We start from the raw sequence: 68,538 nt of genomic DNA on the forward strand, positions 1-68,538 counted from the left end.
CATTATCTACAGCAGCTTTAAGTATCAAGCAGATATGGCTGGGCTATACCAGGCCATTTTAACATTCCTTTTGGCACATCGCTATAATTGGCAAACTTTTTGGCCAATAGGAATAAAATGATTGGGCACAGCACTAATGCTACATATACATGTCAGATAATAGTCACCCAAGGCGAATGTCATACTTATCCCACATGAAAGTCTGACATGTGACCAGCAGTCTCATGACACCGGGAATGGTTGCTGTGCATTTCCATGGAGGAGAGCACAGAGGAGAGCTACTTGCTCTCCTTTCCCCCTCTCCATTAAACAGAATGTCACTATGTGTACAGTGCTCCCTCATTCACCTGTCACTTGAACCGATCATGAAACATAATCTCCAACAACAAACATCCATTGGACATCTGTACCAGGCTTAACCAGTATTGATAACAACATTTGCTTTGATTTAATCACATTTACATGCCTATTAAATAAATGTTTCCTTTTAAAATCAGACAAGGCATTGTATTTGTCTGGAATGTTAATCACTCAATTAAAGCTCTGCTTGATAACCCTGGAATGTGTTAATGTACGTATTGTTTTCAGTTCTTTTAAAAACAGAAAGAAAGGCATTTGGAAATATTCCTCCAAGTGAAACTGACAATTTGTTTTGTCTTTAACTTCCTTATTGGTAATGCAGTTTTCTGGTAATGTTCCCTATTGTTACTGTACTTGATATTAATTCCCCATTGTTCATTGCAAACACTGAATACCAATGTTTCCTGCCAGCCTTGGTGATGTATTAGGTTTAATAATTAGACCAGCTATCGGAGAAGAAAAATGGACTCCATTATTTTGTTTCTAAAATTACCTCTGGTATAGGTTTCTTCATGGAGTCAGATTCACTCAAGGATGGAAATTGTTAGGCGAGATCAGCTACTGACGTCTTATCTCGCTTCTCGGTAATACAAAGACATTTATTTTAATGGATTTTCACATTTGTTCAGCCTTGTCATGCATTTTTACCTCTCTCGTTATTGCCAAAGTAGTCTTAATCTTTCTACATATGCTTAATAATTGGCACTTGAAACTTTTGGTATTGATTGTTTCACATGACATTAGGAATAAACGAGACTGTTTGGGTACGGCATAGAAGCCTGTTCTGTTTTATAGAAAGGGGAGGAGGAACGATGGGCGGGAAGCACCTCACTTCAGGAACTACAATAGTCTTTGTTAGCAGTCAGTCATTTAGTTATCCGGCAACCTGTTGAGACACAAAATTTTATTTCTAGATTCACCCTAGACAATTGTCTCCAGTGATGAAGACTATGGAGCCAAAGTTCTGTTGTGGGCATTTTGAGTTTCATCTACACCAGAATACACTGGTTAAATTCACCCTTAAGCAATTATTTTGTATGCCTATGTTTACAGAAAGCTGTCAATTATGAACTATTGTCCAGCTGACCACTGAGGGAATGGAAAAAGTCATTTAAGGGTGTCTGTAAACTTATAAGAATGTTTACCTAGTTCAGACAGGTATTGTTTCATTGGGCTGAAATCCCAAATTTTTAGGTTCTTTCTGATCCTGGTCAACATCCTTGCTTGAGGAAAAAAATAATCAGGGAGACTTGATTTCTCTTTTTTCTAGACAAAGAAGGTGGCACTCAGGTGCTTCTATTCTCCCTTCTCCACTGGTGCAAACCTTCATATTTACCTGCATGTTTACTAACATTTCTTTAGCAGGATCTTTAGTGGCCATGATGATGTATGCACATCACAACCACAAACATGACATGGTGCCTTGAATGTCTGGCTTCTTCATAACCCATTTGCAAAAGGACCATTGTATTACAAAGCACAGTCACCCATAGCTATCATTTGTTGGTGTTCCCCAAGGGTAAGTCCTTAGACCAGTTCTTTTTTGTCTGTACACCTCCTCACATTTCATTTGGTGTACACCTCCTCGAGTTTCATGTTCTCCATTGGCTTACAGTACCACCTGTATGCTGGTGACACTCAAATCTTTCTGTCCACCTCTGACTTGTCTCCCTCTGTCCTGGATAAGGTCTCATGCTGCCTGTCCGCCATATCATTATGGAAGTCTGAACGATTCCTGAAACTCAACCTGGATAAAACAGAACCTTATCAACCCCCCCTCAGATTCCAAATCTCCCCCTGACATTTTCCTAACTGTTAACAACACCGTTATTCGTCCCTCCCCTCAGGCACATTGTTCTGACGTCACTTTTGATTTTGCCCTCTCATTTACCCCCCAAATTCAGAACATTCCCACGTCTTGTCACTTTCACCTACGCAACATCTCCAAAATCCGCTCCTACCTGTCCCCAGAGACCACCTAACTCCTTGTACATGCTCTTATCATCTCTCGCCTGGACTACTGTAACCTCCTCCTCTCTAGTAATCCACTAACCAGACTCTCTCCTCTACAAACTACTATGAATGCTGCAGCCCGATTCATCCATCCTTATCACCAATCCACTTCTGCTGCATCTCTTTGCAGTTCTCCCCATTGGCTTCCATTTCACCTGAGAATCAAATTCAAGCTCCTGTGCTTTGCCTTCAAATCCCTCCACAGTTTTTGTCCCACTTACAATTCTGACCTGGTAAAAGAATACTCCCCCAGCCGCTTTCTCCGCTCCACCAATGACCTACTAATGACTTCCTCACTAAAAACCTTCATCGCACACACAGCTCCACGACTTTTCTGGGGCTGCCCCAACTCTCTGGAATGGTCTTCCTCGTCCTATTCGGCTTACTCCTACTTTCTGCTCATTTAAAAGAGCACTGAAAACCCATTTTTTCACACTTGCCTACCCATCTTCTTCTGTCTTTTGAAACTGTCATTACTTCCCACCACTTATTTCCCCTCCTATTATTGTGTGTTAATTCTCCCACCTACTAGATTGTAAACTCTTCGGGGCAGGGTCCTCTCCTCCTGTGTCAACATCTGTATTCGTCTGTCATTTGCAACCCCTATTTAATGTACAGCACTGCCTAATATGTTGGCGCTATATAAATCCTGTTTATTATTATTATTGTTATTATCTCATCACCATTGGTAGTCTTGAGGCACAAGAGGACAGTTGACTCAATTTAGTTTAGTCTGAGTTCTCAGTAATCTATAAAGGCCAGAGCCCAGATATCATTGCTTATTATTGGAAGTGTACTAACTTAACCCTATATTATGTAACAAAATAATTTCTGCTTTCCGTGCTGCCTGTGCCATTTAAACAAAACTACAAGGTTTAGGTTTGATATGGTGGTTATAATAAACTTTTTAGTTCCTACATTGGATGTGAGTGAGAATACATCCTTTATCACAAGCAGTGATTTCCAGATCATCAAACTATGGACAAAAGGGAGGGAGGTAGACTGGTGCACTACGGCCTGGATTTAAGTATTGAGAAGAAAGGCTATGGTCACATTATGCACTTCAGGGTTAAATGTTCAGATTTAGGCTTTAGTACTACAGAGTAAAAGGTTTTCAATCTTTCATATGTAAATACAACCAATGCTTGCTATATCTAAAGATCCTATTCACACATTTATATGCAAAACACATGCATTTTCCTGCCTAAAAGACCCATTATTTTTCAGGTTTGGCAAGTGTTACAGGTAAGCATGAAAGGGAAATTATATGAGCCTATTCACATCAGCCTGTTATCAGGCACACAAAGCACAAAAGCGGTGTCAACTCAGCTTTATAGAAAACTATACTTATTTATTTTAAATGTTATACTTACTTGTAGCATAGCTACCATTCCAGAAGTCTTCTAATCAGGTTAAAAGTGCAGTTATACCTTAAAGCTTAATTATACTGGAAAATTAAAAAGTTTAAAACAGACAGGTTGTTTAAAAGAACCTAGCTTGCCTATTTGCAATTTTTATTTTAAATACACCCACATCTGTTTTCTCTGGCAACAGGGCTACCATCTTCACAAAGATCTTCTCTGTGTTCAGGATTTTTAGCCATCTTGATTGGCCGGGCTGGGTAACCTGGGGTATCACCTGTTCCTTCTGCAATAAACAACCTGACTGCTCAGCCAGGTATAATAAATGCAATACAACAAGTGCCATGTGCATAAACTTTTGATGTTTATTTTTCTACAATGATTAAAACTTGCCTCTAACTGATTCATTGGTGAAAAGAAATCACAGCAGGTTCATTTTGTATGGAATGATGAGAATCACACTGGCCATTAGTATTCTAACACTGTTGTTCTCTCTTTGTATACGTTAATACATTGTACTGGTCTCAAACAATTCTCAACTTTCGCCTACCTGCAGTGTTCACAACTGAAAAATAAGGGCATTGTATCACTTATATTACTACAGACAATAAGTGATTCCAGAAAAAGGGATTGGCTGTTTCAAACACTCCTCATGCTGAAAATATGTTTATTTTATTTGGTGGAGTCAGGGAAGAATGAACAGGAGACAGTGTGCGATTTAGCCACAATCTATTACTCAATGTACTATGAAGCAATTGCCCAGTATATGCCTACTAATATAATATTAGGTACTTTTGCTGATGCTGAGGGTAATTTATGTAAGATAGAAGGTCAATTCACTTAAGAGCATTGCGGTTGTGTTTCACCATGTATTATGGCAAATGCACAGCAACCATTGTGGTACAATTTTTTTTAAATAGCACTCCAAATCACTCACACATCCCACCACAGCACCACAGTGCAATTTGTATTGTGTCCCATTCAAACGAAAAATGTACTTCTTCATCCAATGAATGCAAAATGTGTTTTTATGTACATTTAGCCAATCACAACTCAACTTTTTATTATCGGTGTTACAGAAACTGATTACACTTTGCCTATTTTCATTGTTGTTTTTACTTCTTGTCTGTGGTAGTGTAAAAGTTTAAATAATTTTTTTAAGAATGGAGATAAAAAAACTATAATAGTGGAGGAATGTCTTTTGTATTGAAAGACCAGCTTTAGATAAACAACGTAACCACAGAAACCAGGGGAACAACACAGAAAATTGTGTGAATGCCTTTCAGATGCTGAGGGGTTAATCAGGAACTATTTGCGGGTGGGATGACTTAGCATAACAACTTTGATGTCTAGGTTCACAGAATGGAGCACACCCCTCCCAGCTCATAACTAGTGTGTGTATGACACTCCCTTCCATGGGGGAACAATGCCCTTATTGCTGTGTCCAGTGCCATCTGTATCCAGCACAGAGAATTCAGGGATGCTAAAGATGTCTTTGTATAGAGTGAAGATTCTACATGCAACTAATAAAATGTACCTTTTCCCAGTACATCAACTGATTGGCTCCTTGTACTGCTTTCTCCCAAACTTCAGCCCAGCTGTATAGGGTTATACTGGGTCCACATTCAGGTACTAAGAACTCTCGCACCTGCAGTGCAAAACTGCAATTCTCCACCTATCTTGGCCACTCAAAGATGGGAGAGGTGGAGATTGGGGTGGAGTGCCGCATCTAACCATGGGCCTGAAATTACCCCTCCATTGCTTGCATTAAAATACATTTAGTGATTAAATAATAATTACAGAGTTGCATTTATTTGTATATTTATACCTGCCTGCAATTCAAATCCTGTATGTGGCAGATTAGCCCCTCATGCAAGCACATTTGCTATAGTAAAGAATGGCTGTGCACATTTAATGCACAAGTAATGCGTTTCACCTCCCTCAGCAAAACATATACAGTAGGGCACAACGGGCCTAGACATGCAAAAAGGGTCTATATACCAATATAAGGTCAATTACAAGTGTTTATGCAGTTTTTTTTAGATTTGTTTGCCTATTATGTTACATTTTCCCTGTTTGTTCAGCTGTTCAATTACAATTTAGTTTGCAGATCTACATTTTTTCACATACAATACACACACAGTGATTCTGCATTATTATTCTATATATAGTGAAGGTGGTTTTGCTTACACTTAAAGTGCAGGTTGCTTAGAAGCTCTTACTATATTGTGGGTGTAAATTTCCTGGGTGTAAATTGGACACAGTTAATGTGCAAATTACAGGAAGCACTAATAATACATTGAATCATAAAATTACTAAAAGCCACAGGAAAATGCCATGACTGTCTCAAAGAAAAATGTTACTGTACACTAGCACACAAAATGAGAAGATAATGTAGTGAAAGGCATGGTGTCAATGAATTTGAAACTTTGCCACATTTTTAGATACATACTGCAATTTTGAATCAATCTGAAATACTACCGATCAGTGGAGAATGGTACATACAATCACAAGTAATCGCAAGAAATGTGTGAGTTCAATTGACCACTGACAGATGTCAAAAGAAAAGGAAACAATACATTTTAAATTTCATTACAGTTGATTTAAAGACTATACAAAACAGAAATAAAATCTACAACAAATTATTAAAACTTACTTTTTCATTTGCTTTGTTCCAAGCAATATTTTCTCATTTTGGTTGATAGAAACCACCATTATATGTATTTATTTACCCGTAACCACAAGAAAACTAGAACTGAAATTATGATTTTTCTAATTAAAAAAAATGACTACGACTAGCTAAAGGTATGTTTCTTTGAATGCTGATCTGCATATGAAATGATGACATTCTCAGGGATTTTAACACAAGTTCATTACACACACAATGACCCCTAATTAAAGGCATTAGAAGTCTTTTTACAGCTTTTTATCACATTTACATTTGTGCAAGTTTCCAGTTATTGCTTAGAGCAAAAAGAGCAATATAAGTCCTGCAAAAAATGCAAATATAGTGGTAATATTGGCTCATTTGCAACACACTTTTAAAACATTACAATCACTGCAGCACATGCGGCTTTTGAAATGAACATATTTATCAACTTGGCTGTTATTTAAAGTAGTACTTTGTCATTCCTAGCTTTTGATGATAATGCTTTATGATCATTTATAATGGACATGTTTATGCTATGAGTTGTCTCCCTCTCCAGTGAATTTATTAGTGATTAATAATGTGTTCGTGGTACATGCAGTACCTGGAGTTTCACTGGACGCATTCCTGCCATGCCTCATTTCAGATCAATGGTCGTTTCATGAAAGAAATGAAACTAAGCAAATGTAGAAATATTATCTCTATTTAAAGCACCTGTTCAGTATCTGGGATTCTTCAAGGTGCATTCCCTATGTCTACTAGGCTTCTTGGAGTATTGAAACAATGGCTAAAACAAAATACAGTGGTACAGAGGTATAAAGAGCCGAAAATAATTCTGTCTTTTCTGTGGATAGTAGTTGTTTATTTGAGTTGATTTTCCTGTGTATTTTGCTTAAAACCAGGCAGACCTTTTCTAACTCTCAAAAGACCTTAGTAGTCAGGATAAACATTTCTAGGTATAATCAGGTAATTAGGGTTCAGGTAAGTTTTTCCTGTGAAGAGTTACTAAAGCTTTTTAGTGTACTTAAAAAAAGTCATAGGCACCAATCTGGATTTCAGGGTATTTCTTAGAACAATTTAGGGCCATTTGAGACTGTCAGGGAGCTGCAGCATCCCAACCTCTCCCATTCAAGTGAAAGAGAAAGTCTGTGTACCATTTGTACACAGCTGCGACTGAGGCATGTCATAGTACCATGTGGCTGTTTGAAGCTTTGCCCTGTAGCCATGACCTTGTGCAAATCACGTTATCCCACTACCAGGATCACAGCAGTAGTTTGCCAAGGAGCTACCAACTGCATTGTTTTACACCTTGGGTCTATCTATACACTAAAATACTAAACATACAAAATCTATAAATTTCTTTACTGACTAATTAGGCCAATTAACAATTCTAGGCAAGGTAGCATCTTTGGCCCTTGTCAATTCAGATGACTGATTGCAAAGGGTGCGAAGAATTGGACTATGTGAACTGACATCACCCAGCCCCACCAGACAGTAACAGCTTATGAGTCCATCACCCCTTGTGAGGTGACAGGCAGGTACACAAATTTGACGAGTGGTATACTCCTGGAGCAAGAGGGTTGCGCCTGGGCCCCATGCATATCCATCTCTAAGCTCTGGCTTAGGTTACTTTGTGGGTAATCTGGCTTGGTACCTACTTCTAGAATCCTCCTTAAAGTGTTGCCATTTTTAGCAGAGCCATTTTTCCTATACTGGCCACATTGGACCCTTGTAGGTCAATGTCACGGTGCAGCTAGAGTATAGAGTATAAAGGTTGTAGTTAATAAAAGAGAAAATTCACTATCCAAAGGGCCTTTGTACAAATGTGATTTCTCCACCGTTCATCAGGATAAAAGAATGATTGTATTTTCTGTTATGGCACTCATGGGCTATTACCTAGCCAGATTATTGAGGGGAGCAAAAAGCCTTAACATATACAAAGTATTGTAACTTTTGTCTGATGTTGTTGCCTCTTTGTCTTCTTCTCAACATTTTTTTTACCAAAGTAATGAGCAAACTGTAGGAAAAGGGGTTGCAGGGGATGATTAGGGAAATTAGAAGGCTCTTTATGATTTAAGGAATATTTAACAATTTCTTGTTTTTCTTGTATGGCAGGATGTAAACATTTAAAGTAATCCTGCATATAAAACAAACCCCATGGCCCCTGCAATAACATATTTTAGCTTTATGTTTATTGAAATAATTATATGACACAGGATGTAAAACGTAGAAAAAAAGTATCATCAATAGCATGTTTGAAGGGCAGCAAGCTTTCTAAATAAGGCTACAAGCAGTGTTGAGGATCAACACTCTAATTTTCATGTAGCTGCACCTGCATATTCACAAATGTTAGTATGTATTTATGCATAAACTAGCTCTTTGATTGTTTGATAAATGTAAAACTTTGAAGTATGCATATCAGAAAATGTCCAGCAGTTCTTACATAATATTGAATAGTAATAAAAATGAACAATAATAAATTTAACAATATTATCGACATAAACAATTTTTAATAATACAAAACTTCAATTTCTATCCTAAAACAAATGACAATTATATTTTTTTACATAAGGTAAAACTCAGATAACTGAGTACACAGTAAGCCAAGTGCAGGTGACACATGTAGCTAATAAACAATAGTAACGTATTATATGACAAAGGACTAAAAGAACGGTAGGGAAGAAAGGTTGTTATCCAGCAACTCCCACTTTTTGCATTTTTTAATATCCCAGTTGCCGTTGAAGAGAACTAGAGAAACTGGTGGGACAAAAAGCAATGAGAAATAGACAAAAACATTTCTGAAAATAAGTGTTACCTATTCATTAGGCATTCAATATATGTGTGTAAAAGAATGCCGCTATTGACTATAGTCATTAGCGGTAAAAGAATTTCTCCATGGTAACATGGCATATACAACATTATTTGGAAAAATACATTTAATTTAAACAGTTTGATTCAACTTTTATAATGTCAGCCCTAAAAGTAAAAAAGACTATATAAGGATGATTATTTGCAATGCAAAAGAATTATGACTGCATGATGATGTAATGTCTTCATCAATCAAATAGCATTGAAGTGGGCCACATTAATTATCCCCCTGGCACTTGAACAATAGAGAGATCAAGACATGGGCTACATCAGGAAGCCCAGATCAATCTGGTTTATTCAGCTTTTGTCTATCACTGCCGAGCTTTGGGGGATGGTTTAGTTATTGAAACTGTTTCATCAGGGAATAGAGACCAAAGTCATGTCTGATGGAAACTATGGAGCTAAGTGGCCATAAAATGAGAGTGGCTCATTAATAACCATGAAAAGACAGAAGGTACTACATATTTTGTATGCAAACACAGTGTTTGCTAAGTACTAGTCACTGGTTTTTGTTTACTTAGAGAGCCCTTTAATTGGCATTTTGCATTTTTGCTTCAAAGCTGAAATTAGTGTGGGTTAAATTCCCCTGCAACTATACAATCTTTAATTCCACTCTCAGTTTGTCTGAATTAGTCTTTTCCCTTCTGCATATTATCTATTGTCCAATATCCCGCTCCTTTTTCAGCTGCCATGCTGTTTTATCCACTGAATTAGTGAGCTCGAGACTCAATGATTAGTATGTTAGTAGTGGATTTATGCGGTGCATTATGGTGGCACCAGCTGTGCAGATACAATTTTGCATATAGATCCAACAGCCAGCCCCATCATTATCCAAGCTCAGATCCAGCCACCTCTGTTTGGCTAGCAAGGTAAGAAAAAGCTCGTCACATCACATCTCACTTAGGTTTCCTTTTTAAGAAAGGATCTCATCTACTGCACGAAACTGTAAGTCAGCCATCTTGAGGAAGTAAGGGGTTGGTCTCAATATGGGGAATCATATTGATTTATAACTTGATAAGTGACTTATAACTTATTTAGAAGTGATTTATAACTTTTTTAGAAGTTGCTCAAGTTGCTGGACTTGTTTTCCTCAAAGGTCTGTCTTTAGGGAATATATAGTTATATATGTGTATTGAGGGTTTTCATTTAACAGGATTTTATCTCTTATAGACGTAGTAAGATTGAACAACATTGTACAATGAAGACCGTATGATCTGCTTACTTGGATGAGGAAAAAATGTAAGGGTCTTTAGGTTGAGAATAAGCTTACTGCTTAGCCATGCCTACATTATAACCACACACATATTTAAACAAATCTACTTTATATCAATGCCAATCTTTACTGTGCCACATTGTTCATTTTGAATCCCACTTTAGCCTCTAGGTTTCATTGAGACACCTCTGCCACTAGGCAGTCAATGTCCAAAGTCCACAATATAAAAGGACAAAGCAATCTTTAAAATGAATTGAAGGACAAGAGATAGCTGTTACCATAATCCCCTAGGAGTATCACCAATGACACAAGTGTTGCACTGGATCAATCGATTGGGTACAAAATTCCATGATATATGGTTGGATTTGAATTTTTATGCAAAAAACCTGTGCCATTCCTGGTTTGCTCAAACTGGGTCAGATCTGTCCTAGTTCTAAATTTTACATTGGTGATTCACATGTTGTATAATTTTTTAAATAACATGGTTCAGCAGTTTATAATCTACACACTCTAATAAACAATTATTGTATATGTTTATATGTACAATACCTGGAAAAAATTTTTTACTCTTCAGTTACCTCCAGATAATTGCAATCTGTGTCAAATTTATGACAAAGTAAAAAACAAATAGAACTTGTTGATTTGCTGGTTCAAAAGGACCAACATTAATGAATGAATAACTAAATGAATAAGCTTCTTGGAACCTTCGGGATGCATTGGCCTGTTTTAATAGATGGAAGAAATCTACAAATAAGTTGACCTAGATAAATATTTTAGGAATGGAAAAGCTTCTTTACATTATAGAAGTGCCTGTGAAATAATTCACATGACAATATAATAAGCCACCTAATGAAAACCCGATGGTCTGCAAGAGGCACTACTAATGGTACCAGCACTCAAAGAGATCAAGCATTTATCACTTCTCTTTTATCTTGGAAAATTACTTGGTGAAATCTGTGCCCAAAAATTGCCCTAACAACCAGCAGCCAATAGGAATACTCCTTGCTTGCTACAATAATGGGAATCAATATAATGATCAAACTTTGTGCAGGAATGCACTATTTTTTATTGGATTTTCTTTAGATTAAATGTTTTTTTTTATAGAATCTAATGTCTAAACTATTAAAAACTTTACAAAGTGTATGGCCACTTTTATCAAAATAAATGTTTTTATAGTTTTTCTCTATATAATAACAAATCATTGCTTTTAATGTGTAGGTTCACATTTACATACAACCTTAATATATTTGTTCAATAACGGTACAGTGTGTTATTTTGCATATATTGCAACAGCCCTTCTTAACCAGGGTTCTGTGAAATTTTTGGGTTCCTTCACAGATAGGTAGTTTCCTGAGCAGTAGTATACTCATTTCCTACCTTAGGTTGCTTCATAGTTGTGGCCTATAATCAGTTTGCAAGTGGTATTAGTGAGCACCAATGTAAAAGGTTATTCCATCCAGTGACCAATATTGTGCTACATCCCTTCTACTGACCACTAATGTAAGTTTGCACCTTTTCCACTGACCATTACAGTAAAGAGTAACAATTTCCATTTACTACCAATATCAGGGGGCATTCCCCCCACTGACACATGATGAACACCGGAATATTCTCTGTTGCCTTTATAATATTACCACAAGCTGTAGATATACATTTTACCAGGGGTTCTGTGGGACCTATGTATGACTTCTAGGGTTCATGGTAAACATTTTAGAAAGACTGTAAAAGAATTTGGGGAAACTTTTATTAGCTACATTGACCTGCAAATGTTAACCTCACAATTTATGTTGTGTAAGTGAAAAAAAGGGTCAAAATAAATCATTACTATGTATTGTGGTATTTCATAACATCTGGAGAAGGCTGTCAACACTCTCGTGTTCAGTAAACTTAATCTCATTGACCGTAGAAGTAACGTGTACATTATAAGTGTCTGATGTTTGCCCAACATTTGCTGGTTGTTTCTTAACAAACACACACTTATGGTTTGTGTAACACTTTAATTTAGGACTGCAGCAATGGTGTGCAAAAAATCAACTCCAAATCCTATACAGACCATATTGGCTAGCTGTCTTATAATTAAAGCACGCAATTTAACAACAAGTAATATCAATTAGAAAACTGCAAACCTGTTATCCATGTATTCATATGGTTATGTATGTGTTTTATATTTTTGGAACATTCACCAGATTTTTCTACTCCTTCTTGGTAGACCTTCTGCCACTTTTCACACGAAAATATGTGCTTTCTCATGCATGTATGTGGACAAAGCTGCGCTGTGCCTAGGGACATACCTGTGCTGGAACCAGAGAACGCAATAGAAAGTATTTTTGCTTCAAGGTGTCCTGGATAGCATGTCTTCTCTGGGCTGATTGGTTTCTTCCGCAGGCCTTACGTCACTACTATAAAGTATGGGGTCAGCAGGAAAATCCACAATGCCCAGTGGAGGACATGGTATTTACAAGTTCTTTTCCTACACCATTAGCTTGCAATAACTAATCTGAAGGCATGTCAGCGTAGAGGAGCATAGTATTGAGACTCCCTCCTAATATTATAGCTCTGAATCATACAGCACATGCCTGTCTCATAGTGTTGACAGACAAGTTGGTGAGAGGCTTTATCAAGCCAGCCTGCTCTTGTGTCCGCTGGCATGTGTCACAAAAATATGATATGTCAACATTCTTCTGCCTGTAAGCTCTGTGCAAAGAATGCTTTCTGCAAAAAAATTCCGACATTTTTTTTTTCAAAAGATAGTATAATACTTCGAGCGTGAGATTTTATAATCTCAGCCAATTAAGGGCTATTCATACAAATGCACTTTGTTTCTACACAAAGCAAAACAAAATTCAACACATTACAGACAATGCCAGTGTTCACACTCACCTTGCATACCAGAAAACTAATTTATTTTAAAGTTCTGATGATGTTGGACATTTACCAATCTTTCCATAGATATAATGTATATCTAAACCTTTGAACAAAAGTTAAACATAATGCTTCCTACCAGTAATTTGTTGCTGCTTTAGTTTTCTTTGCTCACACTAGGCAAACTACTACTATTGTACTACTACTGAAAAATAAGCGTTGATCTTTCCAACTGAACTCAGATCTCAAACAATCTTATTAGATGTCCTCTGTGAACTATGAAACACTATTTTCCTGTGCAATGAAAATAACGAGAAGTGGAGGTGTTTGTAATCCAAATGACAAAAGTAGCTGAGGGTGATATTGCAGTTTCTATTATTACTAACATTATTAAAAAAAAAAAAAAAACAGTAATTATATAGCGCCAACATATTATGCAGCGCTGTACATTAAATAAGGGTTACAAATGACACATACAGACAGTGACAAAAGAGGAGGAGAGGACTCTGCCCTGAAGAGCTTACAATCTAGGGGGTAGGGGAAGTTGCACACAATAAGAGGGTTTACAAATATTATGGTAAATTAACTCTGTCACCCCAGGATAGGAAGTAGGTTGCTGATGGGAATACTGCTGGGTGAAAATAAAGAGGCTTCGAAAGTTTTTTAATTCAATGATAAGTAATTATAGCTGATGATATTAGTAGATGAAGCATACAATTTACATTGTGTTTGTGTATCTGCAGTTGCTTGTGTGCTGTGCAACTTCCTTTCATAATGTTTATATGTAGTCAGTGACTGATATGATGTGTATACTCTATAATGAACTTTTTCAACCAGCACAGATAACTTTTTTATGTCACCCTTTAACCAAAACACTAGTCACACTTCATACAGTCGGCCAACTGCTCGTTACCTGGCTTTTAGAATGTAAACAAATAAATGGATGCCATAAACTTTTAAGACCAAGTAAAGCCCTTGATCACATAGCATAAGACTCTGCCCCTATGTTACCACTCCAGAGAATTATAGTTATGTGAGATTTATTGTGCTTGGTTGAGCTATCCTGTCTGAGTTTATTTGCATTTCCATAGTAACCTAACCCACTCCCTACCATTCACATAAACGGCCTCTTTTGCCTCATTTGTCTACATAGGCACAGTACACACACACAAGGTTGTTGTATACCAGCATGTTCTGTGCTGCATTGTCCTAGTTCCTACATGTATAGTTTTATTTTATTATTATAACGATTATTATTATTATTTTTATCACCATGTACTTATATAGAGTGCCAACAAATTACACAGCACTTTACAGAGTCCATTATCATACCACCAGCAAGCCCCACGTTCCCACAGATCTAAGGCCCCCACCATACTCATACTCTAAAATTATTAGCATAGTCTATGCCGATTTTGGGAACAAGCCAATGAACACATCTATATACTTTAGTCATCATTTGTATGATCATATTGATCACTTTTGTGAATAGGATACATTTTTAAACATTGTTTTACAAATGATGTGACTGCCATTAATAGTGCTGAACTGCTACATACAGGATTATATAGGCCTGATAAATAGGTGAAGCATACATTTTTCTATTGTGTTTGTTTATCTGCGGCTGCAGATAAGCAATCTTTTTGTATAACTGTGCTCATACATTTTTCTGCCCTTTAGGGTCAAATCCACAAAAGTTATTGACATGTGAGAGACTTTTTGTACAATTCCTTTTAGGTTATTATTTAATCACTGAATGAAACCTGTAAACAGTGGATGTTAGTTTTATTAATAAATACATTGTAACAATAGTGTTACCATTGATTTTAGTTAGTAAACTGTCTTTCTTAGTAAACATACATTAGCTTAGACACTGCACATGTGGGCACCCTCAGGCATCTTTCCTACGCTGTACTTTCCTAAGCATGAAGGCCCCTCATCTGCTATGTATATGAATGGAATTAGTCATCCACTTGTTATATTAACATTGGAGAGATCCATTGACTTCAAAGAGAGTCACTTGCTTCTATGAAAATGCCACTAAAGCAAGGAAAGGAGCCAGGACTTTTGTGCAATTTTTCAGACTAGCTCTCAAAACTGTACAAAAAGTCTCCAGTTTTATTGCCTTCTCACATTTGCTCAAAATAAAATTGCCTGGGTTAAACGGACTTAAAAAAGATTACCAAATTGTGTTGTAATATAGAAGTGTACTCATTTATTGTGCAACTCAGTGTTATAGATGGACTTCTCTGCTTGCTTTGTAACGCAGTGACTTTTATTACTGTATACTTTTTGTTGTACTTTTACACGTTCCATTGCAGGTTTACTTTAATAAAGTTTGTGTTCATTTCAATTGTCTGTATAGTGTGCACCTGTTTCTGATATCTTTTAGGTTTGTTGGTATAAGTGACAATATGATTACCTGCTTGTTTACCTACAAGCAGGAGTGACATTATTACCTAATATAGGATGTCATTATTAACTACGTATAGGGGGTAATATAATTGCCTAGCAAATGGGGGTTGTCACACCTACCTGCTGATAAGGGGAGGTGACATGATTACTTACAGATATGATGAGTGTCAAAGTTACCTGCTGCTAGGGGATGACTTGAATACCCTCATATAAAAAATATATGATAATCTACTAACAAAAGAGTTTCAGAATTTTACCTACAAATTGGAAAAGTCACAGCTACCTACTAATAGTGAGTCTTGACAATATTGTTCTTTTTTGTTGTTTACATCTCAGATTGGCTAGAATATTATGTCATTATGACATCATTGGACTTTTCATGAAGATATTAATCAGTATTTAATTGTATTGGGTAACCTACTTGCACTGTAACCGCCATGTACTTTGAAAAGAGGGAACCTAAAAGTTCCTCTTTCAATCAAACTTTAGGGGTGCTGGCAACTGTTACTGGTGATTTTTGGCACTTGTTTTCCCTTTTTAATTGCAATTATTGCTAATTTCACAGTTTTATTGTGATTTAGCAAAAAAATTAACAAGCTTTGTTCTCTGAAGTTTAAAAGGCAAGTTTCCTGCCAGTCTTTGGTTTTAGTACATTACTTCTCTGACCTGGATATGGAAAGTCAGAATAATGTCACAATTCTGTATTCTGTAAAGTGTAACTCTACTCTTTAGATTGGAGGGTCTGGTACTAGTTTGGAGGGTCTAGTTATTTGTATTCATCTGGTACACTTTCTGAGTTCTTATTAGTAAAGTTGTGCTATTTGCTTCCCTTTAGAAGTAGTTAACTCCTAGGACCATGTAACACAGGCAATTAATGGCAATCCTATTTACTTTTTTTTTTTTAGTTGCTAATTTTTTAGCAATGGATTACCAGTTTAGCTACAAATCAATAGGCTTATCTACAAATCACTATTTTATTATAATTTAGCCAGCAATTCTAGGAATAAATCTCTAGCTAAAAATCACTGGCATCAGCAATTCAGGACAACAAAAAATTGCTGTTAAAAAGTTGCCTGTTTGGCAGGACCATTAATTGATCTCACCAAGAATGAAACTTGTATTGCAGAAGTTGCCTAAAATGTAATTTTCATCTTGGGTCATGGTTCTGTGAAGATCAGTGAGATGTTCACAGAAGCAAGAAAATTACATTTTTGTGGGGTCTTTTCAAATTTTTCACAGTTTTTTAAAAAATTTACAGTGTCTTCATAATGAAATAAAACAGTAATGTTTAATAACAATAAATTACAAAACCACTTGTGTGGCATTTTTGAATGAAGAAAAAAAAACTTTGGGGTTTTGGTTTATTTGGATTACTAAAGCCTATATATATAAAACTAGTATTTTAGATGAAAATGTCAAATAACAACAACCTCCATACTTCCTAAGTACAGATTTCTTTATTAGCATCATACTAACACACTTCCTCCAGGTTCAAAGGTCACACCAGAGATTACTTTTTGTCACAATGTGCAATAATGCTTCCTTCCTGCAAGATTTATGCTACATTCCATTTTATTTATCCCGCTCGTCCAGTTTGCATGCTATCCAAGGTAGCAGATGTTGTAATAAAATAAAATTAGGTCACTGTAAGTCACAATGACTTGTCAGTCACACAAACAGACCTCACAGACTTGTTTTATCCAAACTGATATTATATCTGTTTCTCATTATCCTAGACAGCTATTTTTTGCCCTCATCCAGGATCATTTATATCTTAGCCTTCTTTGTCCACAATCATATTTCATTTAGGTTTGCTAATTTTTCCACACCATGGTTTCAAGATGTTTAGCTAAGTCCCATCTACCATCTACCAAGCATCTTATTGGGCCAAGTGAAAAAGACATCTGTTTATCTGTGACTAGCCTACCATATAAAAGACGTGAATTTAGTTTTGATTTTTTTTATTTTTGTTAGATATTTAAAAGTCCATCACCTTTATCTTGTTTCATTGAAAAATCTGAAAGTAGTTTCATCCAATGTTCATAGACAATGGGTGACAATCCCATTGTCTGACTTTATTTAGTTTATGTAATGATCTCATAACTATGGAGAGGGTTAGCCAGATATCTGGGATGAATATTGATTAGAGATGGACATGTCATCTTTTATTCGATCTACTGCTGCATATTTTCACTCTTGCAGTTTATTTACATTCTTCTATTTGAAATAGGTAGCCCCATAGAAATGTTTACTGTTCTTTTCTCCTCCCCACCCCTTTCTTTTTTTCTATGATTGTGTTTTGTGTTATTTTCAAACTATCTGGATTGTTTGTTTTATTCTATGAATGAGGTTCTTTTGTGTATTATTGTTCTTTTAGTACATTTGCTTCCCCTTGACATTTATTCTTTTTTATATTATTTGTACAAATCACTGTTGGGTATTTATATGTTTTGCATTTTTTTCTTTTTTACCTGTAATATCTCACAATTCAACTGTTGTACTATTCTGCCCATGTGCCTTTCTTTTATTTCCGTTTGCACTGCAGTAAATGTATGTACTTTCTTTTATTTTGTACCTAATAAAAAACTTTGTACCAAAAAAAATACTTTATTATCTATGTAAAATATATTGCTACCGATACTTTAGCTATATAATCAGGGTACAATTAACCCAAGCACTGCAATGCAGTGCATAAAACCCTACAATACAATACCCCCTTGCATAAAATAAATGTCATTCTCTTTTGGTGAGGTGATGTCTAACATGAAGTGTGAGACAAGGGCTTGATCCCCATGTCCTACAGGACCCTGCTTTACCTTGACACATCAAGGGGGTCATAAGTGATCACCTGCAAAACAAGACTAGAAAATATTAGGATAATTCCAACAGTTCAACTTTACAACTTCAAACCTAAAAGCATTTTTTTCAATAGGCTTACAGGTGTAATAGGGAAAATGGTGGGAGGGTGGGAGGAAGGGAAAAGTTCTAGCAGGCCTGAAACTTTATTGACCTTCCAACTGATACAATGGAAGCAAAGGGGGAGAGGGGGGAAGGGGATATCCAGATAGAAGTTCTCCTCCCCCGGGAAATCAATGAGAATAGTGTTTGAGCAGACTGACAGTCTTTGGCAGTCTTCAATGAACATACTCTCTTTTTGGTGAATGAATCGCTTACTGGCACACCAGATAGCATCCTTGAAGCAGGTCATCACCCACTAGGCACCAGTGATCTCTTCTTCCATGAATGCACCAAGAAACAGTCTATACAACACTCTGCAATGTGTATATACTAATTGGGATACATGTTGGCTCAGTTTATGTCCGAGGGCCCTCAACAGGTCTTGTGCAAAGGGGCACTGCCAGAAAATGTGCAAGGCAGTCTCTTTTTTGATTATACTAAAAAGGAAGTGTCTATACCTGCACAGGTTCCTGCATGCATAAAAGTCCATTCTGGAAACTCTGGCAACATCCTTCCTTCCATTTAAGCAGCATGATGCTACATCGGTTCTTCACCATGCTCCCTACATGTATTGGGTAATGATGTTCACAAGGTAGTTGGAAGACCTACTGTAATATATAAGGAACTATGAAAGTTAATTTGCAAATAATTGGAATCACTGGAAATCCGTTTATAACCCAATTATGTTGGGTGGTGCCAGCTAAACTTATTCAATCAGTTAAAAAACAATAGAATCAGTAAACACTAGGAAACTTCCTGATGTAAGCAGTTTATTATGTCATTTGATTAAGATGTTCCTTTGCACCCCATACAAAGAAATATTTTTGGAACATAGTGTTTATATTTTAGTAGGGGTAACATAAGTTGAATATGGTTAGAGCTTGTGCTAGGTCTAGGGTTATTAATCTTACCATCTTATCATATTTATATAATATGTCTGTATATGAGATGAATTGATATCATTTTTTATACTTTGTTACATTTTACATTTTTTCCTTCCAGTGCTTTTATCTGTCCTTCTTCTGCTTAACTTTCCACTGCTGTATTCTGTATAGCTGTACTGTCCTTCTGAATTACATTTCAGTGCAGTTCTGTTCTCATGCATGGTCTGCCATATCTGGTCCTCGTTGTTCCATTATTATTTTCCTTTATTTTACAATTTATAAGCCACAAGAAGAAAATATTTAGAAAAATGTTTATTTACACAAAAAAAGGTAATGAAAAGAAATACATTTAATGAATATATATAATGATTTAAAATGTTCATGATCATGACATCAATGAAACCATCCTTGCTGGACCTCAATTGTTTTGAAGGCCATCAGCTGGCGATCAGCAGCCCTCAGCGACTGTGTAACTTTGTGTAATGTACTGCGCAGACTGTCAATTCTCCAAAAGAGGTTTTCCATTGTTTGTGGGATGCAACCTGTTTGGAAAAATAAAAAGCATACAGAGTTTCCAGATTTTTCCCAGGTAAGTTTCCAGGTGACACATAGACTGGGGTATTTCTGTATGCAATGTTTTACTGCTTACCTTGTGTTTTCTCCTCCAATCGGATCATAGTGATGCCATACTCCAGCTGTCCTGATGTTTCTGGCTCTAAAGTTTGATGGTAATCTTCTACAATGATCTCCACTTCAGCTGGTGCAGCTTCAGTATCTGGAAAGTAAACATTTGTAAATAAAAAAAATTAAATAATTTTTTGGCTTTGCAATGCCGCATCTTATCCAGTACTGTTCTTCTCTGTTTTTCAGATCGGACCACCTTTTCCTCAGTTGTTATTTGGAACGCATAACTCCAAATTTGTCCTCCAACCTGCTTTTTACTGTCTCCAAAATTTTGTCATTTCTACTATTGGGGCGGGATATATTGCTTTCCTGCCATCATAATCTGACCTGTCCAGGATGCTGACCATGGCTTCCATCTCAGCATGGCTCATTGGTGTAGCTCTCCTACTCTCTTTCTCTCTGTGTTGTTTTCTCTTAGCAAGGGCAGCTTTCTTTTTAGGTGAGGACACATGGAAAGGCATATTGCAGGGAGAAGTACTTGAACAGTACTCAAGAAGAATGTTTGTTGAGAAAATATCTGATCATTCATGGGCACGTTCTTTCTGTCTCACTCAAAGCCCTCATCTTTCAAATGATCGCATCTATTGCCTGTACATTATCGGTCAATTATCTTTGAATAATCGTATCATTACAGCATGTACAGAATCGTACACTATACGATCGTTCAAAACAATTCTTACTCGTTTGTTTTCCATCTGATGTGTGTACATCTGATGTGTGTGGTATCAGTGTTTTAGGTATGTGGGAGAGAACCAGAATGTCCAGGGGAAAATATTCCTAATGAAGTCCTGAACAACAGTAAAACTGGCTAGTAAAACTAGCCCTAGGCATACAAACCAGGCATACAAACTTAGGCATATCAGTCAGATGGGTTTCAGGGCAATAAATGCACAATGCTAAAAAATTTAACAAATACTCTTTTCTGAATATTGAATATTCAGCAGCTGAATATTCTTCTTGCGTGTCTGACACAAGAAGAATATTCAGCTATTCTTGACTGGAGATTTTAGTCAAGATTTTGACTGGAGAAATATCAGCTATTCTTGACTGGAGATTTTGCAGTTTTATTTTCTTCAGCAGACTTTGTTTTATAAAATCCTGGGGGTACACTGAAAGAAAATGTGAGTAAAAGAAGTCTCACCATTGGTATTAAAGTACATTTAAAAAAAAAAGGCCCAACAAAAAAAAAGGATTTAGAAGTGTGTTAGGCACAGAATGCTGGGAACAGGAATATATAACCTATAGACTACAAAGGCTCAGGTAATGTGGCTCCTTCCTTGAAATAAACTATGCACTAGTGCAGCGGTTCCCAACCGGTGGCCCACAAGAAAATTTTGGTGGTCTGGCCAGTGCAAGGATCCTGCTGGGAGGGAACGCCGGCCAGAACCGCGGACCATGTCCCCGTAGGGATCGCAGGCTCAAGGCGTTGGGCAGGTTGTGTCTCTGGAGGGTTCTGGCATCATGATGTCACTATGGGGAAAATTTCTTCCCCTTTGAGCGACACCCGGCTACCAATGCATGTGTGGTCCGGAGCCAGTAAATTTAGTGGTCCGTGGGTCTGAGTCTGAAAAGGTTGGTGACCACTGCACTAGTGCATAGGCAGAAAGCTTCTACAATGCAGTATATATATATATATATATATATATATATATATATATATAGTGGTGGACATAGCCAACAGTGGGATTCTGTAGAGCAGGGGTTGCCAACCAGTGGTCCATCAACCACTGGTGGTCCACAGGAAAATGATGGTGGTCCACAGAAACATTTGGACATTATTTCAAATATTATAAATAATAATAAAACAACAATAATAATATTCTAATAAATTTCTATATTCCATATGACAATTTTCGCCTTATAATTCACGAACTGTACCAGAGATGGAAAAACAAGAAAGGTGTCAGTGTAGTCTTAAATTCTATAAGGCAACCATTGACGAGCTGTATGCTTCAGTATTGTTTCCACCATTACAACAGTCGCCCTGCTCCACTAATACCGATTCTTATCCAATTGTTTTATTTTATTTATTTCTCATGTTCCTTTAGGTAAGTAAGAACTTAACTTTGTATTTTCTTTAATTGTTATATTTAATGGCATTAAATAGTTTGACTTTGATAACTATCATTTCTTGTTTGGTCTTAGAATCGAATGAAAAAAACCAATGATGAGTGAGAAAAAGCAATTAAATATATTTGGCATTTCTTTAGTAATACCAAACATAATACAACTCAAGATCAATAAATCAGAGCCCCCACAGTCCTTGTTAGGAACCATTAGAAGATCATTATTTTATAAATGTATTTATTATTTTCAAAAAAATCTTAATAATGGTCCGTAGGATTTAAAATTTTTAATTTAGTGGCCCGTGAGGTCCAAAGGGTTGGCCACTGCTGCTGTTGAGAACAGTCTTGAGTGTCCCCACTGATCTGAATTGGGGCCCCTGCTGGCCCAGAAGAGTCTGGGGCTCATTAGGCAACACTCTTTGCACCTTCCTATGTCCACCAATGTATATATATAAAATCATTTTTTTTTAAATCTTTAAAAAAACAAAACATCACTTTTCATTTGATATAACCCAGAGTTGCTTCAAGACTTTGACATTGCAAACCCTCATAAAAGAAAATACAGCACATAAAATAATACCAGTAGAAATGGTTTTGCCAGCTGTCATACTAAAGTGTATTATAGAGGCTTTTGCAGCATTATCTGTCAGCACACAGTCTTCTGGGAGCAGAGCCATGTGCTTGAATCAGCAGCAGATTTGTAGTACTGGCGGGGTAGGTGTGATCCAGTCCAGGTTTTAGCTGAGACTCCAGTTTGGGATTAGTGAGTGTTAAGTCGCCAGGCCAGTGTAAGGACTCCAGTGCGGGTTTTACCTGTGTCAGGCAGTCGGTGTTGGTGTCCCGGCTCTCAGTGCCGTTCTGGCTGAGCCGAGAGAAGAGTTCAAATCTGAGAGAGGGAAGGGAAGTGTCAGTGCGGGCTCACAGCTTTCCCAGGACTTGGCCCGGGCTGAAATATGGTGAGTTCCCTGCAATGTGTCACTTGTATATCGTCCGACTGGGGTGTGCGGCTTCTGCAGGTGCATTGTGCCCCGGGGAGGACAAGTTTTCTATGGGAACCTATGTGTGTGTGTGTATAGGGGGGCTCTCCCATTGTTACACCCCGACCACTGCTGCTTCATTCCAGGAATTCAGTGGGCAGCGAGGACAATGGAGCCGGGAGAGGGGGGAGAGCCGAGCTGGGCACTACAGTGCTGCCGGGATGAGTGCTCCGTGCCATGCATGACTGCACAGCAAGCATCGCCTTCCCTGCCGGCACTGCATGTCTGCAATGGCCTCATCTGTAGGAGTGGGATTGTATTAATATTATTCTTATTATTGTTTTCTTCTATGTTTCGTCTTTACTGAACTTTCAGTGTTATATAAGAGATGGATGTGTGACAGCCAGCACATCATACCAGTGATCGGGGCACACCTGCATGTGTTGGCTGCATGATCCTTATCATTATTCCATCATTATATATATATATATATATATATATATATATATAAGACTGTCAGTGTATTTTATTTTAGGATAGTACATGATTTGTGTATTCAGTCTGACACCACACAGGTATGTTGGCCTGGCTGAGCTGGTCTCATGCTGGTTGCCTGGCTGCCATGGTTGGCAATGACTTGGGACAAATATGTCTATAAGGAGATTTGCCTTCACTTGTTGCATTGTTGGGTCTATAGATCGCTCATACCAAGGACAGCCAGCCTTGTTCTCAGTACAGAATGATGGATCAAGTGTTTGGCAGATATTTGGAGATGATGACATTACAGCATGGTGTATGCTAGGACATAGAATACTTCAAATAGCATAGAACCTAATGCCTACAAGTTTGGAATCTTGTAGGACCTTTATAAGTTATTCTGCAGCATTGTACATTAAATAGGGATATATTTCCCTCATGTCCAGGGGCACAATACATTAAATACATGTTCTTGTTGTACTTTGTCATATTCATTGACCACCACAGAAGCTCCAGTTCAGGAATAATCTACTTGTACACAATTAAACTTGCTAATTTTTTTGTTAACAGTCCAGATATTTAAAGACCTATTTGTGTGCCAGCTGCATGTCTTCTTGAATGTTATGAATTAAAGTACAGGCCATAATATTTGATGTGGGATTCTATGTGTCATGTGATTGTGAACTAGACAAAAATATACAATGTCTTTTGAAGTTGCTGAGTGTTTGTTTCATCAGTTGTCTATGAACCAAATTGGTGAATGTGTTGAAATCTTTAGTATTGGATAATTCTCAAGTTTTGTTTTGGGTACCCGTACTTGTTGTACTTGTCCTCCGTGTTATATATTTATCGGTTCACAGACCTTGGCATTCCTCAGATTGGGAAACCTCATCATATTTCCGTGTGACCTTTAACAATTTGTTGAGTCTTCTTTAGCATCCCAGACAAACATATCCACTAACTGCACCAAATGCTTAAAGGTATGTGAAGGGGAATGACTCCAAATGTGCAAACAGACCATAAGGATGCCTTCTGACCAGCTTGCTGGGTACAGAACCAATCATCGTGTAGCTGCCTGCCTTGGAGCCTTATTAAACAAAGGTGCAGTTTTGTGTGTTTACTGTTAGAGGTATGCACTGTGACACTGGGACTTTGTACTTGAAATAGAGCTAAAATTCTGCAAAGAGGCAGGGATCTTTGTTATTGGTAAAATATATTCTGATAATAAATTATTGCAATTGACATTTTCCTATGCTCATGACTGTGTGACCTCTCACATATGAGTGCATATGATTTGGGGACCATGCAAGTGGTAGACTTCTTGCTAGCACAGTGACATAAATAAAATGGACAATTCAATTATTTGATACATTAGCACTATTAAATCTTGTATGAAGTGGTAATGTTTGAGTGGTAGTAGTTTTTACAATCTGGAACATGGGCCATCTACAGATCTCCGGGAGGGAAATGGCATTTGGGGCATTTTTAGCAACCATCAGTAGCTTGTTACAAACGTATCCTAGAACTACACTAAATGCCTATGGCTCCTGGCTCTCCTGCCTAGTATTCAGAAAGCTAAACAAATTAAGTGACAGATGAATGGTGAATCAACGCTTTTTTTATGTCATTTTTTAGAGCAGCCCATTGTCTTCAATTATGACTCTAGGGTCCTCTATACCAACATATGGCCCAAAAGACTCCAGACATCATCTTTCTGAACTTCTCCATTTACTGCTTTGCTAAATTTGGACAATGGCGCCTACTCGTCATTCTTTTACCTTCTTTACCTTCTTATGTGTCTCTCTAAATAGGACTTTTTTTCTTAAATATTAATTAGTCTGCATTTTTATTCTCCTAACAAATATCATTCAGTTGGTATGCTGAAAAAAGGAATCTGTTTTTGTGTAGTATTGATTGTCTGTGACCTGAAGAGAACCACTTATCTAAGAGGAGCTTATGGCTTTGCCTTAGAAGCCTATTACGGTGCTGGAAGACACATCTGTAACATACAACATGGACATCACTGAAACTGAAAGCGTGATTCCCAAGGTACATTCTGCATTCTCTGTCCTACACGTTGCCAGTGTTTGTTACGAGGCACAATTATTAAGGCTGCATTAGGCTAGGATGAGTTGTGAGCTACTACAGACACACCTAGGCAGTGTGACAGGTGTATTGCACATTGTTTGTCACTGGAGTCTCCTATTAACTCTTTCACGGCTGCAAACATCCCTAAAAGCAAGGTTTAGCTAATCCCTGGCCAAACATACAAATGTGAAAGGCATAATACACATTTAGATGGATCAATGCAGCCTTCTTTATTCTTAGCCCTGGTCTGCAGATGTGGCACTCTGTAACTTTACTTTACAGAAGTTACTTGCTCTCTGCTGAGTGTATCGCAGTATCATTATTGCTCCTGACAAATAAACAGTGATTTAAGAAGGTATTTGGAGCAGATGCTTTCTTTTTTCACTCCATGTTTACTGATACAGTTCAGACAAGCTAAATGTAAACAGATGGATGTGTAAACTATCCCATTAGGTGATGACAAGAGAAGAAGAAAATGAAAAAATGGTGATAGTTTGAAAATATTTTGGCCTATAAGAGAAAGTGACAAATTTCTGCTTCTGTGTGTTGTACCCATACAACCATGTTGCTGCTACAATTTCTTTTATTGTAACAATTAATGGAGTGCACTAGACCTGATCACATTGGTAATTTCATCTTAAATAGAGTTCTCATTGAACCCTCTTGTGGTTATATGATACAGACAATCTACAATATTACTATCATTAAAATGTTTGCACATAGCTAACACACAACCAAATGCTTTGTGTATACCTCCTGACAATTATCCTGTGTGTTCATGACCTGGGAGAATGCTTGATTAACAATTCACTGAAGTGGAAAAGGAAGATTGTCACATGCCAACTACTTCATTCTCCTTTCATTAAACGGTAGTAAACTTCTTTCAGCTGATTGCACAAAGGACAGTTCTGAAGTGACATAATCCATTCTTCAATTCTCAATGTGTTCAAGTCCTCCCACGTACATAATCATCAATTTACCACATAAGTCGGACTGAACTACCAATGTGCTCGCAAATGTCTGTGAAAAACAAAGGTTGATTGTGGGGTTTGCATTGTGCTGAGTGGTCAGAAATTCATATAACTGGCAGTTTAATCCCATGTACACACAAATTATTATGTTCCTAGACAGCTTTAATTCTTGCAGTTGCAGAACATTTCAGCAGACTTTGTAAGCTTCTTGTTCAGACAGCGATGTTTATGTAGCTGCATCAGATAGTTGGATATAATCCAAATTTAACCTTTGAAACTGTAACACCAGGATACTTGGGAGCAGCATCTGGAAAAATATCAGCAATTAAAAAGGTGGATGAATGGAATGGAAACACATGATAATAAATTCTTTCCAATTCCAGAACTGGGCTAACATCTGTTCATTGATCATTTCACCTTGTTTTTAGGACTGAATCTAGCTTCAGACAAATGTTTTTAGTGCATGCTAGCAAAGTGTAGGTATTATTATTAAACCGTATTTATATAGTGCCATCATATTGCGCAGCACAAGTCCATAGTCATGTTACTAGCTGTCCCTCAAAGGGGCTCACAATCTAATGTCCTTACCTCAGTCTTATGTCTTTAATACAGTCTAAGGTCAATTTTTGGGGGAAGCCAATTAAGCAGATAGCGTCCTGGCTGGGATTTAAACCTGGGACCCAGCGCTGCAAAGTCCAGAGCATTAATCTCTGAGCCACCATGCTGCCCATTTAACACCTCTCACATAATTCACAGTGCTCCCTCTGACAATTATTTCATCTACTTTACTATTCAGACGCCATATTTGTTCAGCCATCATCCAGGGTCAGCATCTAATTCCTGAACTAAAATAAAACTCACTGGACTGAAGCTTTTTTTAATAATATAGTTTAATACTGTTTGATACTTGTCTGGGGTCTACATTTTTAAAAAAATATACTCACACTGGATATACCAATAAGTAAGGAATTATTTAATAAATCTGGAAAGTTATTAAGCAGTCCAATAAGGAATAACCAAGGAAAAATAACCTTATGGGCATTAACAGACTCCTGTCCCAAAGAAAAGCAAGCTTTGGTATGGACACTTAAGCAGTAATTTAGTTTATTATTAAACTTTAAATGACAACCATTAAACAGAGGGAAGAATTAATGTACTGTGTGTGATAAACTGTCATCTTCCAGTAATGATACCACAGGGTCTCAGCTCTGTAATGACTGCATCCAGAGGGTAGGCACATGTCTAATTGTACTTTTCTTTTAAGGCAGATGTCTGCCCATTTCTAGGCATCCTGGTCAAGTTCTGGGTGCTTACATTAAACACTTCCCTGAATTATATTATATACTGTGCTTTTATGGCTCCTGCCTTATGCTACTAGTAAACGCAATCTCAGAAAAACTGCAAGCCCAATGTTTACTTGCAAAAACAATTTGCAAGTAAATAGTATTCCAAATTGTAATTGAATACCTTTCCAAATCAGGTTGTAAAGCTCCTTACTGCTGATACCACATCACCACTACATGTTTATGGTTCCATTAATAAAAAAAGAGGCAGCACCCTACTAGCTGAAAACGTGTTTATATTCATATGCAATACACGGTGTGTTTTGAGCTCTGACACTTGACACAGGGTGGATCCCAAAACGTTTTTGTTTACTACTTCCTAATACAATTATATAGTATAGGCCATGAATGTTCTATTACTGAAGCAGATTGCAAGATCACAAGTGACAAATGCATGCTTATTAAGTTTTATTTAATAGTCATATACACAGCAGTGGAATGCATTGAGACCATCAAGAACATTTGTGCCAGTACACACTGTTTTTACCTTCCAGGACACCAGATCACATGCTGACAGGTTATATAATTTTGTAAAATGGTAGTTTGGTACACATTGGTAATCACCCTTCTTTTTTATGTGGACACCTGTGCAGATAACACCAGGGCACAGATCTCCAATGTTTCTCTCTTAGTACAACATCAAAGATTACACTCCTGTTCATAAACTTCAATTATACATTCATAAGTTGTGTGGAAAATTGCCTTTAGTTTACTCATCATCTAATGTATTTGGGTCATATTGGGTTCCCTGAACCTAGTTAATTACTTATATACAGTCAAAGGCAAAATCTAATGTTGTGGGTTGGAGAAATTAGGATTTGTGCTTTGTTTACTTTACTTTAACATTAATAGAAACCTGTATGGAAGAAATCTGTAGACTCAAAAAATGTAGTATTTGATGTCAGAACACCTTTTTTATATGTTACAAATCTGTTGCTTTGAAAGTATTGAAACCAATGGATGAGCATACAGCCAGGCAACTTTTTCCCAAAGTTGTTATCAATTGAGACCTACACAAACACTGTGTACTACTTTTTTTTAACATTCTCCACTAACTGACTGTTTCTTTCAATGTTGACTTTCACAGTTTTTGATTATTCTGATTTAGAACTACAGAAAGTATTTGCTCTGATAGAACATATCTAGCATTGGCTTATTATTATACAGATTATGTGGCAGCCAAGATCCAGGGGATGTATTTCTCAATATCACACAAAGGTATGTGAATGAGTAAGAACACCTAATGGTATGTTAACACAATTTAGATGAACAGATGTGATGTAAGCGGCTGCATTAGGTTCTTGTAAGTGTTATTAGGCGGGTTAACTTTCCCATGCTTGTTTGTTGCAGTGAGGGTGTCACCCTTAGGTGTAGCTCATTACAGGTCCAGCTTGACTTGTCTGGAGTGTGTACAAGTCTGTTCCTTTTTCTTAGTTATTTATAGACTAGCTTAATGAAACCTACTACTTCCCCATGACAGCTCAATTTGAGGTCACTTTGTAAAGTTTCTGTTGAAAATCAACCAATTTTGCCTGCAGGTGGATTTGCTTGAGTTCTTGTTTACATTACTGATGAAACACATTGCTGTGGTTTACCTTCATTAATCTATCACAGTTCCCAGAAATCATTCATTTGATGGCTAATAACACGGGAGAACAATACAATGGGTTTTCTTGAATCCTTTCTTGACATAGGGTTGCATGATATGAAGGAATCCAGTATAAATATATTATAAATAATTTATATTATATTTATCTAAATTTATAATTTATTTATCTAAATGATAAATGTGTATATTAAGGCATAATAATATAAAAATATATTTATTACATCTCTGCATTACATACAGTAATGCTTATGTAATATTCTGGCAGTGTACTTTTAGAGCATGTCTAACATGTAGTGTCCAGGGGATGTGCAAAGTTGTGTGAGAAAGATCTTGTCAGTGCTTGGTTGTCTCAGACAGAAGATTAAGAGCACTGCTAAGTCTACCTTCTGTTTTGTATATTGCTGTTAACCATGACAGGGCAAAACCATGCAGATCAAATTATTTGAAAAGAACTGCTGGTTTGTAGCACAAGTACAGCCTAGGCCAATGAAGCAATGTAATTTTCTACTTTATGTATCTAGAATTGTGATATGTATACCCCAAGTTTATTAGCATATGTTCATTTTTACAGATGTACCTCTAGTCAAGTTTTTATTCTTCCACCAAAACAAGTCTTCCCATTGTAAGAGATTCATTAACTATTTTGTTTTGCTACAGTTAGGTACATAAATATTTGGACAGAGACAACTTAGTTAACCTAATTTTGGTTAATTTGCATCTGAGTTGTTTCATTTAAAATTAATTGTGGTAATGTACAGAACCAAAATTAGAAAAAAGTTGTCTCTGTCCAAATATTTATGGGCCCAATTGTATATCTATAACATTTTGGATTCCTCCTCACTTTATCTTCCAGTGACATTGGTCACCAAGGCAAGTAGCAAAGTTAAAGTAGATCTTTCATCTTTAAGTCTACCGAACAGTGACTCAGATAGCAAAAAAACAAGTGGAACAAAATTCACCCCATTCGCTTCCAGTGCATTAACCTCTTCTCCTGTTTTCGTTCCAAAGGCCTTGATGGGGCTTTCCTGGAATACCATAACTCCCACCCATGCACACATGTTAATACAGAGTTAATTTTCTCTGGTACTGAGGCATGCTGATAATGTACACTGAGCCATACATATTTATGTTGGGTCCATAACAAGCCCCTGGACAGCTAGAAGTGGCTAGAAGTAGTAAGGATTATTGATTCTAGACAGATTCCCATCCAGGGAGCAGCAGAGGTCACTTTGTTGCTTAATGATTGCTTAAACAAACCTAATAATAAATCTTCCACTCCTCTTGAAATTGTAGCTAACACTGTTATATGCTTTGCTTTATGGAGTTTGCACACAGCTCAGTGTTTCTTATTTAGTGGATGTCAGAACAGCTCTGTTTGCACAGGAATCAATCAGACTTTGCTCACTCACATTTTTGACAGCAGAAAAATGAAGTATTCTTTATAGCAATAAACCAAGTGTTTGTTTTGCTTTACATTTAGAGACTGGTTGGTAGCTAATGGAATTTAAAGGCAGAATGCCACGATTGAAGTGTACATTTAGGTACATTTCTACAATAACAAAACGGCAAAACCTGTACCACCCCTTCAGAATCTTCACCTCTAGGCCCACTCATACAATAGTGTATGGAGTATGAATTTTACATAGTATTCGAATGCAGCTCCCAGCAGACCAATGAGTATACGAGTGACAATAGGAGATGGAGTGGTGGAGGGTTAGCAAAAAAAGCGTAACTACACTATATGAACATGAGTAGCAGTCTCCACTTCTGGAAAAATCCCTGGTGGGGGACTCATGATGACAGATTTAGGTAAGGTATTTTTTTTCAATTAAAAATTGAAAGCTAGTCACAATATTCACGCTAAAATGATCAGCTCGGAACAGTTTTAGGTTTGTTTTCAGGAAGTCATAAACATAAATAAAGGTACATTTAAAGTACCCTTATAGGGGCAGGAAAAACAAACAAGCTGCCAATGCGGACTTCTCTTTCTGCATATGGCTGTTTATGGGTTGTCCTGCTGATCCAGGATTTCAGTGATTTGAGTCTATGACGAAGAAAAACACTTCTTTCTTTCTTTACCAGCTGCAAGCTTTTTCAGGGTCAGTAACTTAATGGCAACCAGAATACTTTTATATTTAGAAGGTTGTCAGCAACCACATTTACCATATTCTTTCCATAGAAATTCACTTTGAGCAGCCAAGCTGCCCAAAATTGCTGCTTGAGAGTAAATGCGGTTTGCCTAATTTATCTACAGCTTCCTGCTTTCTAAGACTCTAGTAAATGAGACATCCTTGTCATAATTTCCTTCTTCTCCCTCATTCCATGAAGTTTTACTGCATCTGCTGTACTCTTCTCGGTAAAGTAAAATAAAAAATGCACATTTGCCTAACTGCTGCATGTGGACAGATTGAGGAAGTTCTGCTGCAGAGATCCCTTTTTGTGAAAATACCAGTGTTGATTTTATCATTACATTTATATATTCTTTCTAAATATAGAGTGCCTATAGTGCATTGTTCCCACCAGGTAATCTTTTAGGCACAGGGTATCATGCGCCTAAACACTATTTATGTTTTAAATACTTAAACTAAATTCTAACTGCACCTGCATAGTTTCTTTGAGATGAACAAATACAAATCATTTTCACATTATAACCTATTAGCCGTAATAAGCTCATTAGTAAAACCTAAATTAAACTATAAAATATAATGTTGTTTTTTTCATGATGACTTTCCTAGCTAGTGCTTAGACAGTGTATTCTGTTTAATAAATGAAATGGAGTTTTGCAATTTGTCTGTTAGTGGAGTAAAATAGGTCAGAGCAGCAGATCTGCTTCTCTGTACACTTTTTGTATGAAATATACAACTGGTCTCATGACTTTCTCCCTAAACAGTGATGTGCGGTAATTCTACACATCCATTGACTTGATTGGTTTGTTGTAATACCTCATTTGATACAATCTACCAGACAACCACAGACACTGACACACATAAAAATGAAGTCTCTTGCATACCACATATTGTAGTAAATAGGGTGAAGCTGTTAGCAAAAAAACAATCTGTCCTAACATCGGCAGGAAAACAAACTGCTGTGCACGTCCGTATTAAACACACGATACTGGTGATATTGTAGAATTGTATAGATTAGCTCACAGTTTCACAAGATTCTTGTTAATCAGGTGCCGACATGTAAGATATGGTAAATTCCTGCATTTCTGGGTCAAACCCTTCAGTGACACAGTGTGTGGGTTGCTATTGACAGCTTGGAGTAAGTTTATAAGCTTTGGCTGCAGAGGGAGGTGAAATTATTAGTTACTTGTAGAGAATTGTATTAGCATCAGGGAAAATGGTTAAAGAACCTTCCTTATGAACCTTTCTGCTGCTTTGTCCCAGAGACAACGTTTAGTAAATTTATAAGGATTTAAAATATTGTTTTCATTTTAATGTATTATAGATCCAGCAGAGAGATTGGCCCATGTATATGCATATTGCTGGGAATAAACAGGATTCATTTAGAAAAGTTTAATGTTATATACAGCTGTAACAAAGAGTCTAGATCCAAAAGTCAGAATGTGTTGCATGCAAATATTTTATCAGGAAATATGCTGGCAAGAAGGAAGAACAAAATGATGACTTATCAGTGTGTTTCTTCTTTGTCCACTCAGCTGGCTGCAGGTGAGAATTTGAATGTAAAGCCATAATGCAAAGAAAAGTGCCTTAGCAAAACCCCCTCCCAACTTTCCAAAACTCCACCTCTACCTCTTTCTTTATCATATGCACAATAAAGTTCCTGGTTTTGTGGGGGGGAGTCAGCGGTGATGTCATTCTGTTGGTCCAGTGACAGTGTTTGGGCCAAACAATTGGTGGATGGTCAACTGGTCACACACCAATTGACAGAGGAAGAATCAGTAGGATAAAAGAATAATAAAAATGGTGGGTCAGGGTGCTATTTTGCATAGACACCTCCTTTTGCCTTCTATATGCAAGGTGACAGTGACTGTACTCTAACAGATAAATCCGTATCACCCTCTTGTCTGTACTGTCTGGCCAGGATGCATTAATCACAAAGACAGGACACATATGGGATTTTTACCAGTGTATATAGCTGTGTTCCCGGATTTCATCTCTAATTATACTTGTTTCTCATATTACTTCAGTTAGGGGAAAGACTTGTACAACAGCCTGATTATACAGAAAGGTGGATTTGATATGTAACATATCTTTCACTTTAGAACTTTAGAGTTTTTTAATAGGGCTGATTTAATAAAGCTCTTCAAGACTGGAGAACATGGAAATCCAGCAAACCTGGAGTGGCATTCCTAAAAATGATTTGCTATTATTTGGCAAATTCTTTCAATCCTAGGCCAGATCCATTCCATGTTTTTTGGATCATCCAGGTTCTCCCATGATATCTATCTCCAGTCTTGGAGAGCTTTAATAAATCAAGCCTGTTAGGTCTATGAAGGGTCATAGTTCTAAAGCAGCCTAACACTGCATTAGAACACACAGGATGTGTGCACAGGACATATCCACATCTCTAGTGTGATTAGCAGGTAGTTTTTTCAATTATTGGGCAGACATAACAAATCGCTTTCAGTGGTATATTTACCCAACCAATCAAAGAGCAAATAGAAGTTCAGTTTGGGGGTTTATGTGTACTTTAATTATAAACTGCAGTGCTTGTTTTCACCCTTTTTATATTATAAATGATAGAAACAGGGTTTATTGTATTTTACCCAATTAGGACGTTTTAGATAAATCATTTGTATGTACATATATAATTCATGCTTTGGTCATTCCTAAACTTATATTTTTAGTGTTATGTTTTGTCTTCTTCTATTTTATCTATAAAATTGGGACAAACAATTGTATTCTTCCCACTATTTTTCCTTTTCAGAGTTTCATTTTGTACTGGTTAATTCAACAAATTCATTCCATTATTTTGACTAACCTTTTCCATGGAGACATATCTATGAATGATAACGGTCAGTCTCCCTTTTGTCTTACTTTTGTAAATTCCGGGAATCAATAGAACCAGAAGATAAAAAGGTTGATAGTAATTGCCTGCTGTCAAACAGAAATTCCAGGAAGCTAAAGAGCCTCCAGGATGTGAAAAAATGTAATTTCCACAAAATGTTTTGACATTCTGGTAGAAATCTTTCACCTGAAACTCAGGAATCACGCACTCCTTGACTGATTTTAAATGAATTCATGGTTTTCAAACCCAGACATCGTTTCTCTTTTAGATTTATTATTAATATGTTTTGGGAATATTCAAGCACTTACAATGGGCATTTACAGCTTCTATATTGCCAATGCCCGCTTTTTCGTCCATTCAACAATGCAATGTGTCTGTGTGATAGGGTAACCTGTCCCCATTGCCCTGTAACTTTTGAAATTCCTATCACCACTATTAGGCCTATTTTGATACCATTTAGACTGTAAATAATGGCAATATTTCGCTTGTACTTTACATGTGGACAGCCAGGAACAGAATAGCTGAAAGAGGGTAATAAGGATTTTATTGCCACACATACAAAAGCCACCTAAAAGTAGAGTGAGTTGTCCTAAACTGGTATGGATACACTCTACTATAAAACAAGAGATGGCCCATTCTTCTTTCCACATTCTTCTGCGAGTTTCAGTTAGGTTGTACAATGACATGCTGAACAATAGGTTTCTAAAACTGCTACAATGGAGATTGCCCTTTCTATCTATTGTAACAGAGGCAACCCTTGTATCCCAAGCCTTGCCTGACCACAACATACCAGGGCCACAACAAAAGAAGGTCCAAGAGACTTACTAAATTGGAGGTATGTTTTCAAAGAAGACCCCTCATAGCAAGAGCTTTGATGTGATTTGGGGGGGGGGGGGTGATATATAGGAGAGGGGGGATATGTGTCTGACCTACAAGTTGGTTTGCTCCAAATTTATTTATTTGTGTCCTTCTGTTTTTTTTTTTTTTTTTTTTTTTTTGGACTCTTAAGAATTGAATCAACCTAATCTTTTGGAGGCTGTTTTTTCCCCAGTGTAATTGGCAGCATTAAAAATGCACTAGTGACGGTGGGAGTAAAGCATGCTCCTAAGTATGAGGAGGTCAGTAGTAGTAAAAAATGCCCCTTTTTTTAGAGGAAGAAATACATGCTTTGTGATAATGAGGATAACATTATTTGTACAGAACAGTCATGTGCAGCTGACAATAGAGCAAGTGCATGTAGGAAGGAAGTAACTAAACCAGGCTCCGCAAGATCAGCAGCTCCAAGACGCTAAAAAAAGTGTCCTATTGGGATGAAAATATGATCATAATTGTTTATGATGAATAGTGGTTTGGCAAACAAAATTCCATCCTGTTTGGGTTTAGTTTTACCTTTTAACATTTTTTAGGTCTGTTTGCTTAAGTAGACTTTAATAAGCTTTGGGATAGTTTGGAAGTTTTTTCTTAAGAAATCTTGCGGTTTTACATCCAACACATGACAGCACAGTTGTATTCATGATGGGCGAAACTCGATGTGTTGTTTTTTGTTTTTTGCCAAGAGCAAAAGTGAAAGAGTTTCTGCTTACATTTAAGTGACTGAGGGCTTCATTGGCGAATAATGGACTTTGATAAACTATGTATCACCTGGGAGTGTAGAGGGAAATGTTGGAGATGAAAGCTTTTACATGACTAAGTCTATTACCAATGTGTTATTTAAGGAAACATCCTATTTTAGTTCTTTATTATTTCCCATCAATGAACCATTTGTGAGGAAAATGTTGTAACACCTTTGTAGTGAAGCTTCATAATGGAATCCAATTATGAAACCTGGAGCAACCAGGAGGGTGTTAGTATTTACCCTACAACTTTCAGTGGGAAAATGAAACATGGAATGTAATTTGTGGTGGTGGGTCAGCCAATGTTTTTTCAATATAGAACATAGTTTTTCTTTACAAACCTTCTATGCATTCAGTGTGTTCATATCTTGGTACCCCTTTAAAATGCCTGTATGTATTTAGAGCAGTATTTTTTAACTAGGGTTCTATGGAACCCTAGGGTTCCTCCAGAGGTTGGTAAGGGTTCCTTGAGCAATAAGCCATTTGTGCCTCTCAGATCAGCCATCTGTAAGGATGACGTTCATCCTACTGACCAGCAATGTTAGGGGCAGTCTTTCTACTTACCACCACTCTACTGTTGTTGTACTGTGAGCTGTGGATTTTTTAATTATAGAAGGGGTACCCTGAAAGCTATTTTAAGGGTTCCCTCATGTTAAAAAGATTGAGAAACACTGATTTAGACAGTAATTGTTCCTAGTACAGAATTATGGAGATTTACTTACGTCTTGCTTTCACTTAGGTTAGTCAGAAGTTCTTGAATGAATCTCTGTAATTCCCTTTTCTTTTGGTAAGAAGGGCTAGTTTGACCTCTTTACAGCAACATATTCCAGCAACTTAAACAATTTGTATCGAACAAGAGCTTCCATAGTTCAGAGCTCTAACAATTTCTAAAGTCTAGGCAATGGTTACATTTCCAAATCTTGGCCAAGTGGTTTTTAGGGATATTTACAATGATCATTAATTCAGTGGTTTGCATTTTACTCAACTTCATCCTACAATGCTGCTAAAACTGTCCCAATTCAGTTTAAAATGGAAGTAAAAAGTAGACAAGCTGACAAAAACTACACAATACTAAAAACCATAAAAAGGTAAAAAGAAAAAAAAAAAAAAGTACAACAACAAAAATAGCCTAAACTTTGCTTACATGCATTTTTTTGTGACCCACTTTTTATGTTTTAAAGACTTAAAGCTTGCTTTCTAATTCAAAGGAACATTAATGTGCTAATTTATCAACATCAAGCAATAATTATATGCAAATATTAAAACTTGTATCTCTCAACAAAAAGTGAAGCCTAATTGGTTGTTATAAGTTATTACACATTGTACATTATTATAATTTTATGAACCTTTATGTTTTTATTTAAACTTTCACCTGACTTTCACTTTTACTAAGTTGATTTTGCAGTTCATGGCAGGTGATACTTTCCATCCTACCATCACTTTAAGTATAAACTCTTCGGGTATTATTATAATGTTTAAAGTTAGTTACTGTATTGCTTGTAATACTCTACCTAACAAAAGTATAAAATTTTCCTATGAATGAGTTAGGGCCAGCAATGGTGCATGTCTCAATATGTAAACGCTAGCACTGATGCAGCCTCTCTATAGATATGCACCCATGCCTGGCTGCACAGTCAGAAAGACGCTCATTGTTCCTGCCAGCATCTCCTGGCTCAGTTTCGACAAGACAGTTCTCAGAAGATTAGCATAGCTGATCCTGTAATCTTTCCCATCTCTGGTTTAGATGCCGCTCTGATGATTTCTGTTGCAGTTAGGAATGAGGGCTATGCTTTGGACCTGAAAGAGGGTATTCTTTTCTACTCTCAGATCAGGTTTGGCTGCTCTGAGATTACAGAAGCTTGGGCTTGGCTGTAGCAACCTAGCAAGTTGCAGTTTGTTCGTCATCGGTTAAGATATCAAATACCAGTGGAAACTCCCGGCATTTGAACTAGTAAAAAATTGGCCTTATTTTTTTAAGCCATTATTAGGTAATGTTTACCTACAATCCACTGAATGCAGAATTTGTATACCACTATTGGATGGCTAGCAGCTCTACCAGGTTGTCCTGGACTGCCCTAACTCTGTGACTGGACAGTGAAAGGAGAAATCCAGTAATTAGCCTATTTCTCAGTCCCTCTGTCTCCTCTCAGCATGCCTTTTGTTCTGCTTCTTCCTCTGACACATACAGGGACTGCAACAGGCTAATACTAGGTAAAATACAGGTACGTTACTGCTTGTGTTTTAATACATTTCATTATGGTAAAACTATAAGAAACATTTTCTGACTGGTAGTTAAAGGCATAAAGCTATTCAGGAGCAAGTGGATACTTTTTAGGAAGCCAGGGAGATTGTTCTTACATTGGCTGCAATACAAAGCATGCACTCCCATTCCTCTCTAATATGTAAACAGCAGCCTATTTATTAGGAAAAGCAGTTCAACCAAAATATTTTGATCAAGGTGTCTCCAGACTTGTTTAATCAGCTTGATAGTTTTATCAGTCATCTTATGTCTATACCTTTAGATAACTAGAGTGTACATAGAAAGTTAAGATATTTGCTGTTTTCCACTTCTTTCCCCAGCTGCTTTGTGCCAACACCTTGCTGAATATTCTCCTTTCTTTATGTTTGAATCTACAGACCCCTATTCTTATGTTTTCACTATGTCATTTTAGATAAAGGTGAACTTCAGGCTAAACAAATGTCTAAATATGAGAGCCGTGTGTTCCTGTTTTTTCCAGGTTTCTTTTGTATTCCTTCTGGATCTGTACTGTAATCCTGCATAGTACACTATGTGGTCACTGTAGGTCTCTCTCCTTGTGCAGGGTGATTGGTTTTGTATCCATCCCCTTATAACATCATCCTGTAATGGGGACCTGGTTGTTCCAAGCATGCTTTCTGAATATTAAAGACATTAAGGAGTCCACTGTGGGGATATTTTGGAATAGTTCTGTTACAGTGGGGTAGACTGTTACTTTTTTATACCATACACTGTTTTGTTTAATATACATTATCGCCCTTTGCATATTACGTTTTTCCCATGTGTTGCAGCACAGGAATGTGTACACAGTCATAGTAATAAAAACAAAAACCAGTACATAGTTTTGATACCCATTGCAAAAAACTTTGTTTTTCCATCACCTGGGTCCTTTCAGTTTTTATGTATTCATTTTTTTATCTTGTTTGAGCAGTCATTGTCATACTGGGAGAAAGTTACATACTTTAGTAAATTAGCTTTTTAGTTTGTTGCAAAATCTTCATCATTGTAGTCTTAACAATATGTGTGGAGTGTCCTGACCACACAGCCTCACCTGCTTCCCTGTTAATCCTCACCTTTGAATTACTGTTGTGGTATTTTTCCTCCTGTTGCTTTACTGCTATAGTTGGGACTTCAAACAAAGGCAGCTTGGCTTTTAGATGTACAGGTGCATTGCCAACTATAAAATATTCTGCACAGACTGCCGTAGGGTGACACTGGATGCAGTTTTATTATTGTACAAATCTTTAGACAGCGTTAGGAGATCTTGCTCTGCAGAATAAGCAGGAATTATGAGTGTCAGATTATCCCCTATATTATCACCTAAAAGTTTCCAGACAAGACACTAACAATACTGATGTTGGTCTTGTATGGCTCGCCAGGCTGTTAATATTTACCATGCAGGAATATTAATAAATTATTTTTGTTGCATTCTAATTTTTGACCTTGTGTGACCTTTTTGACTTCACATACCAGGTCTGTGTATGGTCTGGTCTTTCTATCACAGGTCATACGGATATTTCCTCAAATAATGAACAGAATAAGGTAAAGCAACAGGTTCCTGTGCCAGTCCCACCATCATCACTTTCCTACCACTTCTTTTAACTGCTGGGAGAAAAAGAATTACCCAGTATGGAGAGACATGCAACTTGTCCTCCTCCTTTCTTTTTTGTTGTGCTGTTGAATGACCCAGTTCTGTTCCAGGGGGAGAGGGAACCATGCTGGGCTCTGTGTAAGCTCTGACTAAAGCAACTTGGAGGTTGCAAAGATTCCCCTCCTTTCTTCTGCCATGAATGAAGTTCATGAGTGAAGTAAAGTTAAAAATTAGTGATGAAGAGAACAGCATTAGGACAAATGTGTTACTTTTCTTGCATGGTCAAAGCATATGTGTACTATAAGACATCCACAAGATATTAAACTGTAATTTGGGAAAACAAATAGTAATTTAAAGTTCACATAACGACACCAAACTTAAACAAAAAGCCTAAAAAGTTATCTGACTCATCTTTAGCTAAATGTTTAATAGAACTACATAATTCATGTGTGGTAACTTTGATCATGCCTCTTAAATTGTCCCAGAAGTAAAATTTGCAGCAGTGAAGACCTGTACAAGATGCATACATTTTCTTGTGCCTGGATCGTTAGCAGTTGAATGATGCCAGCAGAGATGAATGTAATGAATATCTTATGTCTAGATTTCTGGTGGCAGATGGTAGAATGGCTTGGTGGGCATGTTTGTGGTACTAGCTTCTTGGAAAGACGATTAGCCCATACGGCAGTCTCTTTAGTGTGAATTAATTATGATTCTGCCAGGCATGCAAAGAATTTGCTCCATGGCTTTTTGCAGGATCTGCTATTGTGTCTGCAACAATTGGTTAAAAGCAACGCATTCCAGCCACCAGCAACCCTGACCCTGCCGCCTAGGCATGAAATGTTTGGACTGTTTAATTATTAAAACAAACAGTAATATCAGTAAAGGAATGTGTGATAAGAAGTCCTACTGTGGGAATAGGTGTTTAGACAACCAGACAGGTGTACTTAACCCTTACTGCAGTTTGTTCAGTGCCAACATTTTGTTCTTCCCTGATTTGCTTTAGTTTGTATTTAAATTGCATTCCACATCTCCTAGTCTTCTAGTCATATGTAATATAATTCTTTAGGCTCACTTCAGTATTGAGCATATATGTGGAGGGGCTTAGTTATATAATCTATGCTGATAAAGTAAAAAGCAGCCATTCTTGACCTGGAACCAGTATGAGCTTTAAAGGCAGCCAAGTGACAAATGTTTGCAGAAAAGGTCAGCAATGGCATCATTTATGTGGCAGTTTTCCTTAAGCAGTCCCATCACCATCTGGTCTCATTCTGTTATGAGCATAGCTCTCTCTGCTCATGTAATTGAAAGCTTTTAATGGTAGAAGCAAACAAGACACACCTATGAGAATTTCATGCTTTGGATCCCAAAATGGATCGTGCCTAGGATGCATTTACCATTGATTTGTTTTGAACTTGCTGCAATTTTTAGGTGTTTGTTGCAATATACATACACAATTAAATGAAAATTGATTGTATTGCAAAGAAAAAGTCTGAAAGAAGTATACCATATCATCCATCCTGTTTATTTATACATTTCCTTGGTTCTAGCAATGCAGGTCCTGTAATACCTTAAATAGTTACTGTAATAGCGTAAATCGTACTGTTTTTATAGTGCACACATGATGCTACAGAGAGAAGTTTCCCTGAGCACCTTGGTAGCACCCATTGCAGAGTGACCTGAGGATTTCCCAGGCTTTACAAAACGTTGTTCATCAGATGATAAAAATGGCACTATAGAAATCCAGTCCCCAAACTTGTTCTATACCTACCTTTAGACTCCCCAGATCATTCTGTGTATTGGCAAGTTGTGTTTCAGGATAGCAGGAGTAATAACATTGCTGCTACATTTCATTATTGCTCTGGTTATTGGAATTCTGATTTGAGGTACTGTTTTGAGGGGGGTTTATGGTATATAAACACATACAGTCCTCTGTATTCGAGTCCACCATTCATCTGTTACAGTGTCATTCCAGTTTTATAAACTATTATGACTGCATTGCTTTGAATTTGAATTAAAATAATCTTTGTCGACAAACCAAATTAAATTAGGATCTCTAACAGCAACTTTTTTCTTTCTTCCCAGTTTTGTATGAAAGAAGTAAATATGCTGCATGTATCAGGATATCTGTGAAAGAACATGTGCTGGTTTCTTTGTATGAAAGCATGTGGGCGGCCTACAGCTGTCACTGACTCAGTGCTCTTTTCCTTTATATACTTTTACCAAGTTATCTGTTTCCTCACTTTCTTTAATTATATGACTAATAAAGAAGAATTCTACCCAAAGTGCATTGTTAACCAGTCAGGTTTACTATAAAAAAAACTTCTGGTTGGTCATTATAGACAAAAGTCCCTCATCCCTATTTAATGTACAGCGCTGCGTAATATGTTGGTGCTATATAAATCCTGTTTATTAATAATAATAATAATATTAATAATCAGTTTTAAATGCCCTTCCCCCTGTCATGTCAGTGCTTGCATATAGGCCTGGCATTATGGTTGTCTCTTAGCATAGGCAAGCTATATAGTTACTTGGTAGAATGGTTCCCTCATGGCATTGATTTGTACCATTAATAGACTTCTTCCTAATTTGTTTATTTGGCATATGTTATTCAGCCTATTTATTAACACTGTTCCCAATCCCCCTCTTGGCTCATACATATGCACCAAGCAGTGGTCTCTTAATAGAACCAGACACTGGGGCCATTGCTTTAAGCTACATACACACTTCCAATTATTATCGTTGGAAAACGAACGACGAACGTTCATGCACGATATATATGAACGATCGTATAGCACCGATCCTGCACATAGAGTTAACGACACGATCGTTCGTAGATATTGTACACACAATAGATACGATCGTTTGAGCGATAGAGAAACTATGTGCACGACAGGAAAGTGAACGGACGTTCGTTCATCACGCATGCTCTGAACATGGACGATCAACGAACGACCGTACACACGAACGATGTTCAACGATCGTCGTCCAATCCGATCCGTCGGTCCGGTCGTTCGTTTCCAGCGACTTTCCTCGTTCGTCGGCGTCGTTGGTTACTTTTTTACGAACGATTTTTTGCCCAATCGATCGTTCGTCGTTCGATTGGAACAATAAAAATTGGAAGTGTGTACGCACCTTTAGTATTTGAGAAGGATGATTCTGCTCTGATATTTCTGCCACCAATGAGATATTGAGGTGGTTGATGACAATGTATTCTAATTCAAAATGTATTCTAATTCTAATTCAAATTTAGTTTTTGGACTTTACCAACTATGATTTAAAATTATAACTATTTTTTTTATAACAGTGGCTGTTGTCATTTCATGTGATGGGACTTATCCCAAAAGTTGGGAATCCACCCCTTAGCAATAAAGTAAAACTGAGGTCAAAATGCAAGGTTAGAATAGTCTTTCTTGATAACAGGAGCATTATGGTGCTTTCTTTTATGCATGCCATTTATTTTCAAAAGTTTATAATTAGTAATATTTAGTAGTTAAGTCTGTTTTGAAACAAATAAAATTGACTTAAATATATTGCGTAGTAAAACTTGTAATGCACTGTAATATGAAATACACAATGGTAGATGAAGTTTTTTTTATCTTTACAGATTGGTCAAGCCGTCTGTTAATTCTCCATGGCAGCTGCACAAACGTTTAGCCTAGCTTGTGATCCTGGGAACCAGCTTCTCCGTTCTTTTAGTTCAGACGTCTCCTACAGGTGCAATATGGGCAGTGTGAGCAGTCTGATCGAGAAACATGACTTTTCACCTGATGATTTCAGATTGGACTTTAAACCCCTCCCGGATTCCCACAGCCCAGGAAATCTCTTGAAGAGGAGTCTGAATCAGAGAGAACTGCTGAGCTATTTAAGTATTACAAAGAAAGATGGCAAGAGTTCTAAGAAGATGCATTCTGGGCTGGGATTCAGGAGGGAACACAGCATGGACGGAGAAGAAAACGACTACCCTGGCTTGTACCAAAAAGAGTACAGGGGCACAGATTTCACCAAGTCATCTCTTCCAGAAAGGGGACGTTTTGAAAAGGTAAGTGCTTTACATTTCATTTGGCTAAAATTTAGGCAACAGCAAAAAAATGATTATTAGAGTTTAACTTTATCTTAGACCGCTATTTTCAATTTTGTGAGATTCCCCTCAATTCTTGCCCAGATGACAGGTGTTGGAAACAATTGGAAATCTCAATTTAGGCAAACTTAGGTTCCTTTAATTCTATTACAGATTTATTAAAATGCAATTTCTACAATCATATTGAATTATAAAGACTGTTAAATCTGTCCCAGAAAAATGCCAGATAGACGGTACACAACTGTAGTGCTGGGGTATGATAGTTCAGATTTGAACCAGCACAGTGTTTGGCCTCATAGATCAAAAGTATGCGTTCAGCCTAGTAACCTCATTCCTTCCATAATTTTTCAACAAGTCCTAGATGGATAACAGCTGGAAATGTACTGGTTGCTGTAGACAACAGTTACTTTTCTTTCACTTTTATTGCATGTTACCTAGTAACAGGTACATTATGTAAATCAGACACAGGTCTGAATAAGTGATCAAGTTCAAATTCATAAAATTTGCTACATTTGGTCATTTCTATCTGACTATGCTAAAGAATATGTTAGAAAATCCTAACAGTAGTTTAAAACTCAGTAAAATATTTAAAATATTTTCCAAAGTTACTGTTTTTCTAAATGGCAAGCAACACTTCTTGAATCTTGGCTTCTGTAGCAGAAAATTCATCCCATCAATCAAGCAATTTTCTTTTAAGCTTGGTGAATTTCTTTGCAGCATGACTGTGTCATTAACATTGTTGCCCATGAGTCCCCCATGTAACCTGGCCGTAAGGGATAAGACATTGTTAGAAGGTTTTATTCTGCAACAACTACCAAAATCTGATAAGTTACTTCTTAGTGGAATGAGCCTTTACACAATATCATTGTTGGCACTGACTGTTACTCCTCTTTTCTCTTTGCAGTCTCGATTTGGGCCATCTGCTTTGAAGCCTTCCAATGGAAAAAACTTTATGTCAATGCAAAGTTTGTGTTCTTCTGGTGGCCAGAAGCTATCGAAAAGCAATGGAAGTCTGAATACCCTAGGCAGGCTAAACAGTCCGCCACATCGTGGGCCTCTGAAGTCAACAAACAACCATCCTGTCAACCATCAAGAAAGTGAAAGCGAGGAGAATGACAGCCTGTCTGACTCTAGACAAAATTCATATAACAGCTTTTCTGGTTACAGCCCTGGATTCAGTGTAGCCCATGGTCAAATTAGTGCATCTACTGGACATATCAACCATATTGGAGGATCATTAGACCGAGGATCACGAGCAGCTCGAGACATGGTATCTGGAGAGAAGATGCCTTTGTCCTGCAAGAGCATGGCAACTCTGAGCCGTTTGCAGTGTTCAGGAGAACCTCCTCCACCATATGAGTATTCTCAATCTGTAGAAGATGTAGCCCGTCAACTAGAAGAAAAACTTCATGAGAAAGGTGTTGAACTGAGACAACTAAGAAGGAACCCAAGTGACAAAGATGATCCCTTTGCTCAGGTAAGTGGATGTTCATAATGGCCATGTTGTATGAGATAGTTGACCCAGTTGACCAACTTAAAATATTGCAAGTAAAAGCACAAGAAAGTCAAGAATTTTAAATACTGCTAGTATTCCATAAACAGGTATTTATAAACTTGGAATTTTGATTTGAACTTTCTAGACAAATTGACTAGTCTATTCTCTAGTATAGCCCCTTCTCCTGTTATGTATTGGCCTCGCCTGTTCTGAAAGTGTCGTTTTACTGCCTTTGCTGGGTCAGCATCTTTGCCCATCCGCTTGCCACCCTACATAACCTTTTATGTAGCTGCTGGGGGAGGAGTGAATAAGAATACTACAGAGTGTCATTTGAGGGACAGCTCAAAGTCTGCTGTGGTTGTGGACATTGCAATTGCCAGCGCCCCACAGCAATCTCAGAGCTACTGGATGCAAGTACAGTACAATGTTTGGTGCATTGATTAGTCTGGAAAGTGTGCTTGAAAATAGAGAACAGACGTGATTCTACAAAATATAATGACATACATTGGGTATGCAGCCTGAAAAGAAGATGGAACACACGCAAAATAAAAACATTTTATTCCAGCTGTTTTTACAACAGTTCAGACACAAACAACTAGAATCACTGAATTGGTAAAGATTCCATCCCTAGGTTTCCCCACCCTTTTACAAAACGTTTACAAAATTGTTCCAGCTCAGTCAAACTGGACCATTGGTGGACTGCAAACTTCAAGTCAATCCACAGATCTTCAGAGGGGTTACATCTGGGTTTTCACTAGGTCCATGTAAGGATATTTACATGTTTCCCCATCAGACTCCTTTAGTCAGTTTGCTGTGTGCTTCACATGCGTGTCATGTTGTAAGTTGAACCTTCTTCAAATTGTCAACCTACTGGCAGAGGACAGAAATTTTTTTCTATTTATCCTGACAAGTTACCCAGTCCCTGCTGCAGATAAACCCCTCCAAATAAGATGCTACTATCTTCAAGCTTTACTGTAGGTTTGGTGTACTGGTTGGTGAGGTGTATTGGTTTTTCACCAGATTTACAATTCCAGTAGACTTCAAAATTATTGAGATGTCTTTGGCAAAGCAAAGTTGAATTTTTTTTTTGTAATTATTATTATTTTGTTCCACAGCTGTTTATATTTACATCCAGGTAAAAGATATACAAGTTGCATATATGCAGTACAAACATGTATATTTTGAAGGGGGTGTTTCTTTTCTGTACCCAATGTACATCATTCCAGTCTCTGTTCCTGTTGTGGACAGAACATTAGAAGGTATTTATTATTTAAGCATTTAGGGGTTCTCAATATGATGATTTATGGTCACATTAAAGAAAACTGACAGAGTTGAAATTCTAAAGTGAATATCAGTTACCCTTACGTGGAGGCAGAACTAAAAATTCCTTTAAGACCCAAGCCAATCTGTTAAAACGCCAAGCCCAGCATTGTCTACTCATTATTTATTTACACCAACACCTACACACAGGATAACAGCAGTAATCAGCAAAAGTGCCCTGCTTTGTAATTCTGTGCTCCTAATGGAAAAGTAATTTGAAGAAGAACTGTAGTTACCAGAGGCATTGCTATCCATTCTCTCTTTCAAATTAGGAAAGGCTCTGAGTTTTCTGAGAATACTGATGGTCTTCCTGTCATTTTGAACCAATGGTTTCAGAACATGAAGCAATCAGTAGTATTGACTTTTATAGCTGTGGCTTTAGGAACTAAGATTGGAAGGTGAGACAGCCAGAGCACTAGCATTTTCATAAAGTACAAGGCAGTCTCAACTTTTCTTTATTATGGGTTCTCTTTTGAAAGTGGATATGTATTTTTAATTTTTTTTTTTTTGCAGGTATTTGAGGACAAGCGTCGTTTATGGATGGAGGAACTTGATGAATTAAAACAGATGTATGTGTCCAAACTGCAGCAGATCTCCCAGCAGGCACTGCGCAGCCAAAGGGCCTTGCAGCTACAGCTGTATAAAGTACAGCAGGAAAAAAAGCGACTTCATGAGGAACTAAACTCTATGCGGAAGGAATGTGAGCAGCTCCGCCAAAAACAGACCCCTCAGCCTGAAAACCTTAGCCCTAAGCTGGAGGAATCTAAATGGGAGGTAATAAAGTGTTGTTGGACACATGTACCATTCCTATTTTGGTAGAACAGTCCTGATGTATTGCTCTATATGAAAAGGGCTTAAAGCTGAAGTTTAAGCTGCTAATGTTTTGCCTTCACTGGTCCTTCATCCCATTCATCACATTTTTTAGCAATTTTGTAAGCAATTTAGACTACACAAACACACAACGCTTCCCCGATAACTGATACTTGGTGCTACTGACACCAAGTAGTCTTCAAACACCTGCACCTATTTTTTATTTTTTCTCTTATTTTCTCCTGAGTGTGTGTTTTTAGATTTGTATTTCAAAGGTTTTATTGAATTTTTTTAGAAATAAATTACAGCAGTTACATTGTAGGCAGCAAAAAATATACCTAAACAAATGTTCCACACATGGATTAGTGCTGTTTACATATGGTTTTGGCATAATAAAAAATAAAAACAGAACAAAAAAAATAGTGTTAAAACAGTTTAGACAAAAAAGAAACATTAAATATATAATGGTCAAATATGCAGAAACTTTCCTCAAAAAAGAAAAAGAAAAAAAGTCAAAACATAAGTGTTTTGAGATTTGCTGAATCAAGATAGCTAATGATTCTTTCAGGGTGCAAATCTATTTTTCAGGGCTGGATCCAACAGTTCTATAACTACTTTAGATATACTACATTGTATTCAGGGAAACCTTGTCTCCATGACCCTTACATCTCCAAATCACTTTCAACTCCCTTCTTAATGTTATCATTTGTCAACCTGGCATCTTGCTGCATCACCAAATATACCTCATCAATTAATGTAGCTTTGAGCAGCCTTTTCATGTGATTACTATTTCTAGTTCTGTCAAGTTCTACTATTTCTCTTTTTGTTTAGATCTAACATAGAGTGCATTTCCAGTGCTGCTTACCCTCAATCTTTGTCACCCTTTTTGAAGTGTATGTAGTCAGCTGTGTAATTGGAAAGTAGTGGGTTCCCCTAGGTCAGGGGTTAGAAGTACATGAAACCCTCTATAAACAATTTCACTACCATACATTTTATACTAATCTTTTACTGATGAAACACAACATTACCCTCATGCATGGTCATTGTATACATAGAAACACAAATACTACATAGATATATACATTCATGACAAAAAGAAAGTACATTTTGCATATCAGGACATAATAAAAAATCACGTTGTGTTTAGCAGGTCCTACAATTATTTAAACACAATCTCAGATAAATAACATATGATAGATTACACCATTGGATTATTATTTTTTTTTTAAACAAAGACTTAGTCAAGTGCGGAAGCAATGTGTGAAAAGTACACCCATACCACTTCCATAGAAAAAAAGAATCTAAAAAACGTAGATCTTTTTAAAGAAACCATAAATCATAATTTTACAAAATAAATACAGACACCTGAAGATATTTGTTTGGTACACAAAAAAATTGGTGCTGTGTTCCCTACAGTTTAACATTTTGTAGTTTATTAGTGAACTAGCATAGTCTATTATCGCTTCAAGAAAAACAAAATCTTCTGCTTATTTAAACGTTTTTTGTTGCCTGCAATTTTCCATCCCACATTTTATATAAATGAAATCTTGACAAGGTCTGTAATTATGTAGTCTAGGTAAAATCCATCTATGTGATTTTTTAAGTCACAGAATTTAGTTGTTTTCCTGAAAAAATACTTCAGTCCCCCTCAACAAAAGATTTAATTAGCCGAAAGGAAATTCCAAATAAATCTGTTTTTATTCTTACATGGATAATGCAAAATTGTTATTGTAGAACACAATGTTGCTTTTTATTAGGTATGTGTAAATGTTGTTACATTTTTAAAGGTTTACATCATGGGCCTGATTTATTAAAGCTCTCCAAGACTGGAGAAGATACAGTTTCATCAGTGAATCTGGGTGATCCAGCAAACCTGGAATGGATTCAAAGACCTTTGCTGTTTGCATTTTCAGTATCAGAGACCTGTAATTGCAGCCTTTATATTTATGTGAATTGGCCTCATTCTGCCATTACATATTCATTTTGTGGTTCTTGATTTGAAGAAGTTTTGTGCTTTTATATCATTGCAAGCCTATGGACAATGCTATGTAAATACTTCTGTTGAAAACAATATACTTTCTGGGGGACAGATATATAAAAACTGTAGCAGAGATTTTTAGAACAAATGCCATTTTCCTGAAGGAAAAATAAAATCTAGTTGCTAGGAATGGGTTACAACTGCAGTTTATTGGCTCCTGTTTTATTGCATAATTTCCTACATGCCTTATCCTGTAACTGATTTTTTGTATAACAATCATTCATTAGAAATGTGTATTACATTATCATACATATTCCAGTTCCCTGACAGTGTAAAAATCTGCATATAAGCATTAAAATGAAATTTGTCAACAAGGTAAAATAAAAAAATACTTGCAGGCAAAATTGTTCCCTGTATACGGAAGTGAAATTACAGTAATGAACCTGACTAAAATATTATAAACAAAGTTGCAGAAATTGTAATTTTAGTTATACGGCAAATCTACATGCATGTAACCCCGTAAGATATACAGTATATTTTTACTAATCAGATATTATATTCATTTTGCAGATTTCTCAGAAAGCTGGCGAGATCTCTCTTCTAAAACGTCAGCTTAAAGATTCACAAGCTGAAATTACACAGAAAATGGGGGAGGTTTTCCTGATGAAGACACAACTTCGAGAAGCAAAAGCGATGGCTAGAGAGAAAGAAAGAGAGTCAGCAGATCTAAAAGCCCGTCTTCAGACTTTTGAAGATTCCAAAGACAAACTTTCTCCAGCTTCAATAATGGACACCCATGGAAACCCAAAAGAAGGTTTGGATGCTGTGGACATTGAGAGAATAAGAGCTGAACTGATGTTGGAGAGACGTCAGAGTGAAGCCCAGATGCTGAGTTTTGAGAATGAAAGAAAAACATGGAAAGAAGAAAAGGATAAAGTACTAAGATACCAGAAAGAAATCCAGGCCAGCTACTTGGAAATGTTTTATCGTAATCAGGCTCTTGAAAAGCAGATCCAAGAACTGCGACAGGTTCCAGTACAGTCTCTGAACACCCCACCACTTTGGATGGATGCCATGGAATCATTTGAGACAACATGAAACACAGAACAAGCTGTGATATTACTTTTAAGCTAAAATCTGTACAGGGTAACAGAACACTTTTATTTATGTGCTGGGACAATGTGAGGATTCCTCGATGAGAACTGCTGTGTTCAGGGAAATTTATGGTGTTGCACCCTAAAGACCAACGACACTTGCCTATTACAAGTCTTCTCTCACTGACAAGTAGGCAGTCAAAAATGAAGTGATATTTTAGGTTGATGACATGCCATATATTACATGGAGTAAAGTGCTACCATTGATTGTCCATGGGGAAACACGCATTTATGACTTTGTACAATGGCAAACACTGGATTTTATGGCTTTATTGATATACAGTCTGAAGGTAATTCTACAATGTTAACAATGAGAAGGTATTGTTCTTGAAACCTCCATGTATTAAGGTCATGCAGCACTTTTACTCCTTACCTGTGGCCACTTATCCCTTGTGGTTTATGGCACCATGGGCTATACTATCCTATTTTTTTAATATGAGCTGTGAAGACAAACCTATGTGTTAGGAGCTTTTAATACTTTCAATTTCTATGTGATGAAAATGTCAAAGTAAATCAAGTTGCAGCAAAATGGCCTACTGCAGGCTTCCCTGATAATCTGGCCAAAGAGTGTAAATGCTGGTTAGACTACTGAATGTTTTTGACCATAATTCAGCTGGTAGATAATAGAAACAAGCTTCAAAGAAGGCATGCTAACTCCATGAATTTCTCATGGCAATAGTAGGCTATTAGCCAGAAAATCCAGTCTTGTAATCCTTTTAATTTAGAACTAGATTTACTAAGCCTTAAAAAGGAATTAACCTGTAGATGTTCCCAAGAAAACAACCAGGGAGCAAAGGACAAGCCACCAGCATCACTTGTAGGCTCCCTGGGGGTAATAGTTTAGCTAATATTGACTCACCATGATTTGATTTGTACTGTGTCTGTGCGTGGATGTGACCACATATGTAGAGGGGCATTTTTTTGTTATGTGCCCCTTTGGAAGCCATTGAGCATTCATTGCTCCCCATACACAATTATTTGCCCACTGTGCAGACACATATAGACCAGAGACCTGCCCCAAATGCAGTGTCACTGTATCCCCCTCCTTCCAGTTAATGAATCACAATGTGGTTTGTGATGTATAGAATAAAAAGCTTTATTAGTCTAGCGTGACTAAGTCAATTCAACCTGTTTGACAAAGCTGGTCCTTTCTCTTTGTGGCTCCTTGTTGTATTTATTGGATTTCAAAACAGGTTATGCAAGAGTAACTGCATCATAAAACATTTATGGAAAAGACCAAAAAGACTAACAATGGTATAAAAATGTACATCTAGTCCGCAGTATCGTAGGGTTAAAGTAGAACTTGACTCCAGAAATTCTTACATTCTGAAAGCTTATGTAAAGGAGTAAAACTTTATTTTGTGTCATCATCTGTTTACTGTTTTCTTTCATGACTTATTATATTGCATGGAACATGAGAAAATATCCTCCTTGTATCTGAGTTGTGCCAATCACTGAAAAAAATGACTAAAGCTCTGATTAGCTTGTAGGAATACAATCAGTGTAATTTAGACCATCTCTTGTGCTGCCTCTACAGGACACTTGAAGTAATGCAGACGTCTTGAACGGACATGTTTAGTTTTATGACCAGAACTACTACGTTTTGGGTCTGTATTAAACAAATTAGTTTTACAAGTTTGTGCTTTCCGTTTCGTTGTTTATGTTCAGACTTTAAATGTGAAACGATAAAAAAATAAATTGGATTTTTTTTATTTCTAACTTATAAAAGGCTCTTTATTGTTTAATCATATTTTAAATGTAGAGGGGTACGTTCAGCCTTACATCCTGGGCCCAAAGAAGGTGCAGCACTGTAGTGTGGAGAAGGAAAGTACTTCTTTTTAATCTTTTTTTTGTGGTGAAGAATTCAACAATAAATAATTTTCTGTGGTTCAGTGACACTATGCTTGAACCATGCCAGACAAGGAAAATCACCCTCTCTTTGCTTTATCATAACTGGCCTATTCAGTAATAACACTGAAATCATGCAGTGATTCTCAGCTTAGTAAGCAATTCACATACTAGGAATTTAAAGTAAAAAAAACATGTACCTGGTACTGACAAGCTACGAGGAAGCAAGACTTGACATACATCACAATGTGCTTTTGAAAGTGACTCACTGAACTTTTGTCCTTTTTTAGCTTGTTCTAGAATTCATCCATTTGTTATGTTCATATTAAAACAACAAGCTGTCTAGCTTGATTTTTCCACTTTGAGAATTACATAGAATCCTTGGAGCAAGTACCCGCATGCCACTGACAGCTGCTGAGATGAAGATCTAAGAGAGTGAATCTCAGTGGGTGTCTCCAAAACTTGGCAGGTGAAGCAGAAACCAAGCCAACCTCTGCTGGAGTCCTACAGAGGACACCAGAGCTATTCCATACATGTCTCCAAAGAATTGCTGATATGCTGCATTACAATATGTTTATTTCTGGGAGGGGGTGCAGCATTATTTCCATACAGTTGATGAAACATCATAACAGCAATTCTTTGATCTGCAAGCCTCATGAGTATGCCTTTGCAATTGTGGTGTTTAATGGAAGGTTTGTAGATTTATAAGTTGTGTTTCAAACAGAACTCCAGCCAGACATAAAAGACACAATTTTTTTCCTCTTTGTATTTTTTAATACAACGTTAAATGTATATTTCCTTTTTAATACTAGTAGTGTATTTGACCTGAATTTATCAACCTTCTGCAATCCATTATACAGTAAAGTATAGATTGTGAGTTGTGCTGCTGTGTTCCTGTTTCAACGAGGAAGGTGACATAGTAGTCAGGGTTTGATCTTGAATTTAAGAGAGATTAAGTCCCTGTGTACAGCTTTCCATGAAGGATCTCAGAGACTCAACAGGGACATATGAAAATGTTCTCCCTCCCACTCTGCCAATCACTAATTTAAATGTAAGGCTAAATCACACTAAAAGCCAACTTACTAACCTAAAACTGTAGTCATGTGACAGACCAGATCTGATTCTGAATATATCCTCTGTTATGCAGTGTAGAAGGTGCTCCCATGTGTCCCGGTGTCCACATAGGATGCAGTGGGCACTGCCTACTGGTTGAGGAAGTAGTCCATCACAAGGGTACCCCATCGGTACCAAGTGTTAAAGGAATGGCATCATGACAATAAAAGAGGTAACAACAATACCAATCCAATAGGATTTTCATCAAGGAGGCAGCGTGGAGGATCATCAGGATTCAGATGAGTAATTCTAGGTTTTAAAAACATTTGTAGATAGGTTTGGGGTAGGGACTGAGGTTTTCACCAGTTTTCTAAGTTTAAGGAGACTGGAGTATGGTTAGAACTTCTGTAAATATTTTATTTCCCTGTGGATCCCTGGTGGAATTTTCTATCCATTGCAAACCAAGACAAATAGTGAAAACAATTTTTTCTAAAAACTGATGCAATAATAATTAAAAAAATCTCATATTTTCCAGGGGCACTGCTGCTTGCCAAGAGGAATACTGTATGGAAAGCAAACCTTTGTTTGATTCGGTTCAGTGGCAGCCAGTAGAGACACCCAGAGATTGGAGCAACTGGTTTACTAAAGATGCCCATATTTCTGAACATATTTATTAATTGAAACAAGTACTATCCTATTGGCCAACGATTTGGACTAAGCTTAGTGTAAAGGAAAGAAAAAGAAAAATTGCTCCCCCTATCACTGGATTGCACCTGCTATTTTGCAGATCTGGTTAGAAGTGATCAGTTCCTGGATGTTAAAGGGAACAAGCCTCTGTATGCTTTTAATCCTTATTTCTTCAGGTCACCAAGACAGGAAACATCACACGCTCTACTCGTCTGCCAAAACATTGTCTCTTTAATAAATGAAAATGTTTATTCCTGAAGGCATGATCAAACAGAAGAAGTGACATGACCCATCCTCCCCTTAACCTCTAAAATTCCATACAGCATTCCACTCACAAAACTATATCCAAAATTTAAAATGAACTGGAGCAGAATCAGTTTCAAATCCCTATGGTCTATTTTCATTTATCTGTTCTAATATATATTATCTGCAAAGCTACCTGACCTGCACGTCAGCTCACCAAAAATTGTGCCCATATTTTTGGTTTGCATGCGGTGGTATGCAAAAGGTCAGCCAGCAAGGTGTACTAAGTGCGCCATTTAGAATAAATGAGTCCACAGTGGACCCGCACACATTTCATGTATGTTTTCCTCGTGGCAGCACAATATATGCAATAATACATTGAGTAAGTTAAAGTTAAATCCCTACCAGTTGTGCACAGCTTGCATTACAAAGTGGTGCGTCAGATAAAAATCCACCTCATTCAAAGACTAAAGGACATCCAGCACCTTCTACCTCCTTCCTTCCCAGATGAACTTTCCCTGGCTTGTCACTTTCAGTTGATTTTTTTTCCATTATCCTTTTTCAGGAAGCATTTTGATGAGAGGAAAGCCGTAACCAGGAAAGGAAAATAATAGTTTTTAATTGCTGCAGATTGCAAACTTTGTACATTATGCTTCATGCACTGTTTGCTGTTTTTACTTTGCATCTGTACTATACAACAGAGGATCTAGATATACAGTTGGCTATGAAGGGGTTGGAGAATTTTTGGAAAGTCTCAAATCAGAGCCTTATCTCCTAAAATAAGGGATAATCCCCTGTGATGGAAGTAAAACGGACCTGTTAAACTGTTTTAAGAAGGTTGCACTTTGTTCCTAATCACCGAGCAACCATGAGAAAGAATTATGAAAGGGAGTTTCCAAAAAATTTACAAATTAGGTCTTATATTTCTTTAATCTTTATTGGAAACACCCTCTCAGGATGTCCTTAGTATTTTTGGAACAAGAATTTATATTGGTGAATGATAAGAATGTTAAATATTTAGGCTTTTGGCAGAGCAGAGATTAAATCCTCACAGCTGAAGTAATAGATGGAGCTATTTTAAGAAATAATGAATACTGAATATAGAAAATATAACAAGCAGTGACACATGACCCCTTGGGATCAGTCAACAAACTCTGATAAATCTACATCCACATGTGTAGAGGATCTCCCTAATGGCAAAAATAAAACACAGCTATTTGTACTATATGCCTAGTTGAAAATCTAGAGCTATAATTAAAGTTTTTCCTTTAGTCCATCACATATGATATCTTGAAAGACATATGAGATAACCCTTCTAAAAACTTTTTGGTGTCTTCATTTGTTTTGCCTTCTTTTTAGTCTTATGTATTAAAGCATAACTGCAGAACAATGCTTGAACTATGCTATACATATAGCATAGGTTGTATAGTACTTTTTGAATAATTGACAATAAATGTTTTTTTCTCAATCTTTTTACCCCTGAAAAAACCCTAAAATATTTTTTAGGCATTGGGGAACCCCTGCTCAAACTAATTGAAAAAATATGGTTGCCAATTGTACATCAGCCGTGGTGCATTAATGGTCTAAATGCCAACTTTACAGCTAGAAAGATCCTTAGTTTCATGCAGCTGGTTCTGTCAAGTGGTGTTGGCCCCAGAACTTTGCAAGCATCATGTTATGGGAGGTCAATCAGGCACAGCAACTTCTGGAGGTAACCCAGGATTGCACAGAACCCTGGTTGGGGATGGCTGATCTAAAGGCTACTGTGTTACAATTTAAACAGGTTCCAAATCCAGTTACCTATTGCATAAGTGCTGCCAATTTAGAAATTAGTGGACAGGGCTAGGTGTGGCCAGGTGGACAAGTTAAAAACTTGTGAATCAGCAACAACATTGCCATTAGCCACACCACCTCCAATTTCTTCTTATTGTACTGTAGTGTAATCAGGCACAGCCTACATGATTCTGCTCTAAATGTAATAGCAGTGCATCATTGTTGCAGCTCACTTCACAGAAGGCTTCATTAGATAGACTTACATAGACATACATTCTCCCCATTTATTATCAATGTCTAAACTGTGATTTTAAAGTTTGAATTCTGATTTTGTCATTTTCTTCTAAATATTCTCTAAAATTATATTATAATAATAAATATTGACCAGAAAAATTCACCTTAATAAATGAAATCTAAAGAATAAATGACTTTCCTATGTAGCAGTTCAAATTTAGGGATCAACCTATATTACTGCAATGCATGTACCAGAGTATGTCACAGTGCCAACCAAATACAAGCCAACACACGTGTGTTGCAGCCAATCAATTTTCTTTTTGAACCCTTTAAGGCGTTGCTCATAATTATCACTTTGTACTGAAAAAAATATAATTGTATCATACAAGTAATTTTATATCACCATTTTCCATTGAGCTGATTTGCCAGAAAAATTTAGTTTAAAGAAAATCATTTAGATTGCCACTGTCATCTTCTGAATCACCAAACCCAAGTGTTTGATTGACACATTGACTTAAATTATTTGAGTCACTAACTCAAATGAGCAGACAGACGTCTGACTTTTGCTCCGTACATTTGTTCTGGGTTAGTGCCTAAGAATGTGATAAAGTTAGACAGTCTATATTATAGTCAGACAACTGGCATTTTTTAATCATCACTGATGGCCTCTGTATTTCAAGAAGGTTTAGTTTGTTGCTGGTTGTCATTTCTTCTGTTTTCTTTGAATGCCCAGCAGCCTTTTACCAGTACTCCTGAAAATGTAGTACTGAGCATTGGATTAAGACAGCCCATTGAAAATTAAAGGGCTGCAAATTCTCCCTAATGTGTTAAAACTGAACTTTTTTTGGATCACAACAAAGGTTGACTCAGTACACACTCTACAACACAGGTGAATGTTGTACCATGTTGAGTTGTCATTAAAAATAATTGGCACCACAATGCAACAACGCATGTGCATTGCCATAACATGAAAGTTTATCTCTGCTCTTAATATTTGTATCCAAGGAGTTCAGATCCGACACTTATTTAAATAATTAGATTTAAACATAGTCAGTTACAACAGTAATACTTTCATTAAATAGCTCATTTACCTTAAATATGTGCTGTAATAATATAAAATATATGTAAACATAGTCCACACAATATTACTGTTCATGATGAGGCTTCTGATCTTAAGACTGACAGCACTCAGTACATCAATTATGCTGGGCATTTATGGATGCTGTAGTCACAATACAGATCTCATGATGACAAGTGCGCTATCACCCCCTGTTGTTCAGCAACTGTACTACAACCAGTACTTGCAAAGATTGCCTAATATTTACTGTAATACTTGGTATTGGTAGTTATACTGGAAGAATCAAAAGATGTGTCACCTAACCTATTAATATATCTTGAAAAACTATTTGGCTTGCACACATGATGCAGGAAGCAAAAAGAATAAAATAGAATAAAATGGATTTCACATCAAAATCAGTAAATCCAGAAACATAGGCACATGAAGTTAGGATTTGCATATACCTACAGATTTATTAACCTTCCTGACAATTTTTAATAAAGGTGGTTTGTGGCAGGTTTACTATTCCACCAGCAGCCAACAGCATCAGCTAATATTGAGGGGTAAAAAAAACATTCGCCTCTAGGAGGTCTATGTACATTGCAGGGATTAAAAAACTTTGCTGCAGATTCCTACCCTCCCCTGGTCTGAAAAATAACTGTTCCATAATGTCCTTATCAAAATAAATACTAAGTGGGGATGTCTAGGTCAGTGTTTTTCAACCTTTTTTGAGCCACCCCACATTTTTTACATTGAAAAAATCCTGCGGCTCACCTCAAATCAAAAATGTTCCAAAATGACACTCTGTAGCTAATTCTCTTGTCTTGAAAAATAAACAAGGCAAGTAAGCTCCCTACTGCCACCCACTGACATAGAAGAGTATTACATTACTCTGCCAGTCACTACAGCACTACACTACACAGACACATGACAATGGCAATTGGATAATTTCCCATGGCACACCTGAAGATCTCTCCTGGCACACTAGCCTTGCTGTGGCACAGTGATTGAATATCACTGCTATAATATATCTTCCCCGTAAAATATCATTAGAGGTCATTTGCCATCCGTCATTTGTGATTAGGTACAAAGGATCATTGAATGACCTAGGAACAGCTGTACGCATTTAAGATTTTCACCCAAAACATGTGGATCATTGCGGGCAATAAAAATCTAGCTTGTGTACATAGTGTAGTGTAGTAGTTTCTGTTTTTGGAGGTTTACTTTAACACATGTAATCCAATTCATCTGGTTGTAAATGTTTGTTACCGTGCATTGTTGCAAACCTTTGCGCATAGTCTGTTGAAAAAAAAAAAGATCAATACCTTGCAATTTAAATTCATACTTTGACTAATTATTCATATAAAATTTTTTGTGGAGGGGCTGTTTTGTTTATATTTAGGTGTGCTTTTTATAACTTGCAGGTTTAATATATGAGTTCAGTTAATGGATTTCAAAAGGGAAAACGCTTCTTTTGGGTCATCTGCTACACTTTATGACACATCCAATATTATTTTTCGAAACTCTGGGTCTGCAAACTGAGGTAAAATCACCCTTAAAAAGTAAAGCTGGGAAATCTGTTTGGTAATATTATGCTTCTCCCCTTTAAATGCATTATTATTGTTTCTTAATAGAATTCTATATAGTTCAGTATTTATCAAACTCCCACAACCTCTATACCCCATATGGGTCAGAGCATTTTATTCAATTTCTGCAGTGGCCTTGTTTGTGGTCATTAACTTATGCAAGTATTTGACAAAAAATCCACACCTTTTATTATAGGATGAGTGCTGGTTAAATAAATTTCTTTATTTATAAATCTGGGATTCAGACTCTGACATTCACTGAAACAGCTGACAACAAATATGGTACCTATGACTGATAGGTGGAACACGACGGCAGTTAACATACACTTTGGTTTAGCCCATGTTTTTCACTCTTGTTTAGAGTATTGGCATCCCTGTCCCTGTAGCTGGCCAGCTAAAACCTGTCCTAGGTTATTAGTGCAGCATATTCTGTATACACCTAAACCTGCTAATAACCCCACTATACAGCTCATATGTTCATATTCTTAAGCTAGATGCAGAGTTATCACTGTATTTTATGGTTGTGAATGTTTATAACAGTTATATATGCATTTTGTTAACATAGGCAGAAAAGGAAAATAAACCTTTAGGAGTCATTATCTAGCTAGAAGAGGTAAGCCAATCACAGTGAGTCTTACACTATGCAGAGGCCTCAACCAATCACAACCAGCCTTACACTGTGTCTATGGGGAAATTCCCTAGCAAACCAGGCTGTATTCAGCGTGCTAACAGAGAGAGAGAGAGAAGAGAAGAGAAGAGAAGAGAACAGCCCGAGTTCCAGCTAGAGAGTTTCATAGAAGTAGACAAAAGGCCAAAAAAGTTCCACCATTATCATTATCATTACCAACAAACAAACCAACAAACAAACTATCCAACTTCAACCATCATTTTGTGATATCTCATTCAACACATGTTTGTTCATAGATTTTCGCTGCAGAATCAGCAGTGTTTTATGAAGAAAGTTTGAAGTTATTAAAGAAGTTATTTGAAGTATTTGGTGTGCTCTTTAAACCTACTACTTTTATGAAACAGTACTAGAGGAATTATAGAGTAAAGACAGTCTGATCAGACTAAAGAGAGACAGAGATAATAATTCTTCTAATGCCACAGCGCACAAGGCACCTCATAGTGCTGCGCCTGCCACAGTCCCTACCACCCAAATCATGTGTCCTTATGAAGAAAATTGTCTTGGATGTGAACAAGGGTGTCAGCAGTTGTTTTACTTGCTGCAAGACTTGTCTAGTTGAGAGAGATGCAGAGAGCAAAATCCCAGTGAATACTACTAATACCTGAATGCACCACACCATGTATCTTTAGATATGGTGCCTTAGATCACTGAGGTTGAGTAATAGGCTCATATACAAGCTAACAGCTAGGTTGTATACAGTTTTAAGGAATGTGTTCAATTTTAGTTGATTTTGGACTACTTTTGACCTGCTTTTAAATTCTTCTGAGCTGCTTCTTTCAATTTACACAGACCAGTTTATTAAGAAAAACAATTCAAACGTGTGATTTCTAAGTTCAAAAGTCAAACATTGCTTGTATACAATTCAACAAATATGTAGAACTGTATGTTATAAAGTTTCATGCTTATTCATGAATCTGCATCTAAAGCATTTATTCATTTTATTATAGTCAAGAAGAAATTGTGACCTCTCTAACTTCTAACTTCACTTCTGCTCTGTTCAGCTGTCAGAAGTAAAGAGAGGAAGCCCTGTGTATTCTCCAACTGCATCTATTGTGTGTGATGCTTCTGTGTCTGGCTATGGTATTGGTCAAGCAGTCATGTTCACTAAAAAAAAGGTTGTCTATACGCTGAAGGAAAAAACAAAACAAACTATAAATGCATTCAAATATGTTTTTGGTATTTAAGAACACATGACTAACCAGTGACAGCAGAGAAGGATATGTAGGCGGTGTGTGTAAGGGATCACCAGTGGAAAGAAAATCAAAGGAAATCGATGTACAGAGGTCAAATAAAAAGATATCAGTTCTAACTATACTTTTAGATCATGCTTATTAATGTGCTGTCTTTTGCTTGCTTAAAGGTATAAATATATTTGTGTACATTTTAATGTTTGGATGTTGAAACCAGCAATAACAAACGTTGAAAACACAAGAAAAAAAGTTAGTGGTGACTTCACTCATCGTGACTTTTCACCAGCATATACTGGCTGAGGTAAGTATATGCTGCTATTCATAGAATATGTTTACTGCCTCTATTTCATTTTACAGTTCAGTGTTTAAAATTTTATAGATATAAAGTATTGGAGTATAGATCATCAAAATCCCTTTTGTAGTCATTTCTGCATCCTTTTATATCTATATATAGGAAAAAGTAAACTCCTGAATTCATGATGGCATAACAATAAATATATTTTTGTTATAAAATGTTACTGTATTGCAATTGAAGGTCAGTGGTGTTTGTTTTTTAGTGGTTTTCTAAATGACGGGATCATTTGTTGCCTTACACCATAATATTGAGTAATTAGTTTGAGGATTAGACTGTGTGTTGGTGAAGGGATTCAGATACTGAAAATAAATGTTTAAGGTAGATTGTGAGATCCTTTATTGTTTCCAATAATAAAAAATTTAAAATGTCCTGAAAGAGTACAAATAAACCTGTGCTTTGCCCATGTTGAACAAACAGGTTCCGTTAACTCAACATAGTTACCTCCTTGACACTTCCTATTGCTCTAAGTAACTGTTAGGAGTGAAGAGAGGAAGCCTTATGTAACCTCACAGATTTGAGGATAAACAGGATTACTGTCCAATTTACCTACTTTATGGGCCAATTACCAGTGCTAAAATTTCAAGAGTAAGAGAGAGAATTTACATGTATCTCCATAGCTGTTTATCTCCCATTAACTGTATGGTGCTGCTAAGAAGTAGGTATTGGGGTGGGAAGTTAAAGAGGAACTAAACTCAAAAGTCCCCCAAAACAAAAAAAATCTCGCAGTGCAGGAGATCGGTCCAGAGGTGTCTTCCATTGGGTCCCCAATCGTCCTGGCATCCGTCTCTGAGCCGGTGCGGCGGGCGCTGCCGTCTTTGTTTCTTCATCTGGGTAATTCTTCCTATGTCACCCGACCCAGGTGTGAGATCGGGTGATGCAGGTTGGAAAAAAATTGTCGATATCATTGCGCATGCTTAAGATTGACAATTTTTTTGCCTTTTCACGAAAGGGAGCACCCAAGAGCCTCCGTGACGTAGGTATCCCGGAAGCTTTGCGCTCCTATCCTAGGCAAACAAGAATTAGGGGGCGATGCTGGTCCATTTTTTTCAAAGAAAAAGGGTGTTGCACTTAAAAAAAATACAATCAAAATTTTTATCTTATATAAAAGGGTTGTCTACCCTTTTATGTAAAGTGAAAATTTTGAGTTTAGGTACGCTTTAAGTTACGTAAATTAGTTTGTTCACAATATAAAAACTGCTGCAGACTTGTGTAATTGCACTAAATTCAACAAATGGTTGACTAGTAACTCCCTGCATTCCTGTAATTCGAGATATAAACAACATTTAACATTATTATTTTTGCTCTCCCCACTAGGAAGATATTGATCATTTTTTGTCCTAATGACAATGTCTTAGGTACTAAAATAAAGAAAGGCAGTAAATCTGCACCGTGGTGGTGGCATCCAGCCTAGATGCCTTTAAGAGGGGATTCATCATCAGGTTCTAGCCCTGATGGGTATGTGCTAACTCACATGTGCCTCCAATCAGCTGTGACTGCAGGCGTACTAAACTCTTGTGACCTCTCAATGGAGAATCTCCATTGAGAGGTTGTATGAATTCAGTACACCTGCAGTCACAGCTGATTGGAGGCACGTGCCTCCAATCAACTGTGACTGTTCCTACTTATCATTGATTTTTCCCTCATTTGGTGAGAACACAACCTCATGGCGAATCACAAAGCTGTTCTCGCTTACATGTTCGGTAAGGGAGAAAGGTCCGATTCGCTGCAAGATCCTGCTCATCCCTACTGAGAACATTAAAACAAAAACAAAGAAAAAATATGAATGAAGTAAAAAACATACACACATGGTTTAAAGAACAAAAACTTGTCATGAGTATCATTAACAATAACTGTAATTTTCTCATTAATTGTGGTACCATGCATTCGATTTTTAATTTCTAAAAAATTCAAAACCGAAGATTTCCATGCAGACAGAATAGTTTGTTTAGTAGTCATAAAAATATGAGTGATAAGAATAGAGGATTTTCTATCAACATTAGGAAAAGGAACATGAAATAAAGCATGTCGAAGATCATTGGGTAGGTTAATTCCCAATACTGAATAAATCATATGGTACACCCTTATCCACTTACTTTAGGACAAAGCCGCCAGATATGGCCCATAGTGCCTTTCACATTACATCCTCTAAAACAATTTGGTGACAAAGAAGGAACTACATGTGCTAGTCTAGCAGGAGTGAGATACCATCTCATAAGGACCTTATAGGAATTTTCTAAAACAATCACGTTCCTTGAACTTTGGGGAACAGCTTGCCATAAGATGGAGGTGTTGTCTTCTGAGAAAACTATAGAAAGTTCCTTTTCCCATGCTGACAAATAGGACAAAGGTTTATCAAACCATGTATTGACAGTGGAGCCTTAAAGAAAGGAGATGGCTCTCATCAAAACAGGCTTATCGCTGGATATGCGCTCAAACATACTCATGGTCAAAGGAAATAGACCTAATAAACAAACTATAAAGAAAATGACGTATTTGTAGAAAATGAAAAAGTTCTTGGTTAGGTATAGCAAATTTCTCTTTTAAGTAAGCAAAAGTATGTATTTCTGAACCAGAAACCATAGAACCAACTGTAGTAAGATTCTGTTGAATCCACCAACTAAAATCTGGTTTATTAATACTACCTGGTCAAAATAGGGGATTAGGGAGTCCCAATCTGCAACATATGTACCAGAAATGGGCTCATATCTTTAGATCCAAAGAACGGTGGTCCCCAAATCAAACTAGCTATAGAGCTGGGATGAGCAAGGACCATTTCAATCACAGCCCATAGTGGAAAGTCCTTGTTATGAACAGAAATAAGATACTTTATAATATAAATATAAACGAGGCACTCCAAGACCGCCAGCCAATTTAGGACAGAAAAGTACATGTTTACTAATACCAGGAAGCCCAGACTTCCAGATAAACCTCAAGGGTTTGGCAAATTCTATACGTAAAAAGTATGGAAGGTTTGGATTGGGTACAGGAGTTTGGGCAAAAAAGTCATCTTGATAGCGTGCATAATTAGCTTTATATAAAACCGCATGATCGGCGACAATCTGGATGTCTAGATAGGATACCACCTTAACCCAGTAGTTAGGGTAATTAGTTTGAAGGATATCTAAATCTGCCATAGATAATAATACATTCAATGCTAAAGACTTTGAGGGATTACCTTTAAGCACCCGAAATATTTTCATAAAAAGTGGGAATCTTTAATATCGATAGTAAAGAAACATGAGGAGTACAAAAAGTAACGGGAAAAAGGACACCCCTCCCTAGTGCCTCGAAAAATATCAAAAGGTTTGGACGCATAACCACAGTACCTAACTAAAGCAGTAGGACTAGAGTATATAGCATTTATCCAAGAGATAAATTCTTTGCCCAATCTCCATTGATGCAAAGCTAAATTTAGATACTGCCAAGATATCGAATCAAAGGCCTTGTTCATATCAAGAGATAGGAGATACATAAACTTTTGATTAGATGTCTTGGCTAAATATCTAAGTAATATAGTATGACGAATATTATCAGAGGCTTGGCGTCCAGGTATAACGCCAACAGATTTTACCCTACACTTCAATGTACTGAACAAACAACTACAAGGTTTAAGGAAAACAGCAGAAATGATTGTTTGTGATATCAAAACATTTGACAGAAAACTGCAGGTTTTGGAAAGAGACCTTGTGGGCTTGCTAAAATATTTTCCAAATCCAAAAATGCATTTAGAAAGTTATAAAACATTGGCAGTAAATCCTACAAGCCATCAGGGAATCTACAATGAATTTTCTAGCATTGTAGCAGCTGCAAAGGTGAATTTTAGTAACAGATTTTTACAGTTCTGTAAGATGGAGACAACCCTGTGTGAAACACAAGAGAAGATAGAAGGGATGACAAATGACAGCACAATGACAGTTGACAGTTCTGAAAATGGAATCCTTAAAGTGTGGAATTCTCTGCCAAATAATTTGAGTCAATGAAAGCATTTGGGTTTGCATGCATACAAAAGGCAAAAATCACATTAATTGTTCAAAAGCATGCCAAATGCAAACTTTTACTTTTCAGTAAAAAGTTGTTTGTATAATTGAAAGCTCTGTTATTGTGTTTTTCACAGAAGATGGTAATGTATGAGTTGTTTTTTTCTAAACAAAAACCTCAGCATTCAGGTTAAATTGCCATGTTGGCACTTTGCAATAAATAAGTGGGTTTTGGGTTGCAATTTGGGCACTCGGTCTCTAAAAGGTTTGCCATCACTGTTCTAGAGGGATGGTTCTTCTACTGGATTGGAACTAGTAGATGGAATACAGAAACAATCTGTACTGAATATGGTTTCCATGTATAAATCTTAAATCTTGGCTCTCGCATATAAAACGGAATACTATAAATACATGCTGTAATACAAGAAAATGCATACCATTGTAATGGGTCAGCGCATGTGTTGCATTAGGAAGACTATTGGGCAGTGGGTATTACCGCACTACAACCTGCTGAGCTGCAATGCATGTCCAAGGTGCATAGGGATACCCAGTCAAAGTATACTGTGTGCGTTACTCCAGTACTATACTAAAAATGGGCCTGAATGGCCTATTCACGTGACACCACTGTGAGCTGCTGTATTAATGCATGGTGTGCTATGTTGAATACCCCATTTCAGATGAATCTGATGTAATACAAGTAAAAATGGGGCAAGCTGCTTTAAAAAAATATATATATATTTTTTTGATCAGTGTTGATTCCAAAACAGATTGGAGTTTGAACAATCCCAATAAACATCCGATATGACTGTACCTGTCATTGACATGACTTCCTGTCATCGTCCATTGGCTGGATTGCCTGAACCCTACTTTTCCTGTCATTGACCAGTATAGTATAGTGTGTTAAAAAAAATACAACTTCTGACTCAAAATATCTGCATCCAACTAGATTTTCCAAATGGTTAAACCATTTCAGTCCACTTTGGAATTGTACTGTTCCAAGCAATTCTTTTTAAAAGCATAACTAAAACTGGCTGATTCACCTATCGGCATTCTATTCCCGGGCCCCACCATCTTCCTTCTGTTCCTCCTTGATTGGCCATGCTGGGATGACGTAACACCCATGCAGGCACACAGATGTTTATTAACCCCTGGCGCATGTAAGGAAAACTGTGCATGTGCAGCTTAGCTTTGTTACCAGAAATCCAGAGTGATCGGGCAGGTAAAACAGATTATTGCAGAAATGACATCACCTGTTCCTTTCTGCAATAATGACCTGCCTGATCGAGCAGTTAATAACAATTAGATTGTTTAGGTTCATCCTTATATTGCATAGTTTAGGTCAATTTAAAGGAGATTATGTATGTATGTACAGCCAGCTTAGTTATGGACTTTTCCTGGAGTCCAGAAAGAATGAAAGTTACTTGAGATATAAAGACATGAGATGTCAATAAGCAGTAGAGAGGACAATACATGACTTCATTATCAGCTTTGGTGTAAAGCTGCGTACACACTTCCAATTTTTATCGTTCAAAATGAACGACGAACGAACGACGAACAATCGATTGGGCAAAAATCGTTCGTAAAAAAAGTAACCAACGACGCCGACGAACGAGGAAAGTCGTTGGAAATGAACGACCGGACCGGCGGATCGGATTGGACGACGATCGTTGACCATCTTTCGTGAGTACGATCGTTCATTGATCGTCCATGGTCTGAACATGCGTGATGAACGAACGTTCGTTCACTTCCTGTCGTGCACGTCACTCCCTGTATCGCTCAAACGATCGCATCTATTGTGTGTACAATATCTACGAACGATCCTGTCGTTATCTGTATGTACAGGATCGGTGCTATACGATCGTTCGCAGATATCGTGCAGGATCGTTCGTCGTTCGTTTAACAACGATAATAATTGGAAGTGTGTACGTAGCTTTAGTCTTTGGGTGTGGATTGGCATCTCTGGCTTTTCAGCAAAATTGTCACCATTCTGAATGGGTTTCCACCATTTCAAGCTTTCTAAATGCTCATTCATGTGTCTCTCTGATCTAATGGTAGCATGTTAGCTGTCTTGTTAACTTTTCCCACGCACAAGGTGGCTGCCTGTTTCCTGTTCCCCTCCACAGAGTAAGCAGGGTTATCAGAGCACATCAGGCTGTATATAGGGCTATGGCCTCAGCCAGGGCTATGCTCTTATGGTTTTTTAGTATTGGGATGAAGCCAGCGAACCCATGACACTGAAACAGTGCAAACATAAATCCTGTCTAGGTAGCGTTACACCTGAATGCTGGGCATTCTGCATGGAGTGGTTAGGGCTATATATGCCCTGTAAGTCATGAATGTGTCTGCTGTGATCTTTTTCCTTATTATGAGGCTTTCTAACCGATGTAACCCCTTTTAACTCTTACAAGATAAGCATAGCCATTGCCTTGGAGCCCAATAATAATGAGCTATTGCCATGCCTCACTCTTTCTGGACCTACCCACTTCAGCTTGGCCATACAACGCCATTTTGGAGCTAAACGTTTTCCCAAGTATGATTGTTAGAGTACCTTCAAGCATCTATACTACTTCCTGGATCCCTGAAAATATGTTTTTGTTTCAGATTCCTGTGCATGTTTAATCTACAGAGCATGGTAGGGAGGTAGCATGTATCCCACAGACACTGATCCATCAAATCTGATCTAATGACTCCGGTACACTGTTTTTCATGAAATTTTTTTTTTAAATTGTAGACCTGTAACTTACAGAAATATGTCCGAACAAGGGTCTAGTAGATATCATG

General features: G+C 37.1%; 1 protein-coding gene across 2 annotated transcripts; it reads left to right on the forward strand.

The window, feature by feature from the left end:
* The first annotated feature begins 23,152 nt into the window (after positions 1-23,152).
* On the forward strand, positions 23,153-52,794 carry N4BP3 (NEDD4 binding protein 3). Of its 2 annotated transcripts, none has more exons than XM_072401054.1 (5): positions 23,153-23,287; positions 43,836-44,270; positions 45,214-45,786; positions 47,638-47,898; positions 50,483-52,794. In XM_072401054.1, the coding sequence occupies exons 2-5, from the start codon at positions 43,863-43,865 to the stop codon at positions 51,008-51,010; spliced, it is 1,770 nt and encodes a 589-aa protein (XP_072257155.1). In that variant the 5' UTR covers positions 23,153-23,287; positions 43,836-43,862; the 3' UTR covers positions 51,011-52,794. The 2 variants fall into 2 exon arrangements, with proteins under 2 accessions (XP_072257155.1, XP_072257156.1); XM_072401055.1 differs by lacking the exon at positions 23,153-23,287 and adding an exon at positions 25,733-25,834.
* Positions 52,795-68,538: the final 15,744 nt, after the last annotated feature.

The sequence above is a fragment of the Pyxicephalus adspersus genome, chromosome 2 (genome assembly GCF_032062135.1).
Source record: "Pyxicephalus adspersus chromosome 2, UCB_Pads_2.0, whole genome shotgun sequence".
Lineage (NCBI taxonomy): Eukaryota > Metazoa > Chordata > Amphibia > Anura > Pyxicephalidae > Pyxicephalus > Pyxicephalus adspersus.

Coding starts and splice junctions, on each gene's coding strand:
- N4BP3 (XM_072401054.1), top strand. CDS start 43,863: ATGGCAGCTGCACAAACGTTTAGCCTAGCTTGTGATCCTGGGAACCAG. Junction 45,787..47,637: donor AAGATGATCCCTTTGCTCAG/GTAAGTGGATGT, acceptor TTTTTTTTGCAG/GTATTTGAGGACAAGCGTCG. Junction 47,899..50,482: donor TGGAGGAATCTAAATGGGAG/GTAATAAAGTGT, acceptor TTCATTTTGCAG/ATTTCTCAGAAAGCTGGCGA.